Below are 72,089 nucleotides of genomic sequence, written 5' to 3'. Positions count from 1 at the left end.
GGGTTCTGGTTTGTTTAAAGTTTAGACTTATGGTTAAGTTTACGGTTAGCATTCGGGTTGTGGTTATGGTTAGGGTTCAGGTTCAGGTTAGTTTACTGGTTAGGGTTAGGGTTGGGGTTTCGGTTCACGGTTTGGTTAGGTATAGGGTTAGTGTAAGTGTTAGGTTAAGTATTATTGTTAGGGTTAATGTTAGGGTTATGGTTCGGGGTAAGATAATGTTTAGGGTTAACGTTCGCGTTAGTGTTAGGCTTAGGGATATGGTTAGGTTTAATGGTAGGGTTCGTGTTCGGCTGTGTGTTCGGGTTTATGTTCGGGTTCGGGTTAGGGTTATGGTTAGTGTTCGGGTTTGGTTTAGGGTTCTGATTAGGGTAGGTTTCGGGTTCCGGTTTTGGTTCGGGTTTGGGTTATGTTTCGGGTTCGGGTTAGGATTAGAGATCGGCATAGGGTTACATTTAGGTTTACGGTTAGGGTTGGGTTTAGGGTTTGGTTTCCAGTTAGCTTTAGATTTATCGTTAGGGTTAGGGTTAGGGTTCGGCTTAGGGTTAGGTTTAAGGCTATGGTTATGATCCGGGTTCAGGTCGGGTTTGGGTTTCATGAAGGGTTAGGGTTAGCGTTAGGCGTCTGGTTCGAGTTCGGGTTAGACTTAGGGATAGGGTCAGTGTTGGGGTTAGGTTTGGTTTAGAGTACGGGTCAGTTTTAGGGTTTGTGTTCTGGTTTGGTTTCGAGTTCAAATTTGGCTTATGGCAGGGTTCGAGGTCCGGTTTTTGTTCAGGTTAAGGTTAGGGTTAAGGTTAGGGCTTGGGTAAGGTTTAGGGTTCAGGTTAGTGTTCGTGTTTGTGTTATGGCTAGGGTGAGTGTTAGGGTAAGGTTTAGGATAAGGGTTATTGTTCAGGTTAGGATTATGGTTCGGGATAGGTCTCAGGTTAGGTTAGGTGTTAGGGTGAGTGTAAGGGTTGGTTTCAGGGGCAGTTTCGGGTTTTGGTTCTGCTTCGGGTTCGGGTTAGTGTTAGGGTTTGGGTTTTCTTTCCAGTTCGGGTTAGGGTTATGGTAGTTTGAGGGTTCCGATTTTGGTTTGGGGTCTGGATAGGGTTTGTTTTAGGCTTCGGGTTCTGTTTTGGGTTCGGGTTCGGGTTCGGGTTCGGGTTATTTTTAGGTTTAGGGATTGTGTTTAGGATTAGGGTTCGTGTTATCGTTCAGGTTTGCCTTATGGTTAGGCTTAGAGGTAGTGTTAGGTTTAGGGTTTAGGTTAGGATTAGGGTGAGGGGGAGGGTTTTCTTTCGGTTTCAGATTATTGTTAGGTTAGTGTTATGGTTCCGTTCTTTCTATATATTTAACCATGTTATCTGCACAGAGGGACAAATTGACTTTCTCCTTTCCAACTTGGATGCCCTTTATCTCTTTCCCTTGCTCTATTCACAATTGCTAAGATTTGGAACCAACCTTAATGTCCATCAGTAGATAATTGGATAAAGAAAATATACATTGCACAATATTGCTCTGGTCAGAACTTCCAGTTCTATGTTAAATAAGAGTGGAGAGAGTCGGCATCCTTGTCTTGTTCCAGTTCCCCATTCAGTATGCTTTTATGTGTGGGCTTATATATGGCTTTTATTGTATGAGATTATTTCTATACCGAATTTGTTGAGAGTCTTTATAATGAAGTGATGTTGAATATTATCAAATTTTTTTCTGCATCAAGATCTATATATTATTTTGATGATTTGGTGTGTTACATTTCTTGATTTTCATGTATAGAACCATCTTTGCTTCCCTGGGATAAATCCCAGTTCATTATGGTACATAATGTTTTTGATGTGTTTTTGGATTCAGTTTTCTACTATTTTATTGAGATTTTTTGTATCTATGATTATGAAAAATATTGGACAATAGTTTTCTATTTTTTTTGTGTCCTTGCCTGGTTTTGGTGTCAGGCTAATGCTGGCCTAATTATATGACTTTGGAAGAATTCAGTTCACTCTGATTTTTTGAAATATTTGAATGTTGTATTATTATAATATTTGAATGTTCCATTGTTTGATGTATTCTTCTTTAAATGATTGGTAGAATTCAGCAGTAAAGCCATCTGGCCTTGCACTTTTCTTTGTTGAGAGACTTAGTAAAAACATAAAAATATAATTCAATCTTGTTCTCTGTTATTGGTGTATTTAGTTTTTCTATCTCTTCTTGGTTCAGACTTGGCATGTCATATATGTTTAGGAATTCCTCTATTTTGTCTAGGATAGAGAAATAAAAATTTTGAATTTACTGGCATATAGTTATTCATAATGGTCTCTGTTGATCTTTTATTTTTTAGTGGTATCATTTGTAATGACTCTATTTGCATATATCATTTTGTTTACTTGGGTCTTTTTTCTTTATTTCTTTGTTAGTCTGGCTAATGGTTTGTCAATTTTGCTTATGTTCTTAAAGACCTACTCTTCATTTATTGGTCTTTTATATTGCATTTTTAATTTCAATTTTATTTGTGTCTACTCGGATTCTTATTATTTCTATTCTTTTCCTTGTTTGGGGGTTAGTTTGTTCTTTCTTTTCTAGTGCCTTGAGGTGCATTGCTAGGTTTTTTATTTGATAGCTTTAGATTTTTTTGATATAGGCATTTATTTCAATAGACTTTTTTCTTGCCTCGGCTGTGTCACCTAAGTATCGTTATGCTGCATATCTGGATTCATTTGATCCAAGTTTTTAAAAATTATTTCCTTCTTAATCTATTTGTTCCATTGTTTGTTTAAGAACATGTTGTTTGATTTTAAAGTATTTGTGTCACTTTGAAAGTTTCTCTTATTATTAATATCTAGTTTATTCCATTATGGTCAGAAAAATACTTGGCATGATTTTTATTTTTTTGACCTTGTTGAAATTTATTTTGTTATCTAACGTGGTCAATCCTGGACTATGCCCTATGTGTTGAAAAAAAAATGTGTACTCTACAGCTGTTGAATAAAATGTTATGTAAATATATCAGGTCTGTCTTGTCCATGAAACCATTTAAACAGCATGTTCTTTTAAAAAAAAAAAATTTTCATTATGTTTTTGTTCTAATGATCTGTCCAATGATGTGAGTGGTCTTTGAAGTCCCTATTATTCTGTTGACAACTATCTCTCTGTTCAGATCTAAGAATATCAACTTTATATACCTGGGTGCTCTGATGTTGGGTGCATATATATTTATAACTTATTCTCTCATTTTATTGATTCCTTTATCATTATATAATGCCCATCTTCATCTTTTAGAATAGATTTTGATTTAAAGTTTGTTTTATCTGATGTACTTATAGCTACTTTTCATTTTTGATTTCCATTTGCAGAAAATATCTTTTTCCTTCCCTTCACTTTCAGTCTGTGTGTGTCTTTGCAATCTTCACCACTTTGGGCCTAAGATGTTCCCCAGTGGAACCTTAACATGCATTAACTTCTGGGAGTTTAAATGAGGTGAATGATATTACTTTTTTTGTGTATATGTGCAGATGGGATGGTAGTTTGCTTATTTCCTGCATCAATACTGTGGTCAAGTTTTCTTCTAACATACCTCAAAAATATTTATAACTTCCCACCAAAGGAGGAAGCTATAAAAACAAACAAACAAACAAAAGAATGCCAAGTTGATTGGACAAACAAAATTCTGCTTATTACCATCATTTTGTATCTGCTGCTTTTGTAATAGTAAAAAAAAACAGACATTATTATGAAAAAACTTTGCTTATCTCTTTTCTGGTCTGGCTTCTCTCCAAAATTATTTATAAACTTGCTTTTCTGCCTGAATCATTCAATACCAGACTCATTTAGTTTATCTCTGGGAGCCACATGATTTTTCTCTAAGAATAGTGGTAAATTTTTCAGATTATTTAACTTTAAATTCATCATCTCCAATCTCAACTGTGCCCGTCATTCTAGACCAGGTTGTACTTTGAAGCTATTTAAACTGTGCCTTCATAGGGGCAACAGATTCTGATACCAAATTTTTTGGTTTTGAATTTTGACTCTATTGCTGACTACCTGTGTAACTTTGTGAACAGTACTTAATAATATCTGTGCCTATGTTTTCTCGTTTATTAAATAAGGATAATAATTTACCCTAGTATTATTTTTTTAACTATAAGTACATTACTTAAAAGAGAGCTGTGTATAAGTAAACGTGATATAAATGTTCTCTTATTGTTAGCAATCTTTAATTTTTATTCTTCTCCAGATTCTTTCCATTCAAATTTAAACATGCATGTGTTTTTCACATCTTAAGAATATTTATTTGTCCCACATCTGCCCCCAGGGAACATTCAGTTTCTTATGTCCAATTTATAGCCCAACGCCTCATTTCTGCACTTGAAATCTTTACATTCTTGTCTTCTTCCATTAATATCACTCATGCAAGCATCTTTTGCACTCTGACTTTGGAGTCCCCAACTATTAAAAAATCTTCAGCTAAGATCATCTTTTGTTTACTAAAATTTTGGTTACTAAAATTCTTGCTTCTCTGACTTCTCTGCATCATTTTACATGGTTGAGATATTTTTTATGGTGTTCCATGCTAGTTTTCTTTTCTTTCTAAAAAAATTTTCTTTATAATTGGCACATAATAACAACACGTTTATGGAGATACAGCATAATATTTAAATGCATGTGTACATTTTTCTAATGATCAAATGAGAATAGTTAGCATATTTATCACTTAAACAATTTATTTGTGGCGATAACATTCAAGACTCTGTTTTCTAGGTAGTGTAAAATGAACAATGCAGTATATTTAGCTGAAGTCACCCTACCATGTAATAGAAAACCAGAACATACCTTTTCTATCTTTTACTTTGTATCAGTTGACTAACCCATATGCAATTGGTTATTGCTATTTGCATTTACCCTACAATGAAAGAAAATACTGCAACTTATGTCTTCTATCTAATTGTAACTTTGTACCCATTGAGCACTTTCTCTTTATTTTCCCTCACCCTGCTCTTCCCAGCCTCTCATAACCACTATTTTACTTTCTACTTATATAGAAATAATGTGCTAAGATTCCAATATGAGTGAGATTACACATCATTTGTCTTTCTGTACTTGGTTTATCTCAATTAACATATTATTCTCCAGACTTATTTATGTTGTCACAACTGAGAGAATATACTATATGTAAATTTATTTATGTTCTCTCTATTCTCTTTCATTGTTCTCCATACATTTTTATGCCAGTATTATGCTACTTTGGTTACTATATTTTTGTAGAAATTTTGATGTCAGGTACTGCGATGCCTACAGATTTATACTTTTTGCTCAGGATTGCTTTGGCTATTTGGAGTCTTTCATGGTTTTCCACAAATTATTTATTTTTTCCTATTTGTGTAAGATTATCATTGGTATTTTTGTAGGGAGTGTGCTAGATATATAGAGTACTTTGGGTAGTGTAAATATTTTAATGTAAATAATTTTTTAGTTTATGAACACAAGATATCATTCTAATTAATTGCCTATTTCAATTTCTTTTGTAAATGTTTTATAGTTTTTATCACAGAGACTTTTAACCTCGTTTAAATTTATCACTAGTTATTTATTTTATTGTAGTTGTTGTAAATGCAATTACTTTCTCAGTATTTTTAGATAGTTTGCTGTTGGTGTTTAGAAACATTAAAATTTGTGTGTGTGTGTGTGTGTTTAATCCTGAAAGTATACTACATTCATTAGTTATAACAGTTTTTGTAAAGTCTTTAAAGTTTATATATGTAATCAAGTTTATGTATGTAATCACATTGCTTGCAAATAGATATCTGACTTCCTGCTTTACAAATTGTATGTCTTTATTCTGTTGTCTGATATTTTTGGCTAGTACTTCCAGGACTTTGTTTAAGAAAAGCAGCATAAGTTGGCAACTTTTCCTTCTTCAAGTTCTTAGAGAAAAAAATCTTTTAACTTCCCTCTTTCAGTATGATGTGGTTTTGTCATATATCACTCTTATTGTGTTTGACAATATTTTCCTCTGCTTACTTTTACAAAAAAAAAAAAATATTATAAAACGATGTAGAATCTTGTAATGTGCTTTTGTGCATATTTCTTGGTTCTGTTATTATGATTTATCACTTTTATTAATTTGCATATGTTGAATCATCCTTATATTACTGGAACAAATCTTACTTGATCATGGTGAATAATCTTTTAAATGTGATATTGGATTTTGTTTGCTAGAATTTGCTGAGAATTTTTGCATTTAGGTTTATCAGCAATTGGTCTTTATATTTATTTATTTATTTTTATGTCTTTGCTTTTTGATACCAGTATAATGCTAGACTCATAATAAGTTTAGAAGTGTTCTATTCCTTTCAATTTTTTGATGGCATTAAAGAAAAAAAAAATTGTTTGTTGCTTTTGTTTTGTTTTTAGTTTTTGGTAGAATTTAACACTGAAGTCACCAGGCCCTGAACTTCCATTTGACAGATGGCCTTATTACTGATTCAACCTTATTGCTCATTATTGGTCTCCTCGTGTTTTCCATTTCCTCTTGACTTGGTCTTCATACATGTAATTGTACAGAAATTTAGGTATTTTTTCTAGTTTTTCCTGTTTGTTGAAATGTAGTTGTACAAAATGCTATTTTATTATCCTTTTTATTTCTGTGATTTCAATTGTAATGTCTTCTTTTTATTCATGTGAGTTTTCTCTTTATTTTTAAAGGTAGTCTAAAGTTTTGTCAACTTTGTTTATCTTTTCAAAAATCACTGCTTGTTTTATCGACTTTTTAAATTTTTAAATCTATATCTTTTCTAATCTTTGTTGCTTTTTCTTCTACTAATTCTGGGTTTATCAATTTTTTTTTTTTTTTTTTTTTTTTTTTAGTTTCTTAAATTGTAAAATTAGGTTGTTAATTTTACACCTTTCTTCTTACTGCAGACACTCTTTGCTATAAATTTTCATCTTGAACTGTGAATGTTGTATTGTATAGACATGTTGTGTTGAGTTTTCATTTTAATTTGTCTCAGAAATTTTTCAGTTTTCTAATTTTGTTAAAAACCCATTGATTCAGAAGCAAACTGTTCAATTTCTATGTATGTGAAGAGTTTTTAATGTTCCTTTTACTACTAATTTCTAGTTTAATTTCATTGTGGTAAGCAAAGATACGTTATATGATTTCAATATTTTTCTTAAATTTTAAGGCTTATTTTGTCACCCTACATAGGGCCTACTTTAGAGAATGTTTTGTGTGCTGTTTATAAGAATGTGTATTGCTTAGATGTTAGATAAAACGTTTTCTACATGTTTTGTGTATTTGGCCCTTTTAATCTAGAACTTCGATGTTTCTTTGCTGATCATTTGTGCATATAATCTCTTTATTGCTAAAAGTGGGGTGTTTAACTCTCCTTTATTGTATTGAGTCAATATCATTCTTTTGGTTTATAAATATTTGCCTTTTATGTTTGCATGCTCTGGTGTTTGGTGCATTTATATTTAAAATTATTATATGCTTCTGGTGTTTTGGCTTCTTTATCACTATGTAATGCTATTATTTCTGTTTTTTCTTTTGATACATTATTAGTGAATTGTATTTATCTGATATAAATATAGCTACTTTTATTGGTCTTTATTTCTATTCATAGTGACTCCATTTTGTTCAACTTCTAAATTAAAAGGTATTTTTCTTACTCTTGCAACCTGAACGGCATAGCTTGCAGCTCGACATTAGAATACAATGATTTTGGTTCACATGATTCTCTTAATTATTGTCTGTGGAGTAGTGAGCAAACAGACATTTGGGGTTTTGGTAACAAATGGATTATTTTTTCCCCATTTCTTCACTTTCAGCCTGTGAGTGTCTTTTTAGATGAAGTTTGTTTTGCGGAGGCAGCATGTGGTTAGGTTTATTTGTTAAAATTTATTAACCTACTCTAATCCTTTAATTAAAAACTGTACTGTATTTACATTTAGAATTATTGTTACATTAGTAGTCACTACAGCTATTTCATCACTTGTTTTTTTGTTCATATTTTTTGCTTTTGTAGTCTCTTTTAACTTTTTTTTTCTTCTCTTACTGTCCTTCTTGGTATTTAAGTGATTATCTCTGGTGGCATATTTTAATTCTATGCTATTTATTTTCAGTATATATATTATAAGGTTATTTTATGTTTACCATGTGTTGGGAAAATAGAATAGTTTGGTCAGGGCCCTCACCTCAGGCCCAGTTGGGTGTGGTTTTAGCACATCTTTGTAAGCAAATTGTGTGTGTGTGTGTGTGTGTGTGTGTGTGCAGTTAGTACAAATGCACACCAATGTATCTTTTTAGTGTTGTTGCTATTCTTGTGTTCTTCAGACAGAGAGAGAGAGAGAGAGAGAGAGAGAGAGAGAGAGAGAGAGAGAGAGAGAGAGCAGTTTTAGTGAATGAGACAGGTGGACATCTGCCTCAGGCATCTGCCCTGTGCAGCCATGTTTTCCCACCTTTTGCTCCATGACCTTTTGGCTGGTTACCCAGCTTATAGACTTATGTGAAGGAGTCTGGTGACCCAGCCTGGCGTGTGTGGGGTCTGGTGACCCAGACTGGCATATGAAGAGTTCGTGAGCCAGTCTGTGAATGGGCTTGAGGGGCCTGGGAGCTCCAGACCCAGCCCTAGTGCAACAGTTGGCCCAGTCAGCAGGATTACCGGCAGGTAAAAGAGCCCGACAACTGGTATGGCTGCCTACCTTTACAATTGGTGATGTTGACAGGATTCCAGACCTTAGCTGTGGTTCCACAATTGGTGTAGTTGGCAGGATTAAGAGTGCCACACCATGATACTAACAATAAACGTCTTACAGTTATAATAGGTTATTTAAAACTGATAACAACATAACTTTTATTAGAAACAAAAGGATGAAGCAAAAGCATATCTAAACTTTAACTTTATTATTTTTTACCTTCTGAGCTTTTAATGTCTCTGTTTACATATTTCATTCTGTCTCTTAACCAGTCCTCATAGTTATTACTTTCAACATTTTCTTTTTAGTCTCTATTAAAGATATGTTATTTACTCTCCACATTTACAATATTAGAATATTTTAAACTTGTCTGTATATTTATATTACCAAACAGTTGTATACTGTCTATATTTTGTTGTTACAAATTAATATCTTCTTTTTTCAGACTGAAGAATTTTCTGTAGCATTTCTTTTAGGATGGGTCTGGTGTTGATAAATTTCTTCAGGTTTTTCTTGTCAAAACTCTCTTCTTGCTAAAATGGTAGCTTTGCTGAACAATAGTTTTGATTGGCAGTGTTTTTCTTTCCTTTCATTTATCAGCACTCTAAACATATTTTCTCAATCTCTCCTAGCTTGTGAGATTTCTTCTGATAAATCCACTGAAAATCGTATTGAGGATCCTTGAAATGTGACGTATTTCTTTTTGCTGCTTTTAGCATGCTTCTTTATCACTGATTTTGATAATTTGATTATTTTGTGCCTAAGAAATATGGTAATCCTTTTAGGGTTGAATATGACTAGTAAATTCTGAGATCCATGTACCTGAGTGCTGTTGTCTTTCTTCAAGTGTAGAGAACTTTCAGCCATTATTCTAAAATATGTTTCTAGGCCATATTTGGTTTGTTTCCTTTGTAATTTATTTGCTTGGTTATAGTTTTCCATAATGTTTACAGGCCTTTCTCATTCTTTGTCTGTCTATCTGTTATCCATCCTCTACATAATCTATTTATTTTTGTTTCTCAGATTCGGTGGCTCCAGGCGTCCCTGGGCTTGTGGCCACATCACTCCAGTCTCTGCCTCTGTCTTCGCATGGCTTCTTCTCTGTGTCTGTGTCTCTTCTGCCCCTTATAAGGACAGCTGTCATTGGATTTAGGACCACCCTGATCCAGAATGACCTCATCTCAAGGTCCCTAACTAATCACATTTGCAAAGACCCTGTGTCCACATAAAATCCTCTTCAAGGTTCTGGGTGGACATTAATTTGGGGGTGTCCCGCTCCCCCCACTGCAGGTTTTATTATGAGGTCCATCTCTGGTCTCCACATTTTTTCTTCAACAAATAAGACTAGCCGAGACCCAGGAAGACTAATAAATCCAGTTTTATAAAGCATCTTTCACACGACCAGATGTTTAGCTCTGTTTGTGGCAACATAAGAAGAGAGCCACAGAAGCAGTAAAGTCACAGGTGTGAAACTGCCAACAGCAGCAGGGCAGATCAGCAGACACTGGTCTCGGACGCTGAGAAGATACTGTGCCAAGTGCATGGCAGCGCCAGCACTGTCCTCTGAGAACACTCAACACCCAGGATGGAGCAGGCTCTGGATGGGCAGGCAGCTGACCTCACGGTGTCTGCGTATGACCGGCAGGCCCCGGACCCAGCCCCTGAGCGGAAGCCCGGTCTCCCCCCACATCGAGTCTTCCCCATGGAGATAGCAAACTCCAAAAAGGTGGACAGAGATCATCATCGGTGACAGCAATAACCACCTGCACAGAGACAGAGCCAACGGGTCCCAGGGCTGGGAGAGGAGGGCATCCCTGCGACCTAATTCTAACCCTCCCCACCAGGAGAAGAGCCAGGACTGGAGAAAACACAAACTGATGTTCTCAACCTGTAGAGGGTCCAGCGAAGCCAGCAGATGCACATGTTCTGTCTCCTAAATGCTCTGTCCTCTGGACACTCTGTCCTCGATGGTCTATCCCCTGGATGCTCTGTGCCCTGGAAGCTCTGTCCACTGAACACTTGGTTCCCTGGACACTTTGTCCCCTATTTGCGCGGCCTCTGTGTACATTGTTCTCTGGACACGCTGTCCTAAATGCTCTCTCCTCTGTGTACTTGGTCTTCTGTCTCATCTCCTGATTATTCCGTCCACTGCCTGCTTGACCCCAGGTCCCCATCCCCCAGGAGGAACCCCTCTTTTGGCTCTGCCTGAAACCCTGCTCTGCTCTGTCACCCAGGGATGTGGGGAGCACAGAGGTCTGTCCTGGATGTGGACACTGCTGTCCTCTGAAGGGCAGAGATGGCCGTGTGGTCATCGTGGGCTTTGCAGCCAGCAAAGGACCAGGACCTGGTCAGCTGAAGGAAAGAGGAAGATCTCTACTAACTCAGGCAGCGACCTCACTGAGTGACTGCCCCATGGGCAGGCAAGAGGCCCCCTTGTGGGGAGGCTGGTGGGAGGGGATGCTGATATCCATGCAACTACCTCCGGATCCAAGGTGCAAGATGTATCAGAGCCCCAGGAGCAGCAGGCCTGACACAGTAGGTGATAGGAGACACCCCTGGGGGAGATGGTGAAAAGGTGGAACCCCAACATGGCCCCAAACCCTGAGCCTCTGCAGTGGGGAAAACCCTCCCATTCCTCCAACAGGGACCAAACTCGAAGGGAAAATCCAGGAGAGTGGCTTGGACCCATCCAAGCAGTTGGCTGCGTGGACACTTCTGCAGTAGGAGAGGAAGGCCATCCAGTGGTAATGGAGGGAGTGGCTCTGCAAGCAGCCATGGCTGGGAGACCTGGGACAATTTCTCAGTGCTGGCAGGACATGTGCTGAGGCAGAGAGCTTGGCTGAGTGATCCTGACAGAGTGTCAAAAAGGCTGGTCCAGGAGGTGGCAAATGCCATCCAACCCAGGCAGCATGATGGGCATGGCCTGTGAAGACCTCAGTGCGGAAAGCTTTTGGCCACCTGGCAGAGAAGTCCAAGCACAGGACCGTGACTACTCAGAGAGGACCTGGAAGGCGCAAGTGTGTGTCCTCTCAGAATAAAGATTCAAGTCTGTGATTCCTAGGAAACCCTCATGGGAGCCAACACCACCTGCTTTTCAGAGGATTAGGACAAAACCTCTCATTCAGGTTAGGATTGTGGTACCAAGTTTCAGGACAATGACGACTCAGCACCCAGTGAGACAGTGTGATGGCCTCTAGGGCCACTGGCCTGTAGGATTACTGACCTCTGTTGTTGCTGACCTCTGACCAGCTGGCCAGCCTGCCCCTAGGGCATTAACAAGCAAAAAGAAGCCCAGAGCCTTTAAGAACCAGCCTGACATCAGCCCCTAACATCAGCCTTGAAGTGTGCTTTGTTACAGTCCATGAATCAGTATTGACACATTATTGTTAACTAACACACACTGGGGGCTCACTCTCAGTGTTGTGCATTTTGTGGGGTTGGGCAAATGTGTAGAGAGCACTAACATTTATGGAGCAAATGTATTTCACAGGGCCTGTTTTCCAGGGCCGTGTGGCTTCAGGTTTAGCCTAACCTTTTAAAATTACATATAGAAATGTTAACCTTGCAAAAGACAGAAAACTTTCTTCAGGCTAGGGTCTCTGATGTGGATGGAGAGTTGTGGCAAAGCAAGGTTGCTGGCTCAAGGACAGACAAGTTACTGATTGATGCGTAAAGATACTGGGAAATCGCTGCAGGGAAAAACAGTGTTTTCTAAGATCAAGCTTTTGTAGGTGGACCGACTTAACCTTTTGCACATTGCATTATGGAATGTCACGTTGCTGTTTCACATTGCTGAATTTTACCAGCCTCTACTGTTAAACTACAATTGATCATAAGTACACCTATGTTCCCTTCCTGTAACTTCCTGGTCTGGAGAATAAATGTGGGCAGAGAACCCCAGTGTGTAGTTAATTTCCCATAGGAAGGAATGCTTCTGTCTTGAGGGTTCCAGGAAATTAACCCCTTCGGGTCTCTCACTGCTCAGGAGAAATGGGCTTTAAGTAATCCTTTTTGTGGCTCCATCAACCAGGGGAAGAACAGTGACAAATCCATGTGAGGGAAAGCAACAAAATGCATAAGGTCATGTATCCCCATTAAAGTTGTAGTTTCACTGCCCTGAACATCCTCTGTGCTCCACTGGTCCATCCCTCCCTCCCCTGACCCCTGCCAACCAGATCTATTTACTGTCTCCATGGTTTTTTGCATTTTACAGGTGTCATGTGGATGGAATCATACAGGATGCACCTTTTTAGATGGCTCCTCTCACTCAGCAACATGCATTTCATGTTCATCCGTGTCTTTACATAGCTCAATAGCTTATTTCTTTTTATTGCTGAGTAATGCTCCATGGTGTAGTTGTAGCAGAGTTTGTTTTCTGCTCACCTACTGGAGGATTTCCTGTTTGCTTCCAAGCTTTGGCAATTTTGAACAAAGCTCCTATAAACACATGTGGGCACATTTTTGTGTGGACATAGCTTTTCTGCTTGGTTGCTAAATGCCAGGAAGCAAGATTGCTGTGTCGCAACAGAGTGTTTAGTGCTGTTAAGAAACTGCCAGTCATCTTCCAAAACCACCACACCATTACACATTCCAGTCTTTCTTTTCTTTCTTTCTTTCTTTCTTTCTTTCTTTCTTTCTTTCTTTCTTTCTTTCTTTTTTTTTTTTTTGAAAAATTTCTGTTACCTACTACTGTCTGCTTAAACTAACAATCGTACCTTGTTTCCTGCCGATTCCTTAAAGAGCCATGGGGAGTTTAGTCTCCCCAGAAGGTCTGTCCACCCCTGAGGGCTGTACCAGCTTCCATCCAACAGACCAAGCTCTGAAAATGATGCCGTCTGGTATCAAAGACATCCCCCATTAGTCCTCACAGTCAGCTCAGCATAAGCACAGACACAGTCACCCTCCCTCACCCTGTCCCCTATCCCCTCCAATTCCTTCAAGGCCGGTGCATTCTGAAAACCTCTGGCACAAAACGGGATCTTAGGGGAAACAACAAAGCCGTTAGTGTCAGGATAGCTGCCCATCCGCTTCTCAGAACTTAGGCTCTTCCCCCAACACCCTCCTTCCTAAGTTCAAACCCTATGAAGCTTCACTAGACTGTACGGAGGCAGAACACTGACCTTTCAGTCTCCCCTCGAGGTTCACTGGAGATAAACTGTCTTATTTGATAACATTTGGCTTGGAGTCCTTAAGTCTCTTGGTCTCGCTGACCTAACACACCCATCCCTGGTCACAGGGCTGCAACCTTTCAAAAGTTCAGCAGAAATACAGCAGGTGCAGAGATACACCACGCACACATGGCAAAACCTCAGCAAGTCGTGAGTCACTAGCAAGCATCTCTAAGTGTTCATTTTGCTTTTCTTTCCATTTTTCCGTGTATTAGAAGAATTTCAAAATGCAAGTATTGGGTCAAACAACCTAGTCGAAGGGGAAAAGTCTTCCCAGTATATGTGGCTGAAGAGACTCCCCTTTGAGAATCTGCCCCAGGGAGGAACCAAAAGGTCCTGAAGAAATGTGAGAATGGAGGTGCTCATCCCAGTGTTATTTACTGTAGAAAAACATGAAATAAATGAAACACCTGCCAGTTCGATTGTACATTCAGGTGGTGAAATACTATGCAGCCCAGAAAGCCGTGTTTTTGGAGCACGTTTGAAATGTTTCCACAACGCGTGCACACGAGGAGGCTGCAGGAAGTCGGAGCTGGCTCTCAGAGGATGGTGAGGAGGTTTTTGTTTCTTCACTGTACTGGACACCTGGGGCTGCTGGGCTGGGCAGGCATTGTGCAGGAATCAGACACAAGCCCACCCCTGCGACCCTTGCTGAGGTGTCAGCGGTGGGAACTAGAGGGCATTTTGTGGTGAAGTCGTGGTGGGCTCCAGGCACCTGCAGACCCACCTGTGGCTCTGCCCCAGCAGGTCAGGTGGGTGACTTGTGGCTCTCTGGCCATGAGGAAGGTGGTGAATCTGAGGTTCTCATAACAGTGGGTATTTGTTGCCCCATATGGAATGCTCTCCTGGTTTACTGTCTGCCCCAGCAGGAATGGCAGGGATGGAAGAATGCTGTGGTCGAGGCAGGAGGAGGATGCAAAACCCCCTCAGGACCTTTGAATTCCACCCCCAGTGTCAGGGGCATTTCTAATACCACCATGTACATTTCCACCCTCTCCAAGGGATCTTCCATGCACATGCTGGACACACCATCAGCAAAAGCAAGTGATTAACGGCAGGAGAAAAGAGTGCACTTGTACCTCCCTTCCCAGTGTTCCCAGTGTTCCCGGTATCCCCAGTATTCCCAATGTTCCAAGTGTTCCCAGATTTCCTGGTGTTCCTAGTATTCCCAGTGTTCCCCGTGTTCCCAGTATACCGGGTGTTCTCGTGTTCCATGTGTTCCCGGTGTTCCCCGTGTTCCCAGTGTTCCTGGTGTTCCCCGTGTTCCAAACATTCCCAGATTTGCTGGTGTTCCTAGTATTTCCAGCGTTCCCCATGTTCCTGGTGTTCCCAGTGTTCCCCATGTCCTCAGTATTTCCAATGTTCCCAGTGTTCCTAGATTTCCCAGTGTCCTAGTGTTCCCTGCGTTCCCAGTGTTCCCAGTGTTCCCAGTATTCCCATTGTTCCTGGTATTGCAAGTGTTCACCATCCTCACCAGTCGTGCTCAGCCGGGTCCACTCCCAGATGACTAGGTTCACATTGGCCTTGCCCAGCTCCCGGATCCCTGATGTGAGAGTCTGTACCTGGGCTGAGGTCTCCTCCCCTGTCCCCTGGGACCCGCTGCCCATTCCCCAGGTTGACCCCTCAGTCAGGAGCACCTTCCAGTGGGCCTCATGTCCTCCCACGTTAATGAAGGTGGCCTAGTCCCTGTGGACTGTCTTCCTCGCTCCAGACCAGGACTTGGAGACCAGTTCCAGCACCCTATTCCTTCACAGGAGGACAAGTCAGCACTTTGAAAACACGAGCCATGGGCCTCCACATCTGAGACACTGGATGGTGCAGCAGGCAGAACCAACTGCACACCCTCGTTTGCCCACACGCATGGCGAGACCCTTGTGGCCACATCACTCCAGTCTCTCCCTCCATCTTCATGTGGCTTCTCCTCTGTGTCTGTGTCTTATCTCCTTCTGCCTCTTTTAAGTATTGTGTCTCGGGGCTGGCTTAGCTCAGCACAGCTATGTTAAGTGGCTTTTCCACTGTTCCCCTCCTGGCAAGGGGTAAACATTACCTTCATCATCAAGGGAAAGTCTTGTGCATTGTGTCCGCAGGCTTCAGGCTGGATTGCTTTGAACCAAGACAGTGGCTCATTGGGAGCCTGTGCCTTAACCAACCAGATGTTATCAGACCACAAGGGTGGTTTCACTTGCATACCACTGATTTCAAAACTGCCCCTTACTCTGCCAGAACCCGCAAAGCCTTATAATCCTCCTGCTTTCCTTTGTTGGTGGAAACTAACCTGGCTCAGTCTCCCTTCCATGTTACTGGAATAAAGGTTTTTGGCTGAAATAGTGCCTGGCTCGGTCTCTCTCTCTTTCCCTATTCTGTGTCTCACTGTATCTAATAATAAGGGCCTTGTGATGACACTGAACCCACTCACACAATCTGGAGCAATCTCTGCATCTGAGGATCCTTAACCAAATCACATCTGCCAGGTCACTTTGCCATGTTAGGGGCCGACTCACAGGTTCTGGGATGGGGACGTGGGCATCTTTGGGGACAGCATTCAGCTGACCACAAAGTCTCACATACAAGAGGTGGAATTCTAGCACAAGAGCCACAGCTGCAGGCACATCTCCAGGTGACCTTTGCTAAGAGGGAATGCCACGAGTACCCTGACTGGTTCCAGGAGAGCTTTGGGGCATAAGGAGCAGCTGCCTTGTGGTGGGAACTGCTCAGACCCCTGTGTCCTAGAGACCTGGCAGGGCTGGCAGGAAGTCAGGGGCAGGGTCACACAGAAGGAACAGTGCCATGCGGGGATGCGGCTGCCCCTCCCCTCCCCATCTCCGCTCACAGCACCTGCCTCAGAGCTGAGCTCTGACCTGCCAGGGAGCCAGCCCAGCTGAGGGGCCTGGGAAGAAGCAGCCCCCCCCAAATGAGCCCAAACGAGAGGGGAGTCTTCAGTGGTGGCCCTGCACTGCACATCCCAGGCCCTCAGAGACACTCTGTGGTGACAGTGAGTGGCCGTCCTCCCCAACTTTGCGTTGAAACAGAGCAAGGACAGCCCAGGCATCCCTTGTGCATGGATAGGTGGATACACATGGTCTGTCCACACCATGGAGATGGTTCACCCGAGGCCTGAAGCTGTGACATGCTGATGCGGGTGAGCCTCACACAAGGAGCGGAGGGGAGGACGCCAGACACACACGGCACAGAGCATGTGAGGTTTTTCACACGTCTGTACAGAACAGGCGAGTCCACAGGGACAGAAAGCAGATCAATGCTAGCCGGGGCGGGGACTGGGGTGACTGCTGATGGGGACGGGGTCTCCTTTTGGGGTGATGAGAATATCCCAGGTTAACAGCACCGTGATGTATTAAAAACCAGTGAGTCGTTCACGTTTGAATGGTGAAAATGATTTTAAAAAGCCAAACCATCTCAGAGAAAAACGTCATTGGAATTTTGGGGGGCGTTCCATTGAATTTGTAGATCACTTTGGGTAATATGGACATTTTCACAATGTTCATTCTTCCAATCCAAGAGCATGGGATACTGTTCCATCTTCTCGTGTCCTCTTTATTTGCTCTCAACAGTGGTTTGTATTTCTCTTTGCAGAGAATTTTCACATCCTTGGTCAGCTTTATTCCTAAATTTTTTAATTTTATTTATTTATTTTTCTTTTTTTGTGGCTCTTGTACATGGGTTAGCTTTCTTGATTTCTTTTTCTGCATGTTCACGGGGGAAGTATAAAAATGGTACTGATTTTTGTGTGTTCATTTTGTATCCTGCAAATTTGCTGATATCATTTATCAACTCCAAGAATTTTTCTGTAGAGGCTTTACTGTGTTTGATATGTAGGATCATGTCATCTGCACACAGGGACAGTTTGACTTCATCCTTTCCAGTCTGGGTGCCCTTTATTTCCTTCTCTTCTCTGATTGCTCTGGCCAGTACTTCCGACACTATGTTGAATACCAGTGGTGAGAGGGGGCATCCTTGTCTAGTTCCTGTTCTTAAAGGAAAAGCTTTCAGCTTTTCCCCATTCAGGATGATGTTGGCAGTGGGTTTATCATATATGGCTTTAATTATGTTGAGATACTTTCCATCTATGCCTAACTTGTAGAGAGTCTTTATCATGAAAGGATGTTGAATTTTGTCAAATGCTTTTTCAGCATCAATAGAGATGATCATATGGTTTTTGTCTTTGCTTTTATTAATGTGGTGTATCACATTTATTGATTTGCATATGTTGAACCAACCTTGCATCCCTGGGATGAATCCCACTTGATCATGGTGTATAATTTTCTGTATGTGTTGCTGTATTCTGTTAGCTGGTATTTGATTGAGGATTCTTACATCTCTATTCATCAAGGATGTTGGCCTATAATTTTCTGTTTTTGATTCATATTTGGTTTTGGAATTGGTGATAGTTGCCTCACAGAATGAGTTTGGAAAAAATGGCCTCTGTTTCAATCTTTCGGAACAGTTTGTAGAGAATTGGTATCAGTTCCTCTCTGAAGATTTGGTAGAACTTGCAGCGAACCCATCCAGTTCTGGGCTTTTCTTTGTTGGGAGCCTTCTGATAACAGCTTCAATCTCTTTTATTGTTATTGGTCTGTTCAGATTTTGTATATCTTCTTTCTTCAGTTTTGGTAACTTGTATGCATCCAGAGATTTATCCATTTCCTCCAGATTTTCAAATCCAGACATTTATATGGAACAACAAAAGACCATGCATAGCCAAAGCAATCCTGAACAAAGAAAAATAAAGCTGGAGGCATAACACTCCCTGACTTTAAATTATATTACAAAGCTATAATAACCAAAACAGTATGGTACTGGTGTAAAAACAGAAACATGGACCAATGGAACAGAATAGAGAACCCAGAAATTAAGCCATATGCCTTCGACATCTGATCTTTGACAAAGGCAGCAAGTCTACATACTTGGGAAGAGACTGCCTTTTCAACAAATGTGCTGGGAAAACTGGATAATCATATGTAGGAGAATGAAACTAGACCCATATCTGTCACCATATACCAGAAACAACTCAAAATGGATTAAAGAATTAAATATACATCCTGGAAAATAAAACTCCTTAAAGAAAACATAGGGGAGGGCTGACCGCATGGCGCACTTGGGGGAGAGCAGCGCTCCCGCTGTGCAGGTTCGGATCCTACATAGGGATGGCCGGTGTGCTCACTGGCTGAGCGCAGTGCAGGCGACAGCAAGTCAAGGGTTGCGATCCCCTTACCGGTCACGAAAAGGACAAAAAAAAAAAAAAAAGAAAAAGAAAAAGAAAAAGAAAACATAGGGGAAACGCTCCAGGAAATAGGAGTGGGTACAGAATTCATGAATAGGACCCCCAAAGCACAGGCAACTAAAGGTAAAATAAACAAATGGGATTATATCAAACTAAAAAGCTTCTGCACAGCAAAAGAAACAATCAACAGAGTAAAAAAACAACCAACAGAGTAGGAGAAAATATTTGCAACATATACATCTGACAAAAGTTTACTATCCATAATATACAAGGAACCCAAACAAATTTACAAGAAAATAACAAATAAACCTATTAAAAAATGGGCAAAGCAGCTGAACAGACATTTCTCAAAGGAAGATATACGAATGGCCAACAGACATGTGAAAAAGTGTCCAATATCACTCCTACATCTGGGAAATGCAAATCAAAACCACACTGAGATACTATCTCACCCCAGTTAGGATGGTTAACATCCGAAACACTGACAATGATAAGTGCTGGGGAGGTAGTGGAGAAAAAGGAACTCTCATCCACTGTTTGTGGGGCTGCAAAATGGTACGGCCTTTATGGAAAACGATATGGAGCTTCCTGAAAGAATTACAGAGAGATCTACCATAAGACCCAGAGATCCCACTGCTGGGAATAGACCCAGATTAATGGAAATCATCATGCCAAAGGGATACATGCACTCCAATGTTTATTGCAGCTATGTATACAATAGCCAAGAGCTGGAACCAGCTGAAATGTTCATCATCTGATGAGTGGATAAGGAAACTGTGGTACATCTACACAATGGAATTCTACTCTGCGATAAAAAAGAAAGATATACTACCATTCACAACAACATGGATGGACTTAGAGAAAATTATATTAAGTGAAACAAGTCAGGGACAGAGAGAAATACCACATGTTCTCACTTATTTGTGGGAGCTAAATATGAACAAATGAATAAATACACAAACAAATAACGGTTGGGGGGAAGAAGACAGAATAAGCACAAAAATTACTTGAAGTATTTAGGCCAACTGCACAGATATGATGTGGGGGTGGGGGAGGAGAAAGGGTAAAGAGGAACAGATAAAGGGGCATGAAAATCAAGTACAATGTATTTTGAGAAGTAAAATTAAATTCAATTAAATTCAAAACAAACAAACAAACAAATAATAATAATAAAAAGCCAAACCAGAGCAGCAGCCCCAGGCCCATGCTGACACCTGCTGACCCAGGACCTGTTCCTAGGAATGGGCTGGGATACAGCAAGGTTGTTTTCTTCAACTACAGTTCCCAGTGCTGCTCTGATGGGCCACCATCAGCCCATCTGGGCAGCCAGCCCCACCCTGCCAAGGCCAACCCAAGGCAGGCAGGCCCAGGAGGGCCAGACCCCACAGACCCAGAGGTCTTAATAAATCGCCTTCCCCGCAACCACAGTGCACCTGAGGCTGCACTTCCTGCCTCCCATCAGTGCTGCAGGGCTGCAGGCCAGGAGGGGTGTGAGGACTCCCGGGCCATGCAGCATCCAGCTCAAGTGGCCTGCGGGACCCACCGCAGGCAGAGCTGGACAGCGAGCTGCTGCTAAGGTTGGTGCGGCTCCCACACTTACCATCTGAAGTTCTCCTACAGCAGGCAGACATCGGAAGCAAGAAAAAAGCCCTAAGGAGGCATAGCCTAGGTTAATCCACCCAGATAAAAAGAGCACCTGGGGCCAGAAACCAGGAGGCGTGACTCAACTCCAGCACTGTGTGCCTCTCACCTGGCTCCCATCCAGTGTCTGCTCCTTGGTGTCTAAAATCTTTGCACACATCTGGCCTGGTGTTCCCTGCGAGGGATGGGTGAGCCACCACAGGAGCAGCCAGCACAGGGACAGCTCACATTCATAAGAGGCTGGCTCTGGGGGCCTGCAAGCTTTTTCATGAGGACTGACCACTGGTGACTGTGAGAAAGTCCCCGTCTCCCTGGGGACTTGGTCTCAACTTCAGAATCCTGTTCATTTGCAATGCAAATGTCAGGAGTGGGTTTTCACAGATGTGGCTGGTGGCTTCCTAATCACCAGTGTGAATGGTGATGCTGGAGTCTCCACAATCAGAGGTTGACTGAGATGCGTCTGCCCCTCCTACTGTGGCTTGAGTATGGTGGGGGATCTGGTCATGGGCTGCAGCCTCTGGGATGGGTCCAAGGCGTGCACTCCAGCAGCCTGTGACCAGACACTGTGCTATGACTCCCGGTGACCCCGAGGATGACTCTAAGGGGTGTGTGATCCAGCCTCTACAACCCTTTAAGGAGACCCACACACCCAGGAGCCTACACAATGGGGACTGCAGGAGTGTCCTGGGGCAGCCATAGCAAAGGACCACAAACTGGGGACTTAACACAACAGGAATTGATTCTCCCCCAGCTATGGAGGCAGAAGTCTGAGATCCACAGAAGGCAGGGCCACGCTCCCTCCGGAGGCTCCAGGGGAGGATCCTTCCCACCTCTTCCAGCTCCTGGTGGCTCCAGGAGTCCCTGGGCTCGTGGGCACATCATTCTGGTCTCTGCTTCCATCTTCACATGGCTTCTCCTCTGTGTCTGTTTCCTCTTCCATGTCTTATGAGGACACCTGTCATTGGATTTAGGGCCCACTCTAATCCTAGATCATGTCATCTCAAAATTATTAATTACATCTGCAAGCACTCTTTTTCCAAATAAGGTCCCCTGAACGGGTACTGGGGATAAATCTATCGGGGGCACTATCCAACCCACTACAGTGTGTAATAAAATAACCTTTTGTGTGGGAGGTGACCGAGGTCTGGAGCAGACTGTTACAAATAGCACTGGGCAGGGTCTGGGCTGAACAAGGGTGCCGAAGGCCCTTCTGGTGGAAGGTCCATGGCCCGGCCTGTCAGAGTATGAGCCTGTCTGCAGCGAGGCTGTGCCAGTACCAGACCCAGAATGAGTTACCTTGGAAAGCTGGTTCTTCTGGAATTCATCATTAAGACCATCTTGTAACCAATAATTACAGGGTTAGAAGAAATCGATCACAAGACACATGATGGCACTGTTGTCTTAGGCTCAACAGGAATGAAATGGATGTTTAAAACAAGGAAAGCTCGGGCAGTTGCAAAGTGTGGCTGTCGAGGAAACTAAGCAGGCTTCACGGTTTCAGGGAAGCCTCTCCTGAATGCAGACAGCAGAGTTGGGTGAGGCTGGACCCCAGGGTTCTTCCCGAGGGCATACATTTAAGCACCGTCGCGTGAGTAATGGTCTTGAGACACATCTCTGCAGCGTGGGCTGTGGTTGAGGAAGTGTGAGCTACATTAAGTCTCATTTTCTGTCACAGCTGGGGAGGGGTTTGCAAAGCACTTTTGTGTTTAGGAAAAAGTCGAGGTTATGAAGAGTCCCGACACACCAGGGGCTGGAAGGAGGAGGCATCCGTTCCCTCACGTCAGCATTTAGGGATGCAGGTGGACAGCTCTGCTGCTGTGGTGACTCAAGCCCAGCCTGTGTCCTCCTGGCTTGTCACCTTCCTCCTGGGTGGAGGATCAGCAGCAGGACAGGTGGGTGGTTGTGCGGGGTGACCACGGGGCACAGCGTCCTTCCTTCCTCCTCACATCAGGCCGGCTGGGGTACACCTCACCTCCACCCACTTCCCACTGGAAACTTGGGGTCATTGCGCCTGAGCTGCAGGGTGGGGCAGGTGGGAGATGTTGTCTGGACACAATCTCAGGACAAAGGAAAGCAGACTGTGGTGGGTGCTGGGTAGCTCCAACACTGTGGGGTGAGCTGGACTCTGGGCACAGTGATGCCTGAGGTGCAGGTCAGTGCAGACCAGACCCCCGATGCAGTGTGGCTGTGGGAATCCTGTAAGAGGGGCGTGTGGTAGCTGCCAGCCTGACGCTAACAGTGGCGGTGATCATGCCAAACAACTGCAGTTCTGCATCAGGCATGGGAGTGGAGTTCCTGGAGAAAATCGCAGGAATAAACTAGCCTTCTGAGAGTGTGTGTAGCTGTGTTCAACACGGATGCAGTCATGTTATGCACAAAATTTCTCCTATTGCTTCCTCTATTTGTCTGCACATTATACACCCTTGTCTATCCTGTTGAATAATCCAGCTAAGTCCATGCAGATGGCTGTGGGCCACCGTGCTGCAGCAACTGGCTGGTCAGCACGCAGTCAGGGGCCAGGCCCACAGGGATGTTGCCATTCTCTTTCTTGGTGTGTTGGGGGCACTCGTGGTATGTCGCTGCTTTGTAGTGAGCACTCGGGTGAACATGCTTGTAACGGAAACATTTTCAGGGTTTATGAGGGAAAGTGGCAATTAACCTGTCACTCAGCTGATTCCAGCCCAGCCTCCCAGAGAGCCTGCAAGTGGGACAGTCGTACTTACAGGAAGCCCGCTTTGTTTAACAACACAAACCAGCAAATTCGCTGTAATTGCAGACACTTGGTAGAGAATGGCCAATAGCTTGTCTGACATCAACCTGCATAGTTAAAATTCCCAGGTGCCATAAGTCTCTGTTGCCGAGAAAATATCCAGCACTCTCAATTGAGAGGCATTAAGTGCTCTCAGCACCCCACATAGCATTAGGGTCTCACCTTGTGTTCACGGGGCAGCTTAGGGCTGGGGCCACACGTGTGACACACCCTTTCACAAAAGGATACCATGTGTGTGCAGAAGGCCAACTAGAGGTGCCTGGTAGCTCTGATGAGATCTGCAGAACTGCTTCTGTTTCCACTGCCCAGGGAGGTCACTGAGGCCCAAAGATTCCAGCAGACCCCAGGCACCACTTCATCGCATGACAGGTAAACTCCTGGTCAGGGCCCGACACAGAACACCCATCTTAGCAGACAGTGGCCTCCTTGGCCACAGAACACACTAATCTTTGGAATCCAAGGGACACACCTGGAGGTCCCAAGTGGGGACCACTCCTGGATTCAGGAGGCCACAAATGAGTTTGGCATGATTGTCAAAATTAGTAGAACAGATGCAACTGTCCAGAAGAGCCTGGTGTGGCCTGAGCACACTCAGGTGAGGACACCTGGAGTCCCATGTTTGTGTGGTGAGTTGGGCGAGAGACCAGGTCAAGGCTGAGGCATGGGCACAATGGTTTCTACCCTGGTTCTCCTCACATCAGACACTTTGTGAGCCCAGCATCCCTCCCCAGTGAACCATCTGCCCCTGCAGAACAGCAGCGTCCCTGCTCCAAGGCTGAAATCCCTTCGTCACGTGGGAGATGTTGCTGGGAGGTGCAGGGAGCATGGAGCTGGAGGCAGAGTTGCATGGAGTTTCAACATTGACAGCGTGCACCCTGGGACAGCAGACTCTGCTATCCATGCGCCCAGGGCAGCCCCTAACTGCTCAGCATCGCAGCCTCAAGGCTGCCAGTTAGGGTTAGAAGAGTCCCAGTCTAAGCATGGCTGTGATGCTCAGCATAGTCAATTATGCACAGTGTCGAATACTCGAAAGCACTCACGCATCAAGCACACGTCGCAGCCAGACCAGCCAGACTGACAGAGGGAGCAAGAGGCTGCTTCCTGAAGGTTATGTACACCAAGGCACAGCCCTCTCCTCAGGACACCCCCAGGTCCCTGGGGACCCTGTAAAGTTACAGCGAACATACAAGGGGGGTGCGTGGGCTCCTTGAGTCTGGGATCTGATTTTACTCTGTGTGAGCCTGCCAGGGCCACCATAACAAAGTCCTACAGCCTGGGCGGCTTAAACAACAGACATTTATTTCTCCCAGTCCTGGAGGCTGGAAGTCTGAGATCAGGACGTGGCAGGGCTGGTTTTTCCTGAGGCCTCTCTCCTTGTAGACACCATCTTCTTCCTCTGTCCTCACATGGACATCCCTCTGTGTGTGTCTGTGTCCTAATCTTCTTTTCTTATAAGTACACCAGTCCTCTTGGATCAGGGCTCACCCTAGTGACCTCATTTTATCTTAATCACCTCTTTAAAGACCCTGTCTCCAAACACAGTCACATTCTGAGGTCCTGGGGTCAGGGCTCCAACACATGAGCTTTAAGGGGACTTGGCGTAGCCCATGCACCCTACTTAGGGCTAAAATGCGTTCTAGTCCCTCTCGCCTCAAGTCCCATGGGGTGATGTGGTGGCTTGGGGGACACTCTATGAGCAGGGGTTGGAGTCCCAGCTGGGAAATCCACTGGCACTTTTAATCCCATGGTGAGGGGGCCAATCCCCTCCTGAGTTGAGCGGTTCTGGGGTGTCTTCCATCAGGCTGTGTCACCTCGACCTTCTGGGGCACCCATGCAACCCACCCAGGAGTGCTTGGTGTCAGAAAGCTAAGGGGCATCCTGGAGAGGACTTCGGGGCTGTGTGATGTCTCCCCTGACAGATGCTCAGCAAACATGGAGACCTTCAGGAGTTGGGAGTGGGGGTGCCCGGGTCTGACGTTTGGTTCCGGAAGCCTCATGGGTCTGGGTGTGTGATGCTGGGGCGAGGAGTGCATTAGGTGGTGACGCAGGTGGGGTCTTGACGGGGCTGTGGCTGCAGGTGGCATGAGTGGTGGGATTAGGTTCTGGAGGAGGAACCTTTAGGAGCACTAAGGTGCAGAGCTAGGGCGTGAACGGGAGTGGGGGATAGTGGACAGCCCCTGTGTCTGGCTCAGAGCAAACCCCCGGGGTGGGCACAGCAAACCCCATCTCTGCTGACTGGATGCCTCTTAGACCGCAGAGGAGGTGGTCACTTGGTGACTGCATAGATGCAGCTGGAGCTGGGGAGAGGAGCCCAGTTGGAGGTGGCACTGCTGGTGTCATCAGCATAGCGATGACAAGGAAGGGGCAAGGGGACGTCTGTCACCAGCAGACCCCAAGGGTGGTCAGGGGCCATCTTGGCTGAGGCAGGTTCTGAGCCACACAAGGCAGCGGCCTCGATGGCTTGAGCCTCTCAGTTCAGATGCGTCACACCTCTAAATCCAGCTGCTGTGATGTTGCCATGGCGCAGGCTGGTGGCTCACAGGGCTGCCCTGCTGGGCATCACTGGGGTGTCGGGCAGCAGAGACCCTCTGCCCCGGGGAGGGTCTAGCGTTGTCAGCACTGCCTCCTGGCTATGGGACTTTCCACCTGTGCTGTGCTTTCCATGGTTCCCACTCTGCATGGCACTGTGCATCGAGTAAGTCACCCTGCCCACCCCCAAGGTGTCCATGGCATGTTTGGATGACAGACATGGGGTGGAGAAGCTGCTGCTTCGGCTATCAAGGGAAGCAATTGGATCCCTGCCTTCTTCTCAGCCCTGAGCCCAAACTGTTGCTGCTGCAAATGGCCTGTTCATCTGACTGTCCAAAAACTAAATAGCAAGTTTTTACCTGTTCCCAGCTGCAACAGGACTTCCACAGGCTTGAGGGGAATCATGGCCCCCAGGGACAGGAACACTGGGACAGATTCTCTCCCACTCCTTCTCCATCTCCCAGACACCTGCAGAATAAAAGAGACTTTGGGGTTTTATTTGGGGTTTTTTTTGGAGGATCTCTTGGGGGAACTTAGGGGAAAAAAGTCCAAAAAATCATACCTTCAAAAAAGACGGAAGAATTATTTCATGATTCCAGCACCTTAAATATCGTGAAGGAACTTTTGTGAACCAGCAGTAAGTGCTTGATGAGGACACATGATTTCAACGCAGAGGGACGGTGAAACTTCATAGCAGACTCAGAACCTACTTACAGCACGCTTGCGGCATCGCCAGGGCTAGACTGGGCTCTGGGTGTTTAGGAGTGAAAAGGGCAGTCTGTGCATTAGGTTCCCGGGGCTGCCACAACAGAGGACCACAGGCTGGGCAGCTCGAACAGCTGAAGCTTGAACAGCAAGGTGTCCCCTCTCACTGTTCTGGGGCACAAGCCCAAGATCGAGTGTTGGCAGGACTGGCTCCTTCTGAGGCTGTGGGGAAGAACCTGCCCCATGCTTCTCTCCCAGCTTCCAACGGCCACAGCGGCCTTGGTTTGTAGACAGCCAGCTTCCCCCTATCGTAGACAGCCAGCTTCCCCCATCCATGTCTTTCCTATAACCAGATTTCCTCTTTCAAAAAGGACCCCAGTCGTCCTGGCTTATAGGCCCACGACAATGACCTCATCTTACCCTGATCGTTTGTAAAGACCCTATTCACAGGTACTGGGGATTACAACTTTTGGGGGAAACACAATTCAAGCCATACCAGTCTGCCTTTGAAAGATATACAAGCAATCAACGACATACATAATAATATGGAGAGCTAACTTTTATTGAGTACTTACCATGTGCCAGACATGGTGCTAAGTGTGTTATACACATTCATTAGCCCTGCAACAGCTCTGTGAGGTAGCACTATGGGCTGAATTGGGCTCCCCCACCCCAATTCATAAGTTGAAGCCCTAACCCCCAGTAGCTCAGAATGTGACTATATGTGGTCTCACGGTGATAAAATGAGGTTGTTAGGCCTGGCCCTAATTCAATGTCCTGTTCTTATAAGAAGAGGGAATTTGGGCACAAAGAAAGGATGCTTGTACACAGTGAAAAGACCACGCGAGGACACAGGGAGAAGAGGGCCTCACGAGAAACTGGCCCTGCCACACCTCGATCTTGGCCAGGACTCTGAGAGGATAGAGCTCTGCTGCTGAAGCCCTGTTCTTGGTATTTTGTTATGGCAGCCCTGACAAACTCGTACAGGCAGGAACATATACTCTCTCTGTTCTTCTGACAAAGAAACTGAGGCACAGAGTGTTACCAACCGGCCAGGCTTGCCCTGCCCTCTCGCATTAAACAAATGACCTCGAAGTCCAAAAGCTGATGCAAGGATTGGAAGGTTTATTCAGATTACACGTACTCAACTAAATGTCTAACCAAGCAAACAAACAAAGAGAAAAGAGGAGCAGTGGAACCAGTTCAGCCTAGACCCAATCGGCAGGGCCAACCTACCCCATTAACAAGAATTGATAAAAGAAGTTCTCCCCCTTGTTTTCAGCATAAAGAAGAAAAGTACCAACTAGATTTAAATCAAAAAAACAAAGCATAGCCAGGAGCCCTCCACGGTGTACCTGCACAGACGTGGATACAATCCAAGCAAACAGAACAGGTCTCGGAAAGTCAGAGAAAGGTAAAGAGAATAAAGCATTGCCTTGTCAGAACTTAGGACAGGGACTCCAGGAGAGATCTGCCAGCAGCAGAGACATGGGAGCAAAATAGTCCCAGTGGCCACTTGCCTCTTGCAGCTGGAGTCCTCTCCGATGCCCTCCCAATTTTTGCCAGTGATTAAATTAGGCTCTCGGATTCCAAAGTCATAGAAATGAATAATGTACCCAGCAGTAAAGCAAGCAGCGCTTTATGAAAAGAGGAGATGGACTTATTCATGAGGGGGGTAGCAACAGTAATTTAGCCCCCCCAGGGGAGATGCTCAGGGTCTTTTTATAGGAAAGGAGTTAAGGGGTGGCAGGCAGCATCACTGGAGGTGGTCCGTTCTGTTCTTCCTGGTTGTGTCATGAGTGCATGCTCAGTAGGCAGTGCTGTTCATCATTGTCACCCCAGGAGGGTCATTGTAGCAGTCACCTTGATACTTTGTGAACAGGTGGGAATTCCTAAAGCGGTCTTAGGTTAATCTGTAACTTTTACAATTATAGTAAACAAGCCTTGGGAAGGGTTTTTTCCACTCAGGAAATATCTGTTTCCTGTCTTATGTCAGTCTGTTTTGTCAGGGCAGCCCATGGGGTAATCATTTGCCCGGAGGGGTCTCATGACTGAGGAGTGGAAAAGTAACGAAGTGTCTTCTGCAGGGAAAATGGAGTCAGTTTGGTTGCAGGCTTAGCCTTACTCAGTTTCAAGAGAGGTTTAGTGACTTAGCTCACGTGGTCAGGACCCGACAGAAACGAGGCCTCTCTCTGCAGCACACACACTCTGGGGTGCTGTGCTGCGCTTCCTTAGACTCCCTGGAAAAATGTGATTCCTCAGTGCACCCTCAGTGTGCAGGAGCGTGAGTGTGGAGATAAAACCCGTTTCAACCATCTTAAGCAAATGGGCACAAGGCGGAGGAGTATTGGATATGTTGGGGAAGGAATGAAGGACCAAGCCCAGGAGCGAGAGACAGACCTGGCCACAGAGATAGCTGGGTGCGGACTGGATGCACTGGGCTTTGTCTCCTCTCCCCGCTGCACCCTCGGAGGAAGAACTGGCTCTTCTCCCATCACAGAGCATGTGCCACACCTCACAGTCTGTGACGAGGTAGATTGATTTAGCTAATGCCATTTTTACTGTTCAAAAAGTGTCCTTGTTTGAACCCACCCCCCAACACCTATGGTGAAAATTGAAGTTTAAAAATTGTCCTGTTCTTACACAAATTTTAAATTCTGCCTGCCTTTGCTGTTTCCCGCCTATGCTGTCCCTGACTAATAAAACCAAGAGCTGTTTCTGGATGTATCTAGACAACCTGAGGAGGAAACCGCTCTGTGGAAGTTTTTGCTGTCCCTAAGTGATTAACTGGCTTGTCTTGGCTTCTGTAGCCAGCTTGCAGGAGGCCTCAAAAAACCCCCTCCCTCCTCAAACTAGGAGGAAACGTGTGTGACTATATGATAACTTTAAGTGTGTGACTATATGATTTTCTTGCCTGTGTGACAATGTGCCTTTAAAAGACCCTTTCAATTTAAACTCAGGGCTCTTCTCATACCAGAATATCTGGAGAGACAGTTGCCGGTAAAGACCCCCTTTTACAATTCTCAGTTGGACGTTCTGGTTCCTTTTCTGTGCGACAGCCTCACCACAAGTCCAGCTGCGGAGAGACTGGGATCCAGGGTGGTCAGATTCCCAAGTGGCAGATGTCCACTGGCTGCCGCCAGCCCAGCACTGCGGGAGTTGGTGTTTAGTGGGTGCAGAGTCTCAGTCTGGGAGATGAGAGAGTTCTGGAGAGGGACAGTGGTGATGTTTGCACAGCAGTGTGAACGTGCTCAATACCCCTGACCTGGACACTTAGATGGTCAAGATGGTCAGTTCTATGTTACGAATGTTTCACCACAATAAAGATTATTCCTTAGAGAGAGATACTGACGGGTGCACTGAGAGATGGGCTTAGATGGGGCCCACTTGTGTTGGGCCCCAACCTTAAGCCATGCAGCTTGCGTGGCGCCGTGGCTGGGCGCTCGCAGGCGTCAGTGGCATGGCCAGGGAGGTCAGTCCCCAGCCCAGGATGGCGCAGGCAGCAGAAAGGCGTCCTGGCGAGGGATCATCCCGGGGCTGTCCAGGGCCAGGGGACCCTCGGGCTGCAGCAGCGAGTAGGACTAATGGTCCCAGAAGGAGCGCGGCTGTGAGGGCGTCGTGTCCATCCATACTCGGGTGGCCAAACGGCAGAGAGCAGGTGTCCGCGAGAGCCCTCTTGACCCGCGGGCGGAGCGGCGGACCCCGGGTCGCGGTGCGTGCGGCCCGTCTCTGGACCCTGCGGGCCGGGTCCACACAGCTGTGGGGTGGCGAAGCCTGGAGCCCGGGAGCCCGGGACCCTGGGCCGCAGCCACACCGCATAGTGAGCCCCGGGGACGTGTGCCAGGCGCGGTCGGGGGCGGGAGTCAGGACGGGGAGGGAGCCAAGGAGCGACAGGGGCAACCGGGGCGCCGCCCAGGGCCATGCTCTGCCAGAGACTGCGCGACGGCCGCCGTGAGCCTCCCAGCGCCCGGGCACCGCCGCGCGCCCCGGGCCACCTGCTCCCCGGGGCCCAGCAGCCGCGCAGCTACCCCAGTCCAACGCCCCGCTCTCTGCCGGCGCCACCCCGCCCACCCGCCACACCCGTCACCGCTCGGCTCCACTCGGTCCCATCCGCCACCGCTTGGCTCCACCCGCCACCGCTCGACTTCACTCGCCACCGTCCGGCTCCTCTTGGTCCCATCCGCCAGCATTCGGCTCAGATGGCAGCCTGAGGGTGGGGTGCAGGTGTAGGTCCTGCAGAGCGACAGCTGAGGGGCAGGTGTTGGTGCAGCAGAGTGACAGCTGGGGTGCAGGTGTAGAAAGTGGGCAGCTGGCAGACGGGAGGTTTGCCCCTACTTTAGGTGGTTCCCGAGTGTCCACCTTCTGACTGCATCCTTCACCCTCTCCGCGAGCCAGACGGAGCCTCTCAGCAGGTGGGAAGCCGAGCGTGCAGGGCGTCAGCAGTCCAGGGGATCTGCCATCACCGGACAGGGGCTACCTCAGCAGAGCTTGAGCCACGACGCCAGGTGTAGTGGATCGAATCATGCCCCCCGCCAACTCATTGCAGCTTGAATTGTGTCCCCCAAGTTTTATGAATTAGAAACTTAGGGAGGTCAAGATGGCGGAAGAGGAGAGGTGCCTGCCGCTTTTCCGCCACCAGTAGAAGCAGCCTGAGGCCCGCGCCGGATGCAGCTGTAGCAGAGTCAGCGCAAAGGAACGGCTTCGAAAGGGTGTCTTTACCCTGCCGAGGACCGGGAATCTTCCCCCAACGCAAGCAAGGGACCCCCCGGTTCGCCGCAGCCCGCGTCTCAGCCGTAGCCGCAGAAGTGGAAACATGGAGGCATGAACAGCGTGTGTCACCCCAGGCTGCAGCGGTGACCACAGCTTCTGACCCCCACCCCCCGCCTCCACCTGCCCGTCCCTGGAGCTGGAAGCAATTCAACTGGCGGCCGAGAAAGGGAGACGTCCAGTGGGAGAGGCAGAATTTCCATGGAGACCACATGCCCTGCAGGGCCGCCACTGCGTGATCCAACTGGTAGGCTTCACAGCTGCCACCCAGCTTCATTCCCAGCTCAGCCCAGTGCATACAAAGCGGGGAGACGTCTGGCAGGGGAGGCGGGAACTCCACAGGGTCCACGCTGCTGCTGCACAATCCAGCAGCAGGTAGTCTTCACCACCGCCACCCGGCTCCATCCCAAGCCCCGCCTAGCGCACACAGGGCAGGGAGACATCCTGCAGGGGAAGGGGAAGCTCTGCAGAGACCACACGCTCTGCGGTGCCTCGGTGCATCCCAGCAGCCCGGAACAGAGCACACAGGAACAGGGAGTCACTGAGGTAGCGATACCAAATTGGCAACCACAGCAACATCTTAGTCAGTCAATAGTGCCAAACCTGTGGACTGTGAAACCCCCTGCCACAATGAATAAACAACAAAGAAAAGATAGAAATACAAAAAATCAAGAAAGTACACCACCAAAAGATAATAAATCTCAAGCTCTAGATCCTATAGAACAAGAAGCCCTTGAAGTGACTGACAAGGAATTTCAAGTGATAATTCTGAGGAAACTGAATGAGATACAAGAAAACTCAGCTAGACATCATGATGAAATGAGGAAAAGTATACAGGACCTGAAAGAGGAAATGTACAAGGAAATCAATGCCCTGAAAAAAAATGTAGCAGAACTTGCCGAACTGAAGAAGTTATTCAGGGAAATAAAAAACACAACGGAGAGCTTAACCAACAGGCTTGTGGAACTTGAAGAGAGAACCTCTGAACTTGAAGATGGGCTGTTTGAAATAACACAAGCAGTCAAAAAAAAAAAAAAGAAAAAGAAAAGAAAAAGAAAGAAAGAAAGAAAAAAGAATCAAAGGCATTGAAGAAAATCTGAGAGAGATATCAGATAACCTTAAGCGCTCAAATATCCGACTCATGGGTATTCCAGAAGGGGTGGAAAAAGGAAATTGCATTGAAAACATATTCAACAAAATAGTGGCAGAAATCTTCCCAGGTATAGGAAAAATCACAGATCTTCAGATCCAGGAAGCTCAACGATCTCCAAATGTATTCAACTCAAAAAGGCCTTCTCCAAGACACGTTATAGTCAAATTGGCAAAACTCAAAGACATAGAGAGAATCTTAAAAGCTGCAAGAGAGAAGCATCAAATCATCTATAAGGGAGCCCCAATCAGACTAACATCAGACTTTTCATCACAAACCCTAAAAGCCAGAAAGGAAAGGGATGATATATTCAAAACACTAAAAGAGAGATTGCCAGCCAAGAATACTCTACCCTGCAAGGCTATCCTTCCGAAATAAAGGGCAAATAATATATTTCTCAGATAAACATAAACTGCGGGAGTTCACCACCACACGACCACCCTTACAAGAAATTCTCAAGGGAGTACTGGGTTTGGTTCCTGAAAAATAACTACCACTGCCGTAAAAACCCAAGAAAAATCTAAAGCCACTAGTATAATACAAATGGCATTCATGAAGAGAAAACAAACAAACAAAAAGGCTATCTGCAACCTAAGGAACCAACAAACACAGAAAACAAACAGTAAATCAGAAAGCAAGGAACAAAAGACACTGAAGCCAACCAAACAACAATCAACAAAATGCTAGGAATAAACCAACACTATTCAATAACAACTCATAATGTAAAAGGCTTAAATTCCCCAATCAAAAGACACAGACTTGCTGACTGGATTAAAAAGGAGGACCCAACTATACGCTGCCTTCAAGACACCCACCTCACCTATAAAGACTCACATAGACTAAGAGTGAAAGGATGGGAAAAGATTTACCATGCAAACAGAAAAGAAAAACGAGCTGGAGTAGCTATTCTTATATCTGACAAAGTAGACTTTAAACTAAAAACCATAAAAAGAGACGACGAGGGAACTATATAATGATAAAAGGACTGATCCATCAAGAAGACATAACAATCATAAATATGTACGCACCCAATGTTGGAGCAGCCAGATTTATAAAACAAACTCTATTAGAACTAAAGAAGGAAATAGACACTACTACCATAATAGCAGGGGACCTGAACACCCCACTGTCAATATAGGACAGATCATCTAGGCAAAGAATCAGCAGAGAAACACAAGATCTAAAAAATACTCTAGACCAGTTGGACTTGGCAGATATCTACAGAACATTCCACCCAACAACCTCAGAATATTCATTCTTCTCATCAGCACATGGATCATTCTCCAGGATAGATCACATATTGGGTCATAAATCAAGTCTCAACAAATTCAAAAAAATTGGAATTATCCCATGTATCTTGTCAGACCATAATGGATTAAAACTAGAAATCAATAACAAACAAAATTCTGGAAACTACACAAACACATGGAAATTAAACCGCATTCTACTTAATGACATATGGGTCCAAGAAGAAATCAAGCAGGAAATCAAAACATTTATTGAAACTAATGAAAATAATGATACATCATTATTATTATCCCAAAACCTGTGGGATACTGCAAAAGCGGTATTAAGGGGGAAATTTATTGCATTAAATGCTCACCTCAGAAGAATGGAAAGATGGCAAGTGAACAACCTAACACTTCACCTTAAAGATCTAGAAAATCAAGAACGATCCAAACCTAAAGTTAGCAGACGGAAAGAAATCATTAAGATCAGAGCAGAACTTAAAGAAATTGAAACCCAAAAAACAATACAAAAGATCAATGAATCAAAAAGTTGGTTTTTTGAAAAGAAAAATAAAATTGACAAACCATTAGCATGGCTAAAAAAAAAAAAAAAAAAAAAAAAGGAAGAGAGAAGATTCAGATAACAAAAATTAGAAATGAAAAAGGAGATATTACAACTGATTCATCTGGAATACAAGGAATCATTCAAGACTACTATAAACAACTATACACCAACAAGTTTGAAAATCTGGAGGAAATGGATAAATTTCTGAACACACACCAGCTCCCAAAACTGAGCCATGAAGATACAGAAAATCTGAACAGACCAATAACAATAAAGGAGATTGAAGCAGTTAGCAGAAAGCTCCCAACAAAGAAAAGCCCAGGACCAGATGGATTCACAGCAGAATTTTACCAAACATTCAAAGAGGAATTGACACAATTCTTTACAGACTATTCCAAAAGATTGAAACAGACGCAAGTCTCCCTAACTCTTTCTATGAAGCAAACATCATCCTGATATCAAAACCAGGTAAAGACATAACCAGAAAAGAAAACAACAGGCCGATATCCTTGATGAATATAGATGCAAAAATCCTCACTAAAATACTAGCAAACAGAATACAGCAACACATACGTAAAATTATTAACTACAATCAAGTGGGATTCATCCAGGGATGAAAGGTTGGTTCAACTTATGCAAATCAATAAATGTGATACACCATATTAATAAAATCAAACACAAGGACCATATGATCATCTCTGTAGATGCTGAAAAAACATTTGATAAAATTCAACACTCATTCATGACAAAGACCCTCTATAAGTTAGGTATAGAGGGAAAGCATCTCAAAATAATTAAAGCCATATATAATAAACCCACTGCCAATATCATCCTGAATAGGGAAAAGCTGAAAGCTGTTCCTTTAAGAACAGGAACTAGACAAGGATGCCCACTCTCACCACTCCTATTCAACATAGTGTTGGAAGTACTAGCCAGAGCAATCAGAGAAGAGAAGGAAATAAAGGGCATCCAGATTGGAAAAGGTGAAGTCAAACTGTCCCTGTTTGCAGATGACATGACCCTATATATCGAACAGCCTAAAGCCTCTACAAAAAAAAAAAAAAAAAAAAAAAAGTCTTGGAGGTGATAAATGACTTCAGCACAGTAGCAGGATACAAAATCAACACACAAAAATTAGTAGCATTTCTATTCTCCAATAGTGAACATGCAGAAAGAGAAATCAAGAAAGCCTGCCCATTTACAACAGCCACCAAAAAAAATAAAATACTTAGGAATTGAGTTAACCAAGGATGTGAAAAATCTCTATAATGAGAACTACAAACCACTGCTGAGAGAAATTAGAGAGGATACAAGAAGATGGAAAGATATCCCATGCTCTTGGATTGGAAGAATCAACATAGTGAAAATGTCCATACTACCCAAAATGATATACAAATTTAATGCAATCCCCATCAAAAGTCCAATGACATTTTTCTCAGAAATGGAAAGAACTATCCAGAAATTTATGTGGAATAACAAAAGACCACGCATAGCCAAAGCAACGCTGAGCAAAAAAAATAAAGCTGGAGGCATAACACCACCTGACTTTAAACTATACTACAAAGCTATAATAACCAAAACAGTATGGCACTGGCATAAAAACAGACACACTGATCAATGGATTAGAATTGAGAATCCAGAAATCAACCCACACACCTACAGCTATCTGACCTTTGACACAGGCATCGAGCCTATACTCTGGGGAAGAGACTGCCTCTTTAGCAAATGGTGCTGGGAGAACTCGATATCAATATGCAGGAGAATGAAACTAGACCCACAGCTTTCACCATACACTAAAGTCAACTCAAAATTCATTAAAGAATTAAATACACACCCTGAAACAATAAAACTTCTTAAAGAAAACATAGGAGAGACACTTCAGGAAATAGGACTGGACACAGACTTCATGAATACGACCCCCAAAGCACGGGCAACCAAAGGAAAAATAAACAAATGGGATTATATCAAACTAAAGAGCTTCTGCACAGCAAAAGAAACAATTAACAGAGTTAAAAGACAACCAACAGAGTGGGAGAAAATATTTGCAAAATATACATCTGACAAAGGATTAATATCCAGAATATACAAGGAACTCAAACAACTTTACAAGAAAAAAACAAGCAACCCAATTAAAAAATGGGCAAAAGAGCTAAGTAGGCATTTCTCTAAGGAAGATATACAAATGGCCAACAGACATATAAAAAAATGCTCAACATCACTCAGCATCCGGGAAATGCAAATCAAAACTACACTGAGATACCATCTCACCCCAGTTAGGATGGCTAAAATCCAAAAGACTCTGAACAATAAATGCTGGCGAGGTTGCGGAGAAAAAGGAACTCTCATACATTTTTGGTGGGACTGCAAAATGGTGCAGCCTCTATGGAAAATGGTATGGAGGTTCCTCAAACAATTCCAGATAGATCTTCCATATGACCCAGCTATCCCACTGCTGGGAATATACCCAGAGGGATGGAAATCACCAAGTCGAAGGTATACCTGTTCCCCAATGTTCATCGCAGCACTCTTTACAATAGCCAAGAGTTGGAACCAGCCCAAATGTCCATCATCGGATGAGTGGATACGGAAAATGCAGTATATCCACACAATGGAATACTACTCTGCTATAAAAAGGAATGAAATAGTGCCATTTGCAACAACATGGATGGACCTTGAGAGAATTATATTAAGTGAAACAAGTCAGGCACAGAAAGAGAAATACCACATGTTCTCACTTATTGGTGGGAGCTAAAAATAGATAAATAAATTCACACACACACACACACACACACACACACACAAGCAAAAAAAAAAAAAAAAAACGGCGTGGGGGGGAGATAAAATAGCTATAATTCCTTGAAGTTGATACGATGAGCAAACAGAAAGGACATTGTTGGGAGGGAGAGGGGAGAGAGAGGAGGGAGGGAGTTTTCAGTAATGGGCCACAATTATCAACAACATTGTATATTGACAAAATAAAATTAACAAAATAAATAAATAAATAAATAAACTTAGCCCCCACTCTGACTGTTAAGAGGGTGGGAAATCCTATTATGGTAATTGAAAGTTGGAACCTTAAAGAGGTGACTGGATTGTAGGACCATGCAGTAGTGAATGGATTAAAAATGGTGCTCAGGGGCGTGTTTCTGAGGGCTTTAAAAGAAGAGGAGAGCCTGACTGTCTCTCTCTCTCTCTGTCTTGCTTCCTCCCACCATGTGATCTGCTGGTACCCGCCAGCTGCTGCTGCTTTTCCTCCATGAGTAGAAGCAGCCGGAGGCCTGCGCCAGATGCAGCTGTCCCAGAATCCTAAGCCAAATAAAACTCTTTCCATTATAAATTACCCAGTCTCAGGTATTCTGTTACAGCAACACAAAAATGGGCTAATACACCAGGGTCTGTGACTAAATTTTGCCACAGACTGGCTGAGTTCTTGGATAATTTGCCAAGAAATGGAGACTTTTATGTAAGTGTGCTTATGTACAAATACATATACACCTCTATATATCTCTCTCACTGTATAAATATCTCACTATATATCTCTCACTGTGTATCTCTCATTATATAAAAACCTTACTATTTATTTATTTCATTATGTATCTCTCACTGTATAATCCTCTCATTATACGCATATCTCACTATATAAACATCTCACTATAAAAATATCTCATTATATATCTCACTATATAAATATCTCAGCATATCTCACTTTACATCTCTCACTGTATATCTCTCATTATACACACAATTGAACTCTCTTCTCTCATGTACTTTTCCATCTATCACAATATTATCGATGTCACTGGCTGCAAGAAGCAGCAATCACTGGCTGCTTCTGACCTTAATTGGGTCGACACACATGGAGTTTAGGACAAGGTCAGGCCGATGTCCTCAGTGTCAGCTCTCTGCAGGTCATCAGCTGGGGGACACTTGGGTTACTTCTGAGATGTGCTGACCATTCCTGCCCATCTCCGGGCACCATGGGTACATTGCTGAGGGTCAGATTGGACAACGGGTAGATTGTGGTGACAAGATCCACCCAGGGGAATGTGGGTGCCCAGACACCTCAATCCCAACACCTGGCATGGTCCAGTGACTGCCATCCCTGGCTGCACTGCAGACACTCTCAGGATGCTTCTTTTTCATTCTGGCTAGTTGATTTGAAATTCTTATGTGGTCGTCATAGGGTTCAGGGCTACCTGTGATCCAGGTGGAGGCCCCTTCTCAGTCTGGCTTCCACTCTCATCTACTGAAAGGAAACAAGCAATGTAGACAGCAAGATGCAGACAGAAGTTTTGAGAAATGGTTCCAGGTCCAGAGCTGTGTGGCCCCCCATCCCCACCCCAACACCCCAGGGCTCTGTGAACCCATGGGGGTGGGTTCGTTCTGTTGATGGGAACTGTAGGGACAGAGACGCCAGTATTGCACGGGTTAATGTTAGGATTATGCCTCGAGGTTTAGGGCTGGATATCATGGTTGTGGTCAGGGTTGGTTCTCAGGTAACCTCAAACCCTTCCTTAACTTGAAAGGGCTGAGGCCAGTGTTTCCTGTACTCAGTTGCATTTTTCTAGGATCCCAATTTGCTCCAGCACTTGTTTAAAATTCCCCATATTACCTTGTAATATGTCCAGTGCAGTCAGTCTCCAGCACGTTGTTTCAATCCTGTAACCCTCAACAGGCAGGTGGATGTTTCGTCAACCTTTGATTTCCTTCCTCAGCATTCTGAGCACATCAGGACAGCCACGACACATCTGCAGGGATTACTTTTAGCACTTTTCTTAGAGGACTTAAATGCTGTTTTCGAGACTCTGGGTTTCATCACAACTTCATTGCTTGTGATGCACTTGCCAACTCCAGGTCAGCCTGTTGTTTTTCTGTGAACTCACCAACTCTCTCTCTCTCAACAGCAGAATCTGATCAGAAATTGGCTCCCACGTCCAATGCTGTATGCCAGTCACAGCCCTGAGGGAAAGAGGTCTTCAAGTTTGAACCTGTGGGCTGCCCACCTAGCTCCCTGGAGCTGTGCCTGGACAGGGCCTTGAGACCTATGGGGCCTCCATGTTGGGCAGTGCCCCCAATGCTCAGAGCCCACCCGGCACAGGATCAGTAGCTTTCTCCCCAGTGCCCACCGGCCTCTCACTGAAGACACACTCAGTCTGTGCAGAGACATGGTTTTCTTCTCTGTGTGAGGATTCACTCCCAGAAGGGACCAGGGGCAGAAGGAGGAGCAGAGGAGGGGGCACCATCCCCATCTCCCCCCTGCTCCTCTGTGGAACCCTGGCCCTGGACACCAGCCTTTTATACCCCATCCCAAGCTCCCCAGCTTCAGACAGGTCACAGTGGAGTCCCCAAAATGTTACTCCCATGACTCCATCCATCTACCACCTCCTAGAGCATTCTCCTCCTGGGTATCTGCCCAGGCAGATTTGTCCCATGACTCCTTCCCTTCTCCAGGCCCCGCCTCCCTCTCCCCAATTCCAGAGACTTCATTTTACAGGTAGAACGTTTGGGTCTGGGGGAGATGACCTACCCAGGAGCATATGCAAATTATATGTCGGGCAGCCTCAGACCAAGACCGCAGTGGTCTCCTCCCACCCCCCTCACGCTGTTTCCAGGAGCTGGAGGATCAGGGACCAAGAGCCCACAGCTGGGGAGGGCTCTGTGATTACAGGGTTTGGGCCCACCCCACCACCGAAGCCTTGCTCTGTAAACATGCCCCAGATCCTGGGGCTGCAATTGCCCCCTCTGCTATGATGCCTGATACCCAGCCTAAGACTGGACCCATAGAGAAGGGGTTGGGGGCTCGGGGAACTGGTTTCCTGACTCCTTTTCCTTGTCTCTTGAGTTCCCACTCACGTCCCTGCCTGGCTTCTGCCTCTAAGGCTACAGAGATCAGAGGAAACAGGAAAGGCCAAGGGGGTGCTGGTGGAGGCGGGCCCCTCCTGGCCCATCTCAGTCTCCATGTCCTCCCCTGGTTCTCTCCCTGGGCCCAGGAGGTGATTTAAGCAGGGCTTGGTTCCCATGAGACCCAGCTGAGAGTCCAAGTTCTCCGTGGCCTCCTGGACTCTCCCACCTTTGGGACTGAGAACAAGGTACACAGCCTGCACTGTAGCTTTGTCTGGGGATGATGTTTATTGGAACAGGAGGCCAGAAGGACATGGAGGGGAGCCAAGTGGGACATGGAGGGGATCCGCACCCGTCCACAGACCATGAACCCTTAAGGAACCCCTGCCTCCCACATTTTCTGCCTCATCTCTGGTCATGAAAATGGAGGGTGTGTTTGATCGGTCACATCTGTCTCTACACTCCTGGGGAATATGAGAGGTCAAGAGAAGTTCTCTGAAGTTCCCTCAGTGCTGGGTTGTGGAGGTGTGTGGTGGCCACACACTCTCTGTTGAGATGTGGTTTTACTGCTGACTCACTTGCCCTTCCTGCAAACATAGGGCTTCTCCCCTGTGTGTGTCCTCTGGTGTCGCATGAGGTGTGACTTACAGCCAAAGCCTCTCCCACACTCCCTGCAAACATAGGGCTTCTCCCCTGTGTGTGTCCTCTGGTGTCAGATGAGGCCTGACTTGTTACTGAAGCCTCTCCCACACTCTCCACACTTGACTTTTGCAATTCTTGAGATTCTTACCCCCACAGATAACTTGCCTGTGTTCTCTGGATTCACCTTCTGGCCTGTTCTGGACTCTTCTTCCATCTCACTCTCCCTAGAACTCCCCATTTGGCCTTTGGGCGGGCTGGAAAATGTGCTTGAAATCCTCCTGTGCCTTGTCCTCTTATATAAGGGTTGGACCTTTCTTTGGCCTCTTGACCTTCGGCCTCATCATTCCAGCTGTGTGGATCCGGATGTTGCTGCTCCTGATTCTGACCCACTGCACAGAGATCTCCTGGCTGGAGATGTTCTCTTGCAGATGTCTCTGGGAAGGTTGGAGAGGAGTGATTGTGTTCCACATGTTGCCTGTGGAATTTCTGACTGGAGAAGGCCAGAGGGCATGAAGAACAAGGGTGGATCTCTGGCTTTGGTTCCACTGAAAGAAGAAGGTTTTGGTCAGGGGAGGTGTAGACAACTGGGCCATCTGCTTTGTTGTATGGTAAGGCCTGCTCCACTAATCATTCCTCATGTGTTAATACAAGCTGTCTCCCACCGAGCATTCCTTTACAGTCTATTTTTCATTCTGTTTTTGTTTACTACATCTTCCTCAGAAATCTAGAAAGCCCACATCAAAGGCCTTGTCTATGGATCAGCCAAACCAGGGACCTTCAATAGCATCAGAGGCAGCTTCAGGCTTTGTACAGAAGGAACTGCAGTGACTTCCCCCCCACACACACTACAATTATCTTCTAGGTCATATCATATCCTCTTCTCTCCATAATCTCTGGGTATTTTTCCTGATAGAGCATCTGCAGCTATTTTATTCTACTGAGAAATAATAACTCTGGATTACATAGATGGTGATAGAGTTTGGATGTGTTGTCCCCCCAAAACTCATGTGAAAATCTGATCCCCAATATGGCAGTGTTGGGAGCTGTTTGAATCATGGGGGCAGATCCCTCATGAATGAATTACTGTTCTCCCCGGAAGGTGGCAGTAATGAGTGAGTTCTCACTCTATTAGTTTCCATGAGGGCTGGTTGCTTAAAAGACCCTAGCACCTCCCCCATCTCTTTCTCTTGCTTCCTCTTGCCGCTTGTACCCGCCAGCTGCCTACCACTTTCCACCATGAGTAGAAGCAGCCTGAGGCTCATGCCAGGTGCAGCTGTCCCAGAATCATAAGCTAAATAAAACTCTGTTCTTTATAAATTATCCAGTCTCAGGTATTGTGTTATAGCAACACGAAAAGGGGCTATTATGGATGGACTCATCCTTAGTGACTTTTCTTATGAGGGGAAAAGGATCTAGTAAGTCAGGAACCACTTCGTCTGGAGATGCACAAATGTAGAAGGCAGTGTAGAGTTAAAGAGCATGTGTAAGTACACCTGAGTTTGAGTCTCCCCAGTCAAAGACATCTAATTGAGGACTCTTGTGTACCTGGTTCTCCATCAGGAAGTGGGATTCAGAGTGGTCCAGGCCCCCTTGAGTAAAGGACTCTGGTTCCTGCTGCCTAAACTAGATTATGGATTGCTTCCATCTCAGTGTCCACAAATCATAAAATAAAAATATGTTCTTCCTTGGGTGACACATCAAGTATTCCTACTTGAGGTATTTCATTCAGTCTTAACACATTTCAAATTTAATAGGAAGTTCTGTTTCAATTGTATCCCTAATCAGACTTCTTTCCTCCTGACTCCCATCTTTATCCAACCCACCATCCTCTCTTACCTGGAGACTGATGTGGCGTCTGAGGGGATTACACACTGCAGATTATTTTCTGAAAATTAACTCAAAGTCCACAATTGTTTCCATCTCAGGAAAATCCCCAGTGTCTTGGCAGGTATCATGGGCACTACATGTCCAGGCTTCTGTGTATCTCTCTGACCTCTGCTCTCTTCTCTGCTTCCTTCACCTGGGTGGTCTCAGCCATTCCTCAAACACCCTCACTCTCTCCCGCCTCAGAGCTGTTGCACGAGCTGCTCCTTCTGCCTGGAGACATTTGAGCACAACTCTGAACCTCTCAAATGTTATGTCCTGAGAGGAACCTTCCCTCATGTTCCCTGCCATACCCTCCCTCCCCTCATGATGATCTCTAGGCACTTTTCTGGCTTAGTTTTCTTGAAAGCATGAATGAGTATCTCATTTTATGCACATGCCTGTGTGTGTCTGCGTGTTTCCCTAACTCACATGTCAGCTGCTCAATAGCACTTATTCTGATCATTTTGTTCTATCCATATTTCCTGTTCCTCAAACATTGTCTGGCACAGAGTAAGAATTCACATGACAACTAATTGAAATAATGAATGAATGAAAAACAACATATGTATGTTATTTAGAAATACGGAAGAAATTAAGAAATAATTAAAAGAGCCAGAAGAAACTGCCTTGTTGAAACAGCCGGTAGGTGCTTGAGAACTTGTTCTTTGTCTCTAAGCCTGTCAGGACTATATGTTATTATATATTTTGCATATAAAGTAGTTAAAAAAATAAAATGAGAACAAAAAGTTTAAAATATAAATTGTCCCTAAAAGTCAAATGCATATAAAACAAAGCCTTAATTTCAGAAACACCTGATTTGAAATTTTTCTGACTTCAGACTGCATTTTACTCTACTTAACAGTTGTACCATGAAAATTCCCAAGGAGAATTCTTTCTTTTCTGTCCTTTTTAAAGAATAATGTGGTGCCTACCTCTCCCTGCCGTGAGCTCTTTCTTCCGCTTGCTGTCCCACTTGATACCCAGCTCCTGGCCATATTCATCCCCGTACCAGACCAGCAGTTCACAGCCTGGCCAGATGACCTGGCAATTTCAATAGAAGATCTGCCCGTGGTATTGAAAGGCCACCAGGTTCTGCTCCTCATCATCCCGGGCACAGTTCACATACCTGGGGTTGAGGCAGACAAAGGGACAGAAAATAACAGGCAGTGAGTCTCCACTACCTGCCAGGGCCGTGTTGGGCTTGTCACCAGATGGTCAAGGCCCCCATGCTGTGACTGGCCATGCCGTTATCCTCCTCCAGGAACCTGCTGTTCATACCTAAGCCTCTTTCTCCAAGTCCTGCTTATGGTGCTCATCCTGCCTGGAATGCTTTTCCCCCCTTGCCTACTTAACCATTCTTCAAAGCCCAATTACAGACTTACCTCCACCATGATTGGCCATAAAACACTGACTTCTCACTTCTCTAAACTCTCAATCGATTTCTACTTATACCACAGAATTTGGTGTTTGATCAATCATGTACTCTGCTTCTAGATTAGCTCACATCATTCTATAATCACCCCAAGTCTATCTTCTTTTGAAAGACCTTTTTCTAATCTCCCATAGTTTACCCAGGTGCCATTCACCTGCCTCCCTGGGTTCCCATAGAAACTTAGGTGTTCCTTTGGCCTTGCATGATAATACACAATAATAACAGCATATCCCTATTCTTATCCTCTAATAAAACAAGAACCTTCATGGAAAGGGGCTGGTCCATGCAGCACAGAGGTCCATGACCACCCTGCAGCTCACTTCTCAGGCTTCAGGTTTTAATTTCACTGAAGCTGGGAAGAATTCCTGTCCTCACAGATTAAAGGTCCCTTGCTTTACATTGTCTTGGCCTTGTGTACTTCTACTATAATCAAATGTTTCATTTATGCTTGCAATAGTCCTTCACAAGGGCATGGGTTGTGTGATCTATTCATGAGATGTACTCCATTTTCTAAACTAGAGTACAGCAAATGCTTAATAAATGCTGATTAGATAAATTAAAGTGTGAATCCAGCATCCCCAATGAATCTAGGCTCCTCAGGGTTTATCCTGGTGCCCCAATTTTGTCTATCATAGAGATTTAGTTTTTTGATTAAAAAATGGTAATGTTTTTACTTTACCTCTTTTTTCCTGGATGTTCATAATAAGAAAGAACATTGTAAGGGGAGCAGAGAGTGTAAAAACCATCGAGGGAGGCATGCTGAGGAGGAAAGAAGCCGAGCTTGAGAGAGATGAGTGTCCCTGCTGGAACCCGAAACCTATTGGCCTTACCTCATCCAGTTGGCCCGAGATTTGTCCTTTCCATCCACATACTCATAGCAGTTTCTCCCCTTGGTGATCTGAGTTTCAGAAAAATAAGTTAGTCATTTTTGGGTTTGAGGGGCAGGTAATAATCAGAATTATTTTATTGTACTGTCATCCATGCATTTGAGCCTGCATGGATTCAGCCGCCAATGGTGACACATGCTGTGTACTCCTCAGCATCATCTACACATCTGAGTTGATTTGTCCCGTCAGAGCTGAGGCACCATAGGGAGAATGCACTTTTTCTGTCTCTGTGCCACTTTTCTCCCACTCACCCACTGACCTTTAAATAGGAGTTCCAGGTTCATGCAAAGACCACTAAGTACACAGATCTAACCATGTTGTCACTATCCATGTTCTAGCATGTAGAAGGTGATGTCCCACCAAAGGCACAGAAGGGATATAGGAAGCCAGAAGACGGGGTTAAGGTAGGCCCTTCTCACCATCCAGGAGTAGCCACTGTTGACTGCCTCTTCATCTTCTGTGATCTGGCTCTCATAGGGGCCAAAGTGCTGACCCAACGGCAGATCGGATGCCTCATTCCATACTCCAAGCCCGGCCTCGGGGATTCCCGACGGCCCAATTCTCAGCCCAGGGGGCAAAGTGAGGGCTGAGTGGTTGGGATGCCCCTTGTCCACTGCACTGTCCTTTACAAATGTAGGGGGTCTATAAGCCAGTCAGCTGTCGATGAAGTAGTCCTGGCATTGCTCACAATCTGAAGGCAAGAGCAGCAGGGATTAGGAAAAGTATAGTGCGTGTTCCTGGATATAAAGAGCTTCAGAAAGAGCCCAGCATTTACATAATTCAGCCTCAATCCTGTACTCCAAGCCACCAGAGTAAAGGAATGATTTGGGTTCAAACAACAAGATAAAATTATTGTACCGGGACATAGCCTTCTCCATGAGTGGGCCAAAAGGGTCACTTACACAGGTAGTCATCATCCTGAGGTTCACAGACCTCTTTGTATGCATGACCCTTTCTCGCAGGCTACACATCTTCATTTCAATCTCCTTTCTCTTGAGTTCTACATTGGAGAAGAGTAAGTGAGTGAAGTTAGGAGTCTGGAGTGTCTGTCCCTGTATCGTCAGAAAATGTGAAATCTCCTCCCATCAAATTATTGTCTATCCTTCTACATACTCTGGCTCGCCACCCCTTCACTACCTCTTAACTATTATTTCAGAGAGACTAAGACTCTACACCCACACTGACTACAGATGCATAATTCAATTTTAGTTTCTGGATTCCCAGGATCAGGATTAACTTCCGAAACTTTCTAGTAACAAACCGTTAATTCATGCATTTATTTATACATAAAATATTTGTTGAAGGTGCATTACATATTAGGCATTGAACAAGGGCAGGGATATACAATAAGAAAATGTGGTCTCTATTATCACAGATGGATTTATTGGACACCTTGAATGTATATTTATTTTAGTGCTTTCAAACAATATATGAGCCATTGGTCTTTATCTTCATTTTACAGATTAGCATTAATGAGCTCAGAGAATTTATAATGTCTTCCCAAGGTCCAAATGATTCTACGTGGATTATAACAAGTGTGTGACTTCAGAGTTAGTGTTTGTTCTTACATGTTATTCAATACAGCATCTAACTTCTGGTCTCAGCTTAGTCCAGCTTAAGCACAGGCCTATCGAAAGTCTACGCCACATATCTAGACCATACTCATCAACCTTTCTAAAGGACCTAGAGGGACTAAAGTCCCCAAATTATTTTCTCTTACCCAATTTTTCTCTAGAATGCTGTACGGAGGTACTTGCTTCTGCAGGAGAGGACACTCGTTTCCGGGCCTTCTCTGAGTCCCTTGTGTTCAGTAAATCTGTTGTTCCTGACAATTTCTTCAAAATAGATTCATTATTTAACAGTGATCTGGATATTCCCTTTAATGTGAGAATCACATATTAAAAGACAACATACATTTCTTTCGTTCCTTAGGGCTTGCAACCTGTTTTCACATGCATGACTTTAGTTAATGGGTCAACAATCCCTGGAAAAACTTGGAGTGACTGAATACCAGAGAGAAAGGGAAAGGCCTGTGTGGGCAGGACAGTCTTAAGGCTCTTTTGATTCAACTTTCTATATATACATGAGAGCGAGGGAGGGAGAATAATCTGGAAGACTACCTGGAGACTCAACAAGGTCTGTGAAAGAAGGAGGTAGGGGCTTATAGGGAAAAAGAGGGGATCTTCTATGAACTAGGAGACATTTGACAGAAGGAGAAAGGTAGGAAAGCACAGAGGGTAGAAAACACATCTGGAGAATGAACAGTGAGGTTGGGAAGAGAAGAAACAGTTGGCATAAAGGTTATCTAGACAACTAAGAGAGTGATGCTAAGAGCTGCAAACTGCCATATCCTGGAAGGGATATTTAACTTTGAAATTGAATTAACTAGTTCCTGTACCAATTCTGCCTAAGTAAGGGTGTACTACCAGCTAATTCTATTCACTTTCCCGATCCGTAAATTGGCATACATGCTAATTCTTAATGGTACAGTGAACATGAAATGTAATAACGCTCACCAAAGTGTTTTGAGATTAACAATTTCTCTTATAGTCTTGACATCAATTTTCCTCCTCAACCATCTCTACAGTCAAAATCTAATTCAAAGATATTATCTTCAGCACTCTCTGACCCTGTTACCTCTATTTTAATTTGAAAAATTTGGAATTATTCAGAAAACACTGAGGGGGTCATCAAGGGCTCTGAGTTGGGCCTGGGACTCCTGAGAATAATCAGGTATGGACCAGGCTCTCAAAGAGCTCGTAATACAGAGGTGGCAGGCTATACAAATGATTACAAACAGCATGAGGTTTGCCTAGTTCGGGCCCAGAGGAAGGAGCAGTTAACTTCTTCCTACAGGGATGAGCATTTAAAATCAGTACCAGGATACATTTCTACTGAATAGTGTAATATACATGAAGTGCTAAGTCATTCTCCTATCTGTTGTTTCTCAATCAAACTTCAAACTTCTCAGGGCTAGGAGCAGTCTTCTCACATCCGAATGGGTCCCTTATGAGAGAGTAGGAACTATCTCCGTCTTCATCTGGGACCAGGCACAATGTAAATTGACTGTATATTGCCAAGCTCCCCTCAGACTGTCTTAGCGTATCTCTCACTTAGCACATCAGAGAAGAATCAGGTTGAAATAATCAGTCAGATGAATAATGTAAAGGTGTATGAGTAAGGCAGCATGAACTTTACAAAAGAAGAAAGTTTTAATCAGCTCTTAAGTACTTTAGGGAAAGAAGGAGTATTGGATTAGACTGAACCACTACTGACTGTAATGTCAGGCATAATCTAACATTTCTGTACTTCAGTTTTCTCATCCACAAAATGGTTATGCTTATAGTACCAACTTCATAGGGTTGTTGTAAGGTTTGAGTGAGTTTATTCACGTACAATGCTTAAAATAAAGTCTGAAATATTGCAAAAATAAAACAAGCAGTAGTGATTATCATTGCTCTTCTTATTAACTCTTAAAAGGATGATGTCCGACATTGTGCTAAAGAGATCAGAAAAGGGAGGCAGCAGTCCTACGATACTGTGCACATTCTCCTTCTCTTAGCTGTGTTTGGATCTTACATGAGGAAGATTGTTGTGTCAATAGGATTTTTCAGGTATTCACCTTCTGGTGTTTACTCTGTTCCACTCTGAAGACCACCCAAGGAGGATTGACCAAAAGGTGATGAGAAATCAGTGTTTTGATTGGTAAATATTTCCAAGCTCAGAAGATTCTCATTAGGGACAGAGAATTCTGAACTAGAGAGTGACAATTCCAAGTATTATCCAAGGGTGATTTGAAAATGGTTTCTGAAGTACCATGAAGACCTTTGCTTCTATTGGAGGCACTGCTAATTTTCTTAAAATGTTTTTTAAAAATAGAGCTCTGGATCTTGGTGTTAACACCACACTCTAACCAACTGAAGTAACTGGTCACCCACCAAAAAACAAACAAAACAAAACAAAACCTCATCTGTGCTTCATCTTGTGTTGACAAGGTTTCTATTACATTTATTTAAAAATATATATATATATATTGACTTGACTTTCATGAAAAAACGCTGAAGAAAACCACACAATGGAGGGAAGGACAGTCTCTTCAAGAGATGGTATTGGGAAAACTCGATCACCATATGCAAAAGAATGAAGATTGACCCTATGTTACACTACATACAAAAATTACATCGAAATAGATTAAAGGCCTTCATGTGACACCCAAAAGTATAAAACTTCAAGAAGGAGACATGGGGGAAAGCTTCAAGAAATTGAGTTTGGCCATGATTTCTTGGAAATGACACCAAAGCATAAGTGACAAAAGCAAAAATAGACAAAGAGAACTATGTAAAACTTAAAAACTTCTGAGCACCAAAGGAAACAATCAAGGAGTGAAAAGGCAACCTACAGACTGGAAGAAAATATGTACAAACCATATATCTAATGAGGGGTTAATATCTAGAATATATAAAGAATTCCTACAACTCAGCAAGAAAAAAACTCAGTTAAAAGAGTGGGTGCTATGACTGGGTCTTTTTCCTCCAAAATTCATATTTTGAAACCCTACTTCCTGGTGTGATAATATTTGGAGATGGAGCTTTCGGGAAGTAACTAGGGCTAGATGAGTTCATGAGGGTGGGGTCCTCATGATGGGATTAGTGCTTTTTATAAGAAGAGGAAGAGAGAGATTCCCCCCAAGAGGTGGAAGTAACCTAAATATCCATTAAAAAATGAATCGATAAGGAAAATGTGGTATAGAAATACAATGGAATATTATTTAGCCTTAAAAAATAAAGAAACCCTGCCATATGCTGCCACATGGATAAATCCTGAAGACATTTTGCTAAGTTAAATAAGCCAGTCACAATAAGCCAAATATGGCATGGTTCATTATTTGAGGTATCTAAAGTAATCAAATTCATAGAAACAAAGTAGAATTGTTGCCAAGAGCTGGGGCAGGAGGAAATGGCGTGTTGTTGTTCAATGGGTATAGTTTTATAGTCATGCAAGATGAAAAAGTTCTAGCAGTTTCTTGCACATCAGTGTGTATATAGCTAATAATATGAAACACTCAAAAACTGTTAGGAGGGTGAGTTTATGTTATGTGATTTCTTACCACAATAAGAAACAATAAATTGACTAAGATGGGGATTTAACTGAATCCAGATAATGATGTGTGACAAACCGTGGGGTTAGTCATTTCTTCTTCTAAGACACTTGATCCAATGGCTGCACTATTATGAGATTAGGGTTAGAAAGCTCTTTGGTGGATTTACAGTTCAATTAAGGTTTAGTTAAATTGCCCACTAATTAATTAACAATGTTTAGCAAAACCAGTCTTTCTTTATGACTTTAAAGAATGGTAAACTTTAAACGTATAGAAAAGTACAGAGAATAATGCTGGAAAAGATAAATCCACCACCATGCAGTCCCATTTCAACATTCTGCCACAGCTGATTGAGATGTTTTTATTTCTACTTTTTATTTCAAAATTCAAAAGTAAAAATAAAACAAACAAAAAAGGTAACTATGACATAGTGAAGCCACCTGCCAGCCCTTCCTCCTTCTCTTGTGATGATAACTTCTGAGTTTGGTATTTCTTACTGACATTCAGGTTTTTATACTTTTAGCACTTATTACTGTATCTGTAAATAAAATATGTAATCATTTTACACGTTTAAAACCTTTATATGAACAGCCTCTTACTGTATATACTCTTTCGCATCTTGCTTGTTTGTCGAACATTTGTTTTTGAGAGAACATGTTCTCCTTTGTTAACTCCTAAGATAAAGCCGAGACATCAACCCAGGCTGGTTTCAGGAGGTCACTTCTAATTCCTCCTGGCCCCGCACCTTTCTGACTAGGTATCCATTCTTCATCGGAATCCTCAGTGTCATCCACATGGAGTTTGGCCTGCCTTCATTGACACATGAAAGCTGTTCGAGGGGCTCTAGAAAGAAGCCAAATCTTTGTCCTAAAAGGGAAGAGGTGGGAGGAGGAACAAAGGGTGGTGGCAATGGAAAGCACCACAAAGCCAGTGTGGCTCAGCATGGGCTGGGAGAGTCTTGAACAAGGTCAAGATGTGAGCTCTGCATGACTAGTGCCGGCACTCAGCCATACCCTGACAAATAAAAATAACAAAATTTCCCCTCCAGATTTGTCTCCATACAGAAGGGAACTGTGGGCAGATGCAGCCACCTAAGAGAGAGCCATAATAATACAGGGACAGAAGACCTGTTTTCTATTTCCCAGGCTGGTCTGCAGCCAGCACTTGGAGTAACCTATGTTAATCAGTTCATTATAGTTCCTTTTCACATTCCTATAGCAAATTTTCTTCGATTCTCCCATCTCTGCCCCTTCTTCCTTGGAGAAGTATATCGAAATGCCTTTGAAAGCATCTTTAGCCTAGAGAAAATAACATAGTTCATCAGTGATTTACTGTATACATCACAACACCGAGTGGGGCCTTTTCTTCTACCTTGTAATCATAACAAGCAGAACACAGCCTGGGGCCTTGGGGTGGTCTCTGTGAAACAAGGATAAAGATATTTGTTCCCGCCCTCCCCAGATTGTGTCCTGTTTGAGAGGACACAGCATTTTTCTAGCTCTCCCCAACACAGAGAGTTTGATTCCAGTGTCCTCTTCTCTCCCATGTCCCAGACGGGACAAATTGTCCCCACTCCACGCACATTCACAGCCAGGGTCACACAGAGTTGCAGGCCATGGGTCTGTGGCCCCCCCAGACACCAGCTCCTGTCACTCGATTCCCCTCTCCATCCTTCTTACAGATCCTGCTTGGAGCCCAGCTTGACTTCCCCCACCTCTCACCTTGGGCTTCTGCCCTGTACTCCCTGCATCTCCCTCAGGGGTCTCCTCCCGGGACCTGTTGGGGCTCTCGGTGCTGGGACAGGCTGGCAACTACCTGCTCCAACTCCAAGGTTGGGAAGAACCCTTGAGTCTCCCAGCTACAAGGCCAACGTTCCTGTGGAAAGAGATGGTGCTGAGAGGAGGCCACAGCCCAGACCATTATGCACAGCCAGGCTCTGTCTTCTCCACTTGGCCATGTTGTCCAGACCAGGAAGATGTGGAGACCTTGCAAGAACTGGAGGATGTTGGGGAGGTCTGAGGGCTATCGATGGGATAGGGGGAGGGTCTCTGCTGGCCATGACAGACCACCTAACATAAGCTGTACTGTTTCAGTTCCCCTGCATCTTGACGCGTCTGAGGAAGGGTGGCAAAGGTGCCTGAGGGTCAAGGCTCAGGTATCTTCGAGGGGAGTCCTGAGATGTGAGGGCTGGGGGAGGCCCATGTAGACTTTGAGGCCCCCTGACTGATGGGACTCGGGTCAGACTCACCAGCTCCACTGAGAGGAAATGAACATTTCTCATAGGAAGCTTCTGGGATCTTCAACTGGAGATTCTGGAAAACTGTGGGAGTAAAGCAGTCTGGATCTCTAAGGAGCAGCAATCCCACAGTCTGAGGAGATTGCGGGTCTCCAAGGCCAATGAGATTTGGGGTCTCTCAGGCTGAGGTTCTGGGGGTTTTGGGGTTGAGGGGATTTGGGGTATCTCAGGCTGATAGTATTTGGGGTTTTTCAGGACAAGATTTTGGGTCTTTCGTGCTGAAGAGATTTGGGATACTCAGGTCGAGAGGCTTTGGGATTCATCAGGTAAATGGAGTTTGGGGTCCCTGAGGATGAGAGGATTTTGCATTTTTGAGGCTGAGGAAACTCGGGGTCTTTCAGGCTAAGGAGATTTGGGGTCTCTCATTAGGGGGCATTAGGCTCTCTGACACTGACATTATTTGGGGGTCTTTGAAGCAGAAGGACGTTTCCAGGCTGAGTAGGATCTCTGAGCTCGGGGAAATTCAGTCTCTCTGTGGCTGCGGTATTTAGCGTTTCCCAGGCTGAGGGGAATTGTGATTACTCAGGCTTAGGGTGTTTGGGCTCTAAGCATTAGAGGATTTGGCGTTCCTGTGGGTGAACGGTAGATTTGAGGTGTCTGAAGCTGAGGTGCATCGGGGTTTCAGGCCGAGGGGGTTTGAGGTCGGTCCAGGTTAGCGGATTCGAGGTCTCTTGGGGATCAGGGGATCTGGGGTTTCCCAGGCTGAAATTTGAAGGTCTCGGGCTAAAGGTTTACAAGGGTTTCTTACTGCACGGCAAAGACTTCCCGAGTTCCTGTCAGTCTCCCTGGCTTTCTCCTGCCCCGCTGCCCACCCTGACTGGCGCCCGCTGGGATCCTCTCTGGTTGAAACGGCCACGCAGCCACCGGTACCACCAAACCACCTATCAGAGTTGTGACCCAAACGCTCCCGCCAATGAGCGATCAGAAGGACATAAAGGGGCGGAGAGTAGGGAGGAGCCAAGCCTGTCAGTCACAGGCTCCCCTCAGTCCTAGGCTCGGGTGGTAAGGCGGGACCTGGTCTTTCCCGCCTTGGGGACAATCCACCCCAAACCTCAGGGACTGGCCGCTCTGGGTGGATCCCTGAAGGGGTGATTGGATTATAGCACCATGCAGTAGTGAATGGTTTAAAAATGGTGGTGAGTGACGTGGTTCTGAGGACTTTAAAAGAAGAGGAGAGTCTGTCTCTCTGCTCTCTCTCTCTCTCAGCTTCCACCATCTTGCAGCGTGAGACCCCTGGGTCACTGTTGCCACCACAAGATGGACTTTGGACTTCCCAGCCTCAGAAACTTTCGCAATAAATTTCATTTTCTTTATAAATCACCCAGTTCAGGTATTTTTTTATAAGCAACAAAAACAGACTAATACAGCAAGCTTTTCTCTCAGGCTCATCTTTAGGCTTCAGGTAATCCACAAGAGAAGACTTGAGCAGATGTAAACTGCTCGTATAGTTTTGACGGTGTAACAAAATTCTGAGCCAATCTGAAAAGAACAAGACAGCATTTTTTTTATTTGTCCTGTCTTACATTTTGTTCTGGGCACATAAAGAAATGTCTCCCAAATTACTGCTTAATGGAACAGAGACATCAGTGATTGCACACGACAAGTATGGTCTACTCAAAACAGTTTTGAAAAGTAAGTTTAAAAAATCGACTATAATGATCAGAAATAAACCATGGTGAGGGAGAATAACGTGTTCTCCAAAATTACTACATTGCAATAATCATAAATTCCAGGTTTCAAAAACAAAACAAAACAAAAACCTAACAAACGGGAAAACTTTTCAAAGCATGCAAAGAAACATGAAAGCACTTCCCATTCACGGGAAAATAGTAATGATGATGATGATGATGATGATGATGATGATGATGATGATGATGATGATGATGATGATAATTTAAAAAATGGTGGGTGGGGACTCCCAGTCAATGAACTTATTAGACAGTCTTTAAATCACCCAAAACAACTGTCATACATATGTCCAAGAGGTAAAGGGAATGATGCACAAAGAAATAAAAGAAACCAAGGGAACAATGTCTAACCAAATAGAGATTCTCAATAAGGAGATAGAAATCAACAGCTCGAAAACCATAACATGTGAATTGACACCTTCACTAGAGGTTTCAAATGAAGGTTTGAGCATGCAGAAGAAAAAATCAGAAAACTTAGTTAGTTCACTTGAAATGATCCTGTATGACGAGCATAAAGAGAGAAGAAAGAAAAAAATAAACACAGCCTAGGAGACTGTGTGATCCCCATAAAGCAAGCCAATTGTATTAATCCACTTCTGTTGCCGATAACAGAAAACCTGAAACTGAGTGATTTATAAAGAAACAAAACATGTTTCTTACAGTTCTGGAGGCTGGGAAGTCCAAGGTCCAGAAAACATATCCGGTGAAGGCCTTCTTCTTGGTGGTGACTCCACAGCAATGCAGGCTGTCACAGGGAGAGAATGGGTGAGCAAGAGAGCTAACCTGCTCACTTGCTTTCCTTCTAAAGTTGTCAGAACCACACCCATGATAACTCATTACTTCACGGACAAGGGCATAGTACTCACAATCCAATCCCTCCTCAAAGACCCTATCTTGCAAATATTATAATAGTACTTCCCACTCTCTTAGCACTGTTACAATGGAGGTCAAGCCCCAGTGAGTTTTGAGGAACAGTCGAAGCCCAGAATGACAGTCCCAGAAGAGAGGCTAAAGAGAAAAGGGCAGGAAAACAAACAAACAAACAAACAAACAAACAAACAAAAAAACATTTCGAAGAATAATTGCTCGAACTCCCAAAATTCTTGAGAAGACATGAAAGTTCAGATAGAATGTTCTTTGGCTTAGAAGCCTTTAGACCAAATTATCTCTTCCTGAAGCCCTCACATTTCTTCAACACCCAGACCCTGTAGGCAGAATAGGCTCACACTGTTACCTGCCCTTTCTGAATGCCCTGTTTAGTTTATGTCCCCCTCTCACTTCTCTGCAGGAGGTCAACGAGAATAGAGATTTTTTGACAACTTCTCATGCAATGACAAACCCATACATAAATAGCTTAGAACAAACAAATCATAAAGAAATTGTGCATAGATTAAGGTTTTTAAAGGAATAATCCAGTTAAAAACTGGAGGGGCTGTGACCATCAACTCCATTCACCACTGCACTGTGTTTACAGAACACTTACAAGTAAACCTGACAAGTAAACCCAAGATTCCCCCCCGCCCTTGAAAACGACCTGACACATTCCCTTCAAAGCGTTCATTCTCTTCTGGGGGCGAGGGGTAAAGGGGGCAGAACTAGGAGGCATAGTTGTTACTGACTTTTCCGAAAGCCTCTCTTATGTGATCCAAGTGGGATTTATGCTCCTCGTTAACTTCAGTGAGTGCACAAGCTATCCCTGTTTCTAAATATGTAACAAGGTTAGTTATGCCTATAAGTAAAGCATTTCCGTGACTCACAAAAATAACTCACAGATAATCTCAGTTAGAAGAGATAGACGGATTTGATGCAGAAATGGAGAAAACAGCCAAATTCACTTGGAGACAGGCTCAGACACAAACTATATATGAATGAATGAACAAACGGTAACAGTGGCAGATAGCAAAGCAAAGAGATGAAAATATTGAAACCACTGTAGAGATGTGAGTGTTCAGTTTACATCAGCAAGGATAAATGATATCAGATGATAAAAGTATAGGCAGAATCAGAGAAATGGAGAAAACAGCCAAATTCACTTGGAGACAGACTCAGACACAAACTATATATGAATGAATGAACAAACGGTAACAGTGGCAGACAGCAAAGCAAAGAGATGAAAATATTGAAACCACTGTAGAGATGTGAGTGTTCAGTTTACGTCAGCAAGGATAAATGATATCAGATGATAAAAGTATAGGCAGAATCAGAGAAATGGAGAAAACAGCCAAATTCACTTGGAGACAGACTCAGACACAAACTATATATGAATGAATGAACAAACGGTAACAGTGGCAGACAGCAAAGCAAAGAGATGAAAATATTGAAACCACTGTAGAGATGTGAGTGTTCAGTTTACATCAGCAAGGATAAATTATATCAGATGATAAAAGTATAGGCAGAGTCAGAGGAAGAGACACACACTCACACACAGAATGAGAAAGACACCTGGTGAAATGCAGACACTCAATTTGAATTTTAAACAGAGAATACCAAGACACTGATATCAGGAAAAAACAAATGTGGTTCAGAGATATCAAGTCAGAATGCTCACAAATTAATCATGTGATTATGAGGCCCACATGCACTGATACTCCATGGAAGGAAGCATTAGGGAAAATGTACAATTTCACACTTCTTTTGGTAACCCCAAAACAGCGGGACCATGTGAAAGCAGTAATATGACTGAATTACACCTATGAGTCAAGGACGAAACTCAGGAAGCTGCATTCTCTTGGGTGGACATGACCAAGCCACTAGGCAATAGCAGTTTAGTCAACAGTAGACAGCTACGGTTTTGCTAGACCCTCCATGGAAGTTCTCCTCACATTTCACTCCAAGAGCAGCTACAGTTAAAACTGGCAACCAAGGGCTAGCGGGAGATAAGTATTTCGAGAACCCTTTCCTAACCTTTTCTCCATTCATTAAACGCTAAGTAAGACCCCTAAACTTGCAGCTAAATACTCAGAAAAGGGCACACAGAAATCTGCTGACCTGCTCTCATGCAGGGCTTCTGGAACTGCTCTCTTTTACAAGCACAATGGAAGATAGGTAGCAGCACATGGCACCGGAAAAGGTTCCTGCTGTTTCGATCAAGATGGACCAAGTTGCTTAGAAAGCCTGTCCCATTCTTTCCTTTTATGTTAACCTTATGCACAACATGCTGAAAACACCACAGAAAATGAAAGGTTTCTGGGTTCCTAATACGGTGTGGGGTATCATTTACTAAGACAACATTCTCACTGGAGTATACCAAGAAAGGAATGTACTCATAATGGCTTACCTATTTACATTTTGGGATCTTCACCTAATACACAGGGTCTTGGGTAAAAGCTTAGACCATCTGAAAATAGGAATATTAAGAATAATGTCTACATCTAGGATCATCTAGGGACAGACAGCACATGGGTGAAAGTCTAGCAGTTGTATATTTAACCACTCCACCTCCCTGCTCTGTTTATATTTTTTGCCCAAACTCAGTCACCTGGAAAAACAACGGGACTCACATACAACTACAAGGAGACCTGCTTTTTCCCAAAAGTTTATCTTTTCACTTAGTCACCTTTGCCAGAAACAAAGCCACACCTTCACTGCCTTCCCTCATCCCTTTGTGTCCTTTCCCACAGTCCCTTCATATACCATATATTCCCATTTCTTAAAATGTTGCTGGGAAGCCTGGCCCTGACAGGTTGATTGTCCCAGCAAAGCACTGTGCATTCATCTACCTAAGGATGACATTTGGTTCAGAAGAGAAACGAACTTTAATATTTCCACCTTGAATTCTCTTAACGCACAAGAGAGGATATTTGGAGGAGCCCTGTGCAAGAAAATTTCACCCTGATTATCTTACTTCTGTAATCACTAGGTCCTTTCCTTGAACAACCCTCACATTCCTGGGAAAAACAAGAAGTGTCAAACTAAACTGTTTCTCTTTCCTTTCTTCTTTCTCCACAACCCCCTGCTCTGTGGGGAAGGAATAAAAAAAGTCCTCAGACGGAATCCCAAACCTTGGTGTATCTGCTCTCTACAACTTTATAAGCCCAGATCCGCCACAGACTGACAGTTCCAGGACAAAGAATTAAAAATCCCACATGGATTTGACCTATGTAGAATCTCACCCCACTCCGGTACACAAGCACACACACAGAGACACATATGTTTGATGGTGTTTATTTCTCCTTCACACCAATCCGATTTTATCCAAGTGTCTTGCTGTCTGCATTTTTCATCACCTGACCGGCTTTTCTTTCAATCCTGAGCATGAGAACACTGTATCTGAAGTCACTTTTTAGAAGTTCTGCTTTTTTATGTAAAGTCTGATGCTCCGAGATATTCAACTCAAAAACTTGGAATACTCTAAAACACACAAACACACATAAAAACTCATTTTCTCTGAAAAATGTTAAAAATTGCTTTAATTATGCAAGGTCCTGCCCAGGAAAAACTAGCCCTTCTCCGTTTGTGACCTCTTCAATTTCCCCTTACCATGTGTTAGAAATTGCTCTCCGTAACATCTGCCCCACTGCCAGTGTTCTCTGTATGAGTAGAATAAGCTAAGGAGATAATTAAAAGAAAATTAAAAGACACTGATTACCAAAATGGAAAATTGATGAGAGAAAGGAATGAGACTGTACAAATATTCATAGCCTTTTGTGGAAAGGGTGAAAGGAGGAACATTTGATGAGCCAAAATTTAAGGGGGTGGAGAAATGACTGAGGGTGGGGTTGGCTGTCATGGAATTAAGTTCAGAGAAGTAAAGGATTGAGCTTTGCTTCTGTCCAAACGACTCCGGACACTGACTATAGTGCAGTGGGCTTAAGCTTCCCCAGCTATAACTTGTTTTTTTTTTTTTTTTTTTTTTTTTTTTTTATAACTTGTTTTGCAGTGCAGTTTCTCCAACGTTCCTGTTTCATCTTGATGCCCTGGGTGACCTGGTTTGTGTCATTCCCTGTCTTTCAATTTCTACACTTGTGAAATGAGTGTCCAGGTACCTAAAAACATGCATTTCAGCCCCTACTTCCTGAGCTGCTCACCTGCCCTCTCGGTTCCCTGTCCAGGCACTTGCATCCTCATGTGGTACCGCAGGGGATTGAGCCATAGGTCTTTACAGATGATCTGTTAGGGGAACCAGGACAGGACCGCTCAGGGTTCAGACACCATTCCCAAGAAGGCTGGGAACCCTCCCTGGTCATTTCTGAATTTTCGCAGTGAGGCCCTACCTCAGCGATCCTGTTAGATCCTGCAAAGTTGTGGTCAGAAAACCAGTTGAAGAAGTTAACACTGCTGTTGTGGTGCCTGCGGCTATAAGCCTCATGTTCATAATCCTGATACCACTGAACTGGAGTGGAATGAGATGCCCTGTATCCTGCAGGGAAGAAAAGTATACAGGAAGGGGTTGGAGCATGCTGACGATGATAAACCCAACACCTTCACTACCCATCCTGGGATCCACCTCCTACCGGTGACATTAATGAGATATTCCTTAATAATCACTTTATTCCGGAAGTACGGGTTGTTCCGAAAGAACAACATGATCTTGCAGCAGTGAATGGGATGCCTGATTTCCTCCACCTGTCATGACAAAGTGGAGAAGGTTAAAATTTCTCTTCAGGTCACCTACCCTTTTCTGTTTGCCTGAAAGTATTGCTTCTCTTATCCTTCCCCGCTCAACCTTCCAGCCTCAGTCTCACTAGTTCTGACCTCCAAGTCGATCATGTAGCTAAGCAAGTCTTCATCTTCATCGCTGATCATGGCCAACATCTCGGGGTGGTTCACAATCTGCCTCAGGTCAAGGAGCCTTTCCATGCTACGGAAGTAGGCGCTAGAAGCAACTGAGCATGTATAAACAGCTAGGAGAGTGTGTTGCGCAGGGGTCTCCCACACCTCACACATTGTGTCTCCCACACCTTATGCACCGTGCCCTCCCTGCCTTTCATGAGACACACTCAAGGCAATGGGTGCCTTGCATGGCCTTAAATGGGAGACTGTCCACGTTGACACAGGGAGGGGCTCCTTTCTGAGGGATGCTGAGCTCTATGTGTCCCTGATGTACTAGGGGCAAAAGTGAATCTGCTTGTATCTAAGTATGCACTTTATCAGCTCTTACTGACTAGGGTGGGAATTCATACACTTTCCTACAGCATTATTGTCAGCAAAGCCTGTCCTTCAAACACCTTTTCTACATGAGAACTCCTTTGTGCTATTCACGACACTGATCCAGAATGACTTCTAATTCTCCGCCCCAGTTAGTGTCTCTGTGCCATAAGTATTTGTATTTGCACGAGTGTGGCTGCAGCTCCGTCTTCCCTCAGTCTGTACCTTCCCCCACAACCCCCAAGTAGATGTTTTCCAGTACAGGAATGGAACACTGGTCCTTGGTGCTATCAGTTCCATTCTCTAAACAACTGAGCAACCGGCCAGAAAAGCCTGTATATTCTCATGTTGAGCTGTCCCGTGGATCGATTGCTATTACCCTTGCCCATGCTCCTACTGGTCAGTACAAAGCGAGATTCAAAAGGATACGGCTTTGGCCCAGAAGCCAGGGATGCCCTGGATGATGGCCCTTCGGTGACCGAGATGAGTCCTGCGTCTCTGCACCAGGTTCTGCCTCAAACGAGCAAAGGCCCTCCTGGCTTGGTTGTTCACGGGCTCCAACTCTAACTGAAGGGCCTCCAGTGACTACAGAGGGGATAAGGACAACATGGGGCTCCACAGAGTCTGTGTCGGGGTCTTCTATTCAAGCTTCTCCTCAGGCTCTACAAGTTGCATCAGAGTTTCCTCCCCCAGGTCTTCTTCCTGAACTTTTTCCTCAAATTCCTCCTCCTCCTCTTCCCTGTCAGGCTCCTACACCACCCTCTCACCGTCCATCACGTGCTGCGCCCACTCCCCCTTCCACTGCTCCTGCTCCTCCTTCTCCTCGTCCTGCTCAACTGCCTCCACCTCCTGAATAACATCCACCAACACAAGCACCACATCCTCCTGCTCCTCGACTTCTCTCTCCCCTTGTCCCTCTTCGGATTTCCCCTTCTCTTCCTGCTCCTCCTGCCACTCAACGACCTCCGCCACCGCCATTACATCCACAAGCACAGCACCACGTCTTCCTGCTCTTTATCCTCCTGGTCGTCGACTTTTCCTTCCTCACACGCCTCTTCCGGTTTCTCCTCTTTCCTCCTCCACAGCGACCTCCACCACCTCCACTGCCTCAAACAAAACTGGTGCCACCTCCTGCCCGGTCGCCGCCGCCTCCCTCTCTGCCAAGGCCTCGCTTTCCTGCACAGCTTCAACCCCGGTCCCAGAGGCCTCCTCGGGCGTCCCACCCAACTCTGCCAGGGTCGCACACCCCACGCCATTACTGGCCTCTGGCGGCTGCTCCCCAAGAGGCCTACCGGCCCCTCCCTCCCCAGGGCCCTTTCCCACACCTACCTTTATCCAGGGTTCGGCGGAAGCCCCTTCCTCCCGGGAGCCCGCCTCACTCGCCATGCTGCCCTGGTCCTCAGCAGGCTCAGCTGCGCCGGGTAGGCAAGGTCGAAAGCCTTGAGCTGCACACCCCCAGCAGCAGCTAGAGAAGCCGAGCCGCAGGCAGCTTCCGGCTCTGAGAACTTCCGGGAGCCTCGCGGTTGGTCACGGCATTCTGCGCATGCGCAGGACTTTGGCCCGCTCTGCCGGCTTCATGGCGCCAAGGCACCCAGCCACGCCCAGACCTCTACTGTGGGTCCACGGCCAATGGATGAAGAGGTAGTGGCTGTCACGCAGGATGGCCCCGCCTCCCGTACTCAGGCATCTGGGGCACAACTGCCCCGCCTGCGAGCCCTGGCCGTTGTCTCTAGGAAGCCCTCCAAGCTTGCCCGGTGCAGTGCACACACACAGCCGGTTTGCACTTTGTAAAGTCCAATGAGTGTTCCACTCCAAAGTCCATGTCTGCGTCTTGTGTGGCACCGAACCCAGACAACATAAAGTACTTAAGGACACGAAGTGGGCGCATTGGACAGTACTGGGTATTTCAGTTCCAGCCCACAGACAGAATGAGGTTCTCTGAGGGTCGGGCCCATGTGTTGCTCTATATGATGCTGCGCTGGATTTCATCGGGTCTAGAGGCAGAGAGCAGTACTGCAAGCCCTCCCTCAGGATTAGGAAAATTAGGGGTCTCAGAAATAGTGCACGATTGTCTCTGCAAGTATCAGACCCACTCCTCCTCAGTGCCTGGCACAATGGAGGTGATTCAGCAGAATGTCCGTCCGCCTGCATGCACACATTTATGCAGTGCCTTCCCAGAGACTGAGAGAGCAAGCCGTGGCCTCCTTTCTACCAATGGCAGATGGCCACCGGCCGTTTGTGCTTTGGAAGAAAGGAAGTCGTGCGCAGGTAGGTAGGTTCCTCTCTTCGGTATGTATAGTGGGTCGGTAGGTCAAGGGTGTCGTCCAGATCTCCTACACCCTTCTTCCTCGTGATCTTTCTCTTTACTCCCCTCCCTGTTGGGTAGAGGGTACCGATCGTGGTTCCCCATGGGCTGTGTTGAGTGACTGATGTCACTGTCTTGTTTTCTAGTGTCTCTATGGAATTGTACACGGGCACCCCCTTGCTTCACAACTGTGTTTTCTGCCCTTCCTTCTTTATTCTGGTAACCTGGTTTTGCACTTTCACTTGCACAAGTAGACTCCCGGGCTACCTCTTGCAAAAGAGGCAAGGTGAAAGGGACCAGGGCAAAGAGCACATGAAGTACACAGTAAAAACTGCCTGGGACCAAGTTGTGTGAAGTCCTACCTGTCCTTCGACCCTTTTGATGATGACAGATTAGCACCAATTAGTACACCTGTACCACCACATCCTTCTTTCTCGATGCTGCCTGTCCCCAGACACCATGCTTGAGCCTCAAGCACTCTCTGGTCAATCAGCCTCTGAGTCCAACTTTTTCTTCATGACGCTCACATGTTCCCATGGTTTTCCCTGAACTTCCCTGGGAGTGTCCTCACACCAGCTGCTGTGTGAGCCCATGTCTTCAGTGGCTTTTATTTTCTCTAACAAACGTAGAGGAGGCCCCTGGGAGCCAACGAGCTCTGAGATGTTCTCCTTTGCTCCTGACATGCAGAAATGTAAACTGTCTAGGTAAATATCAGGAAGGGGATTTTGAGGGAAGTAGAGTCATGCAAGCTCGTCGAAGCATTAGGTCATCTGAAAGTGAGGAAAAGAGAAGGCATCCTCCCCTCCTGACCGATAGAGACTTTGCACTGCACACTCATGGACACCGCATGAGAGTGGCTGTCCCGGGAAGTGTCCGTGCTCTTGGGATTGTCATTACTGGTCTCTTTGAAAGGAGCAAACATTTCTTAGTATGCCTCCTGGTCTGGGTGGAATGTGAACGCCCTCTTTGATTTCTTTGTAAGAGTCACTACTTTTTTTTCCTAAAGTGTATGTCTTATCTGGACATTACACCACCAAAAGCAATCGGTGAAGCCTAAACACGTGAAATCAATCAACCACCTACCAGAAACCTCTTGGTTCATTGAGGTATGAAAGAGTTTCCCTTTATCTCAGTGAAACAAGGTGAGATCTCCAAGTCACCCTCAGACGGGCTGCAGAATAATGGTGACCAAGATGAGAGAAAGAGCAGTAAGGGCATGTGACACAGAGTGCTATGGACATCTTGAACTGAAAATTTTGACATGCAGGCATAGAAGACGCGAGACTCATCGAACAATACACCTAGGGAGATCAGGTGACACCGTCTCACTGACACAGACACTGAGAGAGAGAGAGAGAGAGAGAGAGAGAGAGAGAGAGAGAGAGAGAGAGAGAGAGAGAGAGAGAAGCAGAGACTGAGGATATGAATGGACGAGTACGGGGACATCCTCACGTGCACGGTGCACTGTAAAAGAGTAACAAGAAACACCTCATCGAAGAGGACACGAGGAAAGGAATTGTTACAGAGGGAGTGAGCCAGAAAACTCACAAATTGATCAGGTCATTACCCCTGGATTGTGACGGGCTAGGGCCCATTGGAACTGGCATTGAAGAGAGGACAGCAGGGGCAAATCAAACCCATGGAACCTCACTTGGGATAACCCCCTATCATTTGGCCCTGGAAAGATCCCTAGTGAGAATGGGTTCCCCCTATGTGTAGATCTGTGCTCCGAGAAGACACTCAGCGTAGTCGTGTTCTCTGGGATGGCACCCGGGACGAAACGTTGGCACATGAGTCTAGAGACGGCTCCCTCAGACTTCCCTGTGCAGTGCACGTCATAGCCCTCCACTTGCACGCTTCATTTTAGGGCCGGGCAGAGTTTAACGGTGCCGTCACTTGTCCCTGCCGGGAGATGACCTTGGTTTAGACAGACGGCTAAGGCTTTCCCCTGCTCTTCAGAGCCTGAGTGCTTTCTTTTCTTTTCTTTTCTTTTCTTTTATTTTGTAAATATAGAATATGGATGATTCTTGTGGCTCATTACTGAAACCTCCCTCCCTCCTACCTCTACCGCCTCCCTCCCAACAGCCTCATGTCTGTTCACTTGTCATGTCAACTTCAAGGTATTGCAATTTTTGTGTCGTTTTCCCTCCTCCACCAGTTTATTTATTTATTTATTTTTAGCTCCCATCAATAAGTGAGAACATGTGGTATTTCTCTTTCTGTGCCTGACTCGTTTCACTTAATATAATCCTCTCAAGGTCCATCCATGTTGTTGCAAATGGCACTATTTCATTCGTTTTTATAGCTGAGTAGTATTCCATTGTGTAGTTGTACCACATTTTCTGTATCCACTCATCCGATGATGGACATTTGGGCTGGTTCCAACTCTTGGCTATTGTAAAGAGTGCTGCGATGAACATTGGGGAACAGGTGTACCTTCGACTTGATGATTTCCATCCCTCTGGGTATATTCCCAGCAGTGGGATAGCTGGGCCACATGGCAGATCTATCTGCAATTGTTTGAGGAACCTCCATACCATTTTCCATAGAGGCTGCACCATTTTGCAGTCCCAGCACAATGTATCCCACCATTCTATATACTATTTTTATGAAGTGCAACTTCTTATTTAGATTCCATAGATGACTGAAATAGCGTGGCATTTGTATTTCTGTTTCTGAAATTTTACTCATAATTTCCTGCAATGTTATCCATGTTGTTGCATATGACAGGTTATTGTTTTTAATGGCTGAATAGTATTCCATTGTGAATATGTGCCATATTTTATTATTCATCTATCCATTCCTGAAAACTTACCTTGATTTAACGTCTTGGCTATCGTAAATGGTGATGCAACAAACATGAGATTGCAGATATCTTTTCAAAATACTAATTACATTTTATTTAAATATATTCAAATTAGTCTGTTCCTTGACCATTTTGTTCTACTACTTTTAATAGTTCAAGTAAATTTCATACTATTTTATATAATAGTTGTACTTAAATTTTATTTCCACTGAAACTGTGTGTGAGCGTTTTCTTTTCTCCACATTCTCATCAACACTTATTGGCCATTTTGATAATAGCCACCCCAGCAGGAGCAAGATGATATATCATTTTGGGTTTGATGTGCATTTTCCTGATGAGTAGTGAAGCTCAACATTATTTTCATATACCTGTTTTTCTTTTGTATGTCTCCTTTTGAGAAACGTCCATTTAACTCTTATAACTATTTTTAATTCGGTGTTTGTTTTATTACTATTGAGTTGTTTAAGGTTGTTATATACACATATTTTGGGTGTTAACCTTTATAAGATTTATAGTTTGAAATTTTATTTTTATATTCTGTAGATTGGCTCTTTACTCTTCTGATTTCCTTTGCTAGTTTAGTTTGATGTAATCCCAATTGTTTATTATAATTTTTGTTGCCTCTGCTTTTAGACGCATCCCTGAAATCATTACTCAGCCTGATGTCATGAATTTTCTTCAAGACTTTATGGCACAGCCCTGCATTGTCTTGTAATATTTTTATAGTTCATAGTCTTACACTTAAGTTTTTATCTACTTTGAGTCAGTTTTCATAGAAGGTCACAAACAGGGGTCTAATTTTTTCTGCAGGTAGATATCCAACACATTTGACAGTACTTCTTTCCCATTGTGTGTCCTTGGCACCTTTGTCAAAAATCATATGGCTATGAATAAGTTTATTTTGAGTCTCTCCATACTGTCTCATGTTTTGTTTCCTTGTTTTGTTTTAATACTAGTCCATTTCTGTTTTGGTTACTATAGCTTTGTAGTATATTTTAAAGTAAGGTGAGGTAACCCCTCCACTTTGTTCTTTTTGTGAAAGATTGCTTTTCTTTTTCGGTTTTATTGGGGGGATTATACAAATTTTAGGACTTTTTTTTTCTGTTTTTCTGATAAATTTCTTTGATATTTTGATAGACATTGCATTTATGTCTACATTGCTTTGGGTAGTGTGGATTTTTGAACAATATTAATTTTACAATCCACAGACACAAACTATCTTTTGATTTTTGAGTCTTTCTAAATTTTCTTCATCAATGTTTTATGTTTTTTATTGTATAGATCTATTAGCTCTTTGGTTATATCTTCCTAGCCTTTTTGTACCACTATAAATATAGTTGTGTTCTTGTCCTTGTTTTTCCAGATAGTTAACTAGAGTATAAAGATGTTACTATGTCGTGTATGTTAGTTTTGTGTGCTCCAATTTTACTAACTTTATTTATTATATCTCACAGTTCAGGGGTGCAGTATTTAAGATTTTTATATGTAAGACAGTATTATCTGGAATGAGAAAAAGTTTAACTTTTTTTTCTTTTTTTTTTTTTTTTTAAGTTTGGATGCCTTTAATTTCTTCTTCTTTGCTAATTGTTCTGGCTATCCAGGAAAATGTTGAATAGCATTTTTGTCTTGCTTTATATCTAAGTAAAGTAACTTTAACTTTTCTTTACTCAGAGTGATATTATTTGTGACTTTGTCATATATGGCTTTAATTATTCGAAGGCACATTTCTCCTACATCTAATTTGTTTGTAGTTTTTAATCATAAAAATTGTTTAATTTTATCACAAGATTTTTTTGGCACCTATCAAAATAATTATAGTTTTGTGTTTTAATTCTGATAATGTGATGAATCATGTTTATTGATTTGCATGTGTTTAATCATCTTTGCATCCCTGGGATAAATTCCAGTTGATCACATTAAATAATCTTTTTAATGTTCTGTTGAATCTAATTAGCTAACATGCTAACATCTTGTTGATAGTTTTTGCCTCTACATTCATTAGGTTAGGTAATTAGTGTGTAATTTTAGTTGTTTTTGTTGTTGTTTTGTCCTTGTATGGCTTTGTTATCAGAATAATTCTAGCATTATAGAATGATTTTAAAGTACTTCTTCCTTCTCAATTTGAAAAAAAAAAAGTGAGAAGAACTGGCATTTTACGTTTTTAAATTTTTGGTAAATTTCAGCAGTTGAGCTGTCAGAGACCCTGGGCTTTTTAACTTTATTTTATTTTTTGTTGTTTATGTTCATATTTTTTTCGCTATTGAAATATAACTGATTACACATATTTGTGGGAAACAGATTGATATCAGTACCTATGTACCTATGTGATGATCAAATCAGGATAACTAGTACATTCATCATTCTTTGTGACCCTTTTCCACTTTCTCACTAATCTTTCTCCCCCTCCCACATTTCCACCCCTAGTAACCACAGTTATGTTCTCTCCTTTTGAAAGTTCTTTATTGTGATTGTTGTATTTTTACTACTTATTTATTTATTTGTTTTTTAGCTCCCATTCATGAGTGAGGACATGTGGTATTTCTCTTTCTGGTGCCTGGATTATTTCACTTAGCATAAATTTCACTAAGAGTGAAGAGATCCTTGTGAAATGTGGAAGGAAGAAATGGAACCACAGAAAGAAGAACAGGGCATCCAGCCTCAGCCACACTGCAGTATTCTGGCTTTGAACCAGGTAGAGAGAAGGTAAGCTGGAAAAGACATCAACAATTCCCATGACAACCACAAATGCCAGTGATCGCCTACTTGGGGTAGTCTCCAAATAGTTTTGGATCTGAACTCATTCAGCACTTGCTCTCTACTTCCCAGGTGGGCAGACAGACATGCTGAGTGGGAAACGCACTAAAGTGGAGTGGTTCTGCACATTTGTGGCCAGCCTTGCAAAGCCTGCAGCAGCTGAATCAAGAAGTGACCCATGGCCCATAGCTGAACTAGTAGCAGCCATGGCTCTCACTATGACCCTCCACATGGTCACATGAGTGACACCAGCAGGTCCATGATCCTAGGTACATGGTAGCTGGACCCCTGTGCTGGGTTGAGTGTGCCTGAGTCTCTTTGTCTGGAGACACTGTTTACATTCTATAGTTCTCAGGTGTTAGCAGGACCAAGGCATAAGCTGCATGGAGCCTAGGGCAGACAGAAAAACTGAGACCCTAGAGACTGAAATCACTCAGTACTCCTCCACCCAAGGTGAGCAGGCAGACTGACTGAGCAGAAAGTCTGCTGGAATTCAGCAGGTCCCCACATTCACAGTCTGCCTTGTGTGACCCATGGGGACTCAGGCCATGGGTGCCCACATGGCCAATGGATAACTTAGCAAAAGCCCCACTGTAGAGGATTCTTAAAGCAAATGTACTTCACAGGTCCTGGTTTTTCAAAGCCTTGCAGTTTCCAATATTGACCTTGAAGAGGACTGGAAATTTTCCTCAGGCTACGAAGTCTCCATTGTAAGATAAAGATTTGTGGCACAGCAAGGTTGCTGGCTCAAGGACAGATCAGTTACTGATTGTTATGTAAAGATACTGAGAAATTGCTGTAAGAAGGTATGTTTGCTAAGATCAAGCTTTTGTTGATAGGGCCACTTATTTGCCTTACTGGGATGTCATCGGATTTGTTTCATTGAAAGTTACCAGCCTACCTATATTGTTAAACTATAACCCCACCTATGTTCTCTTCCTGTAACTTCCTGGCCTGGAAAATAAATGCAGGAAGAGAACCCCAATTCAGGGTTAATTTCCCAAGGAAGGGATGCCTCTCGCTTGAGCGTCCTGGGAAGATTAACCACTTTGTGGTCTCTCACGGGTCAGAAGAGATGGGCTTTGAGTAATCCTTTGCATCCAGGGGAAGTAGGGTGACAAATCCATGGGGGACACCTCACTTCCCTCCAGGGCCATCCACATACTTACATGGCTACTGGAATCCCAGCCATTTGGAGCCTAGACCCCTGAACTATAAGGGGCAAGTTTGGATCCCTTCGTCTGGAGGAGCTTCCTGCATTCTACAGTGCTCACATAGGCACCAGCAAGGCCAGGACACAGGCAGCTTGGAGCCTAGGACAGACAGAGTAACCTAAACCCCAGCCTCTGAACTCACTCAACACCCTTCTCCCCAGGCAAGAAGGCAGACTGGCTGAGCAGAAAATCCTCTGGAGTGTAGCAGATCCCCACAATCACTGTCTGCCTGGCGTGGCCCATGCAGGCTGAGCCCATGGGTGCCTGCACAGCCCACAGCTAACATGACAGAATTCCTGCCTCCCCTGCAACACGACACATGGTAGCATAGGTGCTGGTAGGGCCCAAATCCCAGCTAACTGGAGCCTAGACTCCTATGCTGGACCCAGAGAATCTGAGTCCCTTTGCCTAAAGGCACTGACTGCATTCTGCAATGTTCATTCAGATGCAGGTGGGACCAAGGTGCAGGCTGTCTGGAGACTAGGACAGATGGAAGGACTGAGACACAACATCTGAACATAGGCAGCACTCACTCCCCAAGTCAGGCCTCGATAGTTCTGCTAGGCTCAGGTGAAAGCTTGTTGGCTCACATTGGTCTCAACAGTTATTGAATAGCAGCTTTCTGTTTTTACAGCATTCCTCCAGACAGGTGCTGGAGGAATCATTCACATAGGCATAGTTCCGGCTCAGCTGAGCCTGTGGCCCTTTACAGACCTACCAGGAACTGCTACAAAAGTATACATCTATGCACTGACTGACAGCAGATCATGAATCCCAACAAGAAACCCACCTCAGCCAGACACTGCTGAATGACCCTCCACCTAGGTGACAAAGACATCCACTGACAACTCTGATTGAATACAGTTGAAGAAGTTACCTGAAGGCTGCACTACCACTCACCCAGATCCAAAATTAAAACGTTCAACCCAACTGACAATATAGAGTATTTCTGAAGGAAAGTCTCTGCATAATATGAGGCCTCTGCTGAGCATTGTGCCGTCAGAATTCTAACTTCTGAAATGGGTAATGGGGAAGACAGGCGGGTGACGGTGGCAGTGTGAGACGGGACATATGCAGCAGCGTGCGTGTGTCGCATAATTGCTCTGCCACTTCCTTATTTCAGGCGGGTTGTTTGTGGCTGGCATCAACCTTACGGAGAACCTGGAATACATCCTGGTGCATCCGTGTGAGTCCCTGCAGAAGATGACGGTGCCCGAAGTGCCATACCTGAGCACCTGGGTCCGAGCGCAGTGCCCGGGGCCGGGCTCACGGTGCACCAACGTCATCGCGGGTGACTTCATCGGCGCGGACAGTTTCGTCAGTGACGTCATCAGACTCAACGAGAAGCTGCTTTGGTGCTGACGAAGCTCAGTACGGGGCGGCTCCAAGATTCAACCATAATCCTTCAAGTATCGTGCTCTTGTTTCAGCCAAGTACCACTGAGAGCAGGGGTCTGGGAGTTTGGGGCGAGGCCAGCATGGCCTCCTGCCACCTGCCCTCGTTACCCTCCAGTTTCGACGCGGGATGGAGTCAACGTACATGCTGATGGCTAAAGATGACTACGCGGCAGCACCTTCAAAGGAAGACGCGACTCACTCGTAAACGTGGGCTTCTCCCACCACCGCGGCCGTGGCGTGGGTGCTAATGACAACCCTCAAGTGTGTCCTTCACCTGACCACTTTCGAGAGCACCACAGTGCAGTGACGTTTGAATAGTGACAAGGCGCTCCTTAAAGTGCTCACGATTGTGATGCTGGCGGAGTAGGACTAAGGGGGTTGAAATCCTACCGAGAAACAAAATTTTTTAAAAGAGAACGAGGGTTACCTATTTTTAATTCTGATGAAATCACAGACTGTTCCCCTAGGCCAAGAGGATTCTTGGGTGCTCGCTGGTTTTGCTTTGGCTGTTCCAGCTGTTCATAGGAACAAATTTAATGAGATGTTTGAGGACTTACACAGATGGGGATGACGGGCCGTGTACGAGATCGGTGTCGAACACACGCTCCTCACGTGTCCCCCGGGCCTCCCTGTGCTGTTCTTATGTGCAGGAGTAAGAACACAGGTGTGAGCGGCACAGCACAGGTATTTTGGGCCCCCGTGCCACAGCCATTCTGTGACCTCGCTGTCACAGCTGTTTCTCACGTCTTCTCTCTCACCTGCCACTTCCAGTAACCTTCCTGGGCCTCCTCTGTCCACCCATCTCTCCCTCCAGGTGAGAGGCTGCGCTGCCTCCTCCAGGTGTCCCCAGTTGCCAGCTGAGATGCAAGCCCACCTGTCCTTCCTGCAGTCCCACCCTCTCTGCCTGCCAGTAACTCTTCCCTTTCCTCCAAGGCCACGGTGGGTTTGTCAGTTTTCCAACGTTTCTGCCTGTTCTGTGTTTTCTTAGATTACATTTTTGTCTGTTTGGCACCTTTCATCACAGGGCCGGCTCTATTAACTACATTTTCCTATTTCAAATTCTGGATGCTCTGGCATTTGGGGGCCTTACAGATGAGAAAAGAGACTGCCCTTCCCAGGGCCAGCAAACTACTGAAGGTAGCCAGCGACCCGCTCAGGAGCACCCTGCTCCTGTGCAGCCCCTTTTCCTAATTGTCACACACCCAGCCAGTATCTCCCTGCCCTCAGTCACCTCAGGGCTGGGTATCAGGCCAGCAGAGGACCCCCAGCAAGAAGCCCACTGTGGTTTTACAAACTCACCAGCCCCGAGCTGTCCACGCAGCCTGCCTTCCCCTCCTGTGGAAGCT

The 72,089-nt window shown here is 44.6% G+C and overlaps 1 pseudogene; it reads right to left on the bottom strand.

Annotated features, from left to right (window-relative positions):
• Positions 1–30,582: 30,582 nt before the first annotated feature.
• Positions 30,583–61,845, bottom strand: LOC134369081 (histone-lysine N-methyltransferase PRDM7-like; annotated as a pseudogene).
• Between the last annotated feature and the right edge of the window lie 10,244 nt (positions 61,846–72,089).

The sequence above is a fragment of the Cynocephalus volans genome, unplaced genomic scaffold (genome assembly GCF_027409185.1).
Source record: "Cynocephalus volans isolate mCynVol1 unplaced genomic scaffold, mCynVol1.pri scaffold_35, whole genome shotgun sequence".
In the NCBI taxonomy this organism is placed as follows: domain Eukaryota; kingdom Metazoa; phylum Chordata; class Mammalia; order Dermoptera; family Cynocephalidae; genus Cynocephalus; species Cynocephalus volans.
This window is presented reverse-complemented; position numbering and strand designations above follow the sequence as displayed.